The sequence below is a fragment of the Macaca nemestrina genome, chromosome 9, assembly GCF_043159975.1.
Source record: "Macaca nemestrina isolate mMacNem1 chromosome 9, mMacNem.hap1, whole genome shotgun sequence".
Classification (NCBI taxonomy): domain Eukaryota; kingdom Metazoa; phylum Chordata; class Mammalia; order Primates; family Cercopithecidae; genus Macaca; species Macaca nemestrina.
In genome coordinates, this window is record NC_092133.1 from 65325570 (window position 1) to 65397386 (window position 71817).

The 71817-nt window shown below is 44.7% G+C and overlaps 1 protein-coding gene and 1 pseudogene across 1 annotated transcript; both read left to right on the plus strand.

Annotated features, from left to right (window-relative positions):
• Positions 1–3489: 3489 nt before the first annotated feature.
• On the plus strand, positions 3490–35897 carry KIFB (kinesin family binding protein). The gene is made up of 7 exons (XM_011715040.3): positions 3490–3984; positions 17735–17833; positions 22938–23017; positions 23622–23805; positions 26730–26814; positions 29115–29230; positions 34426–35897. Exons 1-7 carry the CDS (start codon positions 3559–3561, stop codon positions 35299–35301), a joined length of 1866 nt encoding a protein of 621 aa, XP_011713342.2. The 5' UTR covers positions 3490–3558; the 3' UTR covers positions 35302–35897.
• LOC139356255 (mediator of RNA polymerase II transcription subunit 28 pseudogene) lies at positions 3991–13506 on the plus strand (annotated as a pseudogene).
• Positions 35898–71817: the final 35920 nt, after the last annotated feature.

Consider the following 71817-nt stretch of genomic DNA (forward strand, 5'->3'; position numbering starts at 1 on the left):
CCTGCCTCAGCCTCCTGAGTAGCTGGGACTACAGGCGCCCGCCACCGCACCCGGCTAATTTTTTGTATTTTTAGTAGAGACGGGGTTTCACCGTGGTCTCGATCTCCTGACCTTGTGATCCGCCCGCCTCGGCCTCCCAAAGTGCTGGGATTACAGGCTTGAGCCACCGCGCCCGGCCTACATGGACATTTTTGATGACTACATGTCTTGTATAGATATGCCACTACACATTTAACCAGTACTTGATGGCCATGCTGGTTATTTCTAATTTTTCACCATTATAAACAACCCTAAAGTTAATATCTTCATATACGTGTTTGCATACTTGTCTGTCACCTTAGGATACATTTACTAAAGGTAGAACTGCAGCTTTGAACTCCTGGGCTCAAGTTATCCTCCCTCTCAGCCTCCCAAGTAGCTGAGACTACAGGTGGGTACCACCAAACCTGGATAATATTTAAATTTTTTATAGAGGTGGAGTCTCATTCCGTTGACCAGGCTGGTCGTGAACCCTTGGCCTCATGCAATCGTCCTTCCTTGGCCTCCCAAAGTGCTGGGATTATAGTGTGAGCCACCATGCCTGGCCTCTTCTAATTACCTGTCATGAGATGGATCTCTAGTCATTGCATTATGGTTTATGTATTTAATATGTTTAGTGTTTTCCCTATACCAGGGCATGGATTTTTGTCTTTTTTTGAGATAGGGTCTCTATCTGTTACCCAGGATGGAGTGCAGTGGCATGATCATAGCTCATTGCAGCCTTGAACTCCTGGGCTCCAATAATCCTCTTACTTCAGTCTCCCACAGAGCTAAGACTATAGGCATGTGCCGTCACACCTGGCCAATATTTCTTTAAAAATGTTTTTTGTAGAGCTGGGGATCTCACCATATTGTCCAGGCTGGTGAATTTTTGTCCATTTTTTACTGCTGAATTTCCAGCACCTACAACAGTGCCTGGCAAATAACAGACACTCAATAATGAACAAGTGAACAAATTTTTTTTTTTTCTTTTTGAGGCAGGGTCTCTGTTCCCCAGGCTGGTCTTGAAAGCCTGGGCTCAATCAATCCCATGACCTCGGCCTCCCAAAGTGCTAGGATTACAGGTGGGAGCCACCGCGCCCAGCCCAACTCATTTTAAATGTACTGGGAAATGCATTGATAGGAGGCCAAACCGGCAACAGGACTGCCTGTTAGAAGTAATCAGATGATGGCCTAAACTAATGGAGATAAAAAGATGTACACAGAGCTCTTTAGTAGGTGGACTAAGCAGTACTATTTGGTTTTAGGTTTAATGACAGAAAAGGCCTGGTGCAGTGGCTCACACCTGTAATCACAGCACTTTGGGAGGCCAAGGCAGGCAGATTATTTCAGGTCAGGAGTTCGAGACCAGTATGGCCAACATGGCCCCACCATCTCTACTGAAAATACAAAAATTAACCAGGTGTGGTGATGCACACCTGTAATCCCAACTACTCAGGAGGTTGAGGTTGCAGTGAGCCGAGACCATGCCAATGCACTCCAGCCTGGGCAACAAAGCAAGACCCCATCTCTACAAAAAAAAAAAAAAAAGTATAGGAAATCAGCCTGGTGGATGGTGGTGCCATTCACTGACATGTAGAATTGCAAATGTGGCAAATTTGGTATGGGAAGGAAGGGGCATGTGAAGAGGAAGATCATACATTTAGACTTGAACATACTGATACACAGCAGCTATTGAAACATTCAGGTGTGATTGTTCTAGCTGGATGTTGGATATTCCAGTCTGGAACTCTGGAGAGCCATCTGGCCTGGAGACAAAGTGGGAGTGAGGAGCACATGTAATGATAGACTTGGAAATGGATGAGATCTCCCAGGGATAAGGTTTAGGAAGGAATTTTTAGGAGCATTAACACTTAAAGGATAGATGTTTAATTTTATTTATTCTTCAGAATAATTCTGTAGAGGTAAGTAGTAGTATCATTCAGATTTTACTATGGGAAACCTGAAGCTTAAAAAAGTTTAACTTGTCAATTAAGAAAGGTCAATCTGAGGTTCAAATCATATGTATATGAACTTCCAAAATCAATGCTCCTTTGTACGTCTCAAAGCACTTTACACAACTGGTGCGTAATAGTTAAAATCTTATCTCACCCCTCCCCATTTGACTTGATAACTTAGGAAGGTAAAAGGCATGAGGTGGCTTTCACAGCTGTGGGACTTAGCTCTTGTTACCTTGGGCAGTTGTACAGATTCCTACAACCTGTATTTCAGGGTTGAAGTGAAAGTATTTGACTATCACTGAGTATTTTGTGTATTTATGGCTCTCGATCAAGATATTATATGTTGATAATAATCAGCTCTCGGCTACATTTCAATCTTTTTTTTTCTTTTAGTTTACTTTAAATTCTGGGATATATGTGCAGAACGTGCAGGTTTGTTACATAGGTATACATGTGCCATGGTGGTTTGCTGCACCTATCAACCTGTCATCTAGGTTTTACGCCCGCATGCATTAGGTATTTGTTGTTTTTTGTTTTTTTTTGTTTTTTTTTTTTTTTTTTTTTTTGAGACGGAGTCTCGCTCTGTTGCCCAGGCTGGAGTGCAGTGGCCGGATCTCAGCTCACTGCAAGCTCCGCCTCCCGGGTTCCCGCCATTCTCCTGCCTCAGCCTTCCAAGTAGCTGGGACAACAGGCGCCCGCCACCTCGCCCGGCTAGTTTTTTGTATTTTTTAGTAGAGACGGGTTTCACCGTGTTAGCCAGGACGGTCTCGATCTCCTGACCTCGTGATCCGCCCGTCTCGGCCTCCCAAAGTGCTGGGATTACAGGCTTGAGCCACCGCGCCCGGCCAGGTATTTGTTCTAATACTCGTGTTTTCTTTTTTTCTGAGGCAGTCTCGCTCACTGTAACTTCCACCTCTTGGACTCAAGCGATCCTTCCAACCTCACGCTCCGTGGTAGCTGGAACTACAGCCGCGCGCCACCACACCCGGCTAATTTTTTAAAAAAATTATTGTAGAGATGGGTCTTGCTATGTTGCCCACTCCAGTAGGCATCCCAAAATGTTACTGGCATTGCAAAATGTTGGGATTACAGATGTGAGCCGCCACGCCTGTCCTTTTTTAAAAAAGAAAGTTTTATCCAGTGACAGGCTGGGGTATATACACTTAATGTCTAAAGGTTTTTGCCTTTCAGTTCATATCAACGCGAGTAGAGTTAGCTAGCTATGTTTGTAAAAAATATTTCGGCATGCTTCGTTAAAGGAAGCTCATATTAAACATTTATATAAATCCATCCTCACAGGGTCAATCTAGAGATAAACTCTCCGCTGCAGGGGGCGGGGAAGGAGGCGGGAACACCCTCATTGACAACTTCATTTCCATGAGAATGGTTGTTGTGGTGATTGCTACGTCTTCCCATTGGCCACTGCCGAGCGTATTGCGGTTCTCCGGACGGGTTTTATTGGTTCTCGTTCCATAGCGGCCGCAACGTGCCGAGAGCCGTAAGTAAAGTGTCGCAAAGCAGAAGGAAGGCGGGAGTCCCGACTGCAAACATTGAGGAAAGCCAGGCAGTAGAGGCCGCTATGGCGAACGTTCCGTGGGCAGAGGTCTGCGAGAAATTCCAGGCGGCGCTGACCCTGTCGCGGGTGGAACTGCAAAAAAATCCGGAGAAGGAACCGTACAAGTCCAAATACAGCGCCCGGGCCCTGCTGGAAGAGGTCAAGGCGCTGCTCGGCCCCGCGCCTGAGGACGAGGATGAGCGGCCTGAGGCCGAGGACGGCCCGGGTGCTGGTGACCACGCCCTGGGGCTGCCGGCTGAGGTGGTGGATCCCGAGGGGCCCGTGGCCCAGCGGGCGGTGAGGCTGGCGGTCATTGAGTTCCACCTCGGGGTGAACCACATCGACACGGAGGAGCTGTCGGCGGGGGAGGAGCACCTGGTGAAATGCCTGCGGCTGCTGCGCCGGTACCGACTCTCGCACGACTGCATCTCCCTCTACATCCAGGCGCAGGTGAGAGCGAGCCCGGCAGGCCGGCCCCTGTCGACGAATGGCGAGGGATGGGGAGGAGCCCCTGCCAAGGCCAAGGGCAGAAGTTCTAAGGCGCAATTCGTCCCCACGTTTTTGAAGCTCTGGACTGAGTCCCAGAGAGCGTCTGTGGTCTTCAAAAAAGCCAGTCTTAAGGACGTATTGCCTTGTAACTAGATCTCCCACAGTCGTCCCCAGACTCCCTGTCCACCCTCGTCGCCCACTCCAACATCGCTTGCTGCTGCTTCACTTAGTCGTGGCGATGCATTGGTGTCCGAGACCCTCCTACATCGTCATGCGCTTTCCTCTCCACCAGTCCAACTCCTGTTCATTCTGTTAAGAAAATCCAAAGTAATTTAAATCTTAACGTCTCAAGGAAATGATAATGACCGGAGTACATTCTTTTTTGGTTTTGTTTTTGTCTTTTTCTTGGAGATAGGGTTCTTACTGTGTCGCCCAGGTTGGAGTTAAGTGGCACCATCATAGCGCACTGCAGCTTCCACCTCTTGGGCTCAAGCAGTCCTCCTGCCTCAGCCTTCATAGTAGCTGGGACCACAGGCACACGCCACCATTCTTGGTAATTTTTAAAATTTTCTGTAGAGATGGGGGTCTCACTATATTGCCCAGGCTGGTCTTGAACTCCTGGACTCAAGTGATCCTTCTGGCTCGGCTTCCCAAAGTGCTGGGATTACTGGCCTGAGCCGCTGTGCCTGGCTCGTAATACATTCTTAATTCAAAATAATGTGTCCAAAATCTTCAGCTTCCTTTCTTACCAAATTCATTTGTTTGCATCTTAGGGAATTCTTTCCCATTCTTGAAAACCTATCTCAAGAATCACTTCCTTTAGTATTAATAACTTTCTTGGGACCATTTTGAGCCAAACTGATCTCTCCTTCCTACCTTTGAATTCTTATAATACTTTTTGTATATACCATTTATATGGTACTTGATTTATTAAATAAATCTGGGCAGGGCACAGTGGTTCCCATCTGTAATGCCAGCATTTTGGGAGGCCGAAGTGGGAGGATGGCATGAGGTCAGGAGTTCAAGACCAGCCTGGGCAACAAAGTGAGACTCTGTCTCTAAAAAAAAAAAAAAAGCAAAAGAAAACCGCACAAAACTAGCCAGGCGTGGTGGTACACACCTGTAGCCCTAGCTACTGGGGAGGCTAGGCTGAGCTGGGAGGATCACTTGAGCCCCTGGAGGAGCCGTGATCATGCCACTGCAACTCCAGCCTGGGTGACAGAGCAAGACCTTTTCTCAGCAACAACAACAAAATCCACATCAATATTCTAAAGTAATATTGGTCAACACCTGTGAAAAGAAAGGGTGAAAAAAAGAAAAATACTTTAAAAAGTTAATATTGGGACAGGTGAATATGGATGTTCATCAAAGCAGTGTTGATTTTTTTTTGGAGACAGAGTCTCGCTGTCTCCCAGGCTGGAGTGCAGTGGTGCAATCTCGGCTCACTGCAGTCTCCGCCTCTCGGGTTCAAGTGATTCTCCTGCCTCGACCTCCTGAGTAGCTGAGACTACAGGTGCGTGCCACCATGCCCGGCTAATTTTTTGTATTTTTAGTAGAGATGGGGTTTCACTGTGTTAGGCAGGATGGTCTTGATCTCCTGACCTCGTGATCCACCCTCCTTGGCCTCCCAAAGTGCTGGGATTACAGGCACGAGTCGCCACACCCGGCCAGTGTTGATTATTAAAGAAGAAAAACTGCCGGGCTGAGGCAGGAGGGTTGCTTGAGCCCAGGAGGTCAAGGCTGCAGTGAGCCAAGATCGTGCCACTGCACTCCAGCCTGTGCAACAGAGTGAGACCCTGTCTCAAAAAACAAAGAAAAGGAAAACAATATAAATGTCAGTAGGAATATGATTAAATTCCATTACATCCAAACAGAAGAACAGTACGTAATTATTAAAAATAATAATTATATTTTAAAAAATTGGCAATATGAAGAGGGAGGGAGAAGACTGTAAGCCATGTTTAGAATTATGTAGAAAAGGCCAGGTATGGTGGCTCACACTTGTAATCCTAGCACTTTGGGAGGCTGGGATGAAATGATCACTCGAGCTTAGGAGTTCAAGACAAGCCTGGGCAGGCACATAGTGACACCTATTTTTAGTCGCTACTAAAAATAAGAAAAAAAAATTATTCCAGGCATGGCTGCTTCGCTAGGCAGTATGTTCTTTGGGCAGCCATCAGAGCCCCAACCACCACCAGGGCTCTGGGACCAGGCTTCCCTTACTTACCAGCAGCTCCAGGAGCTCTGAGACCTTCTAACAATACTTTGGTGGACGATGTGAAGTCATCTTTCCAGACTTGCTTAGCCTCTCCGTTAAGTCAGGACTACGTCAATGGCACCAATCAGGAAGAAATTGGAACTGGTGTTGATCGGTGTATACACAAGTTTCTGGATATTGCAAGACAGACAGAATGTTTTTTTCCTACAAAAAAGATTGCAATTATCTGTCCAGAAACCAGAGCAAGTTATCAATGAGGATGTCTCCAAACTAAGAAATGAGTAACATTGGAGACATGCACTGGTCCAGAAGCACTTGACAAAGCTAAGGCGTTGGCAGCAAGTGCTGGAGGTCATCACGTGCAGCACAAAAAGCTAACCAATATCTGTCAAGGCTCCTTGGTCTACCTTCAGCAGGCATTCAATATCCCTGCACTTCTGAAGTGCACCTGAGCAAAAGGGTAAAGGCTGTGGGCCTGAGAGTGGTCTGGTGTGGGAGACAGCCGCATGCAGATGGTTTGCCACACATCCCTTCTCGTAGACTTGGCATTTTGGAAGAACTGTTTGACAGAGAATGAGTTGATTTTAGTTTTATGCTCCCACCTAAAATTTTTTCAGTATTTTTATAAGGTGTTAATTTCTTGAGTACTTTATTTATAACATGCCTGTAGCTTGGGTAAACCAAATAAACTTTTTTTGTCTTAGGCCAAGTTTAGACTGTTTGTATGATGATACAGTTTCTTTTTTATGTGGGGTTTTTTTTTTTTTGCTTGTTTTTTATTTTTATTTTTGAGACAGAATCTTTCTTTGTTGCCCAGGCTACATAGCAGTGGCACCTTCACAGCTCACTGCAACTTCCACTTTCCTGGCTTAAGCGATCCTTCCACCTCAGCCTCCCAAATAGCTGGGACCACAGATGCATGCCACCATGCCCAGCTAATTTTTGTATTTTTAGAGAGACGGTGTTTCACCATGTTGCTCGGGCTGGTCTCGAACTCCTGAGCTCAGGTAATCTATCCACCCCAGACTCCCAAAGTGTTGGGATTACCGGTATGAGCCACCGTGCCTGGCCTTTTTAAATTTTTTGCATGACTTTTCATCTTTTTATGTGTGTTTCCCATTTGTTTGATATGAGGGAAAAAATTCTAATAGCTTGAGATCAAAGGGATGGGGATTTTGGTTGTAGGCCTTTTATAATACCCCTCAGTGGTGGTGTAGAAAAATAGGTAAGTTTTTTCTGTTTCAAGACTTCAGACTACCTCAAGAAGAACAATCTAATGCAATGGTATTTGTAATGCTTCCAGAGGTCTCAGAAGAGGAATTTTTTTTGTAAATGAGTTGGAAGAGGATTAAAATATCCTGGGTTAGTGTAGTAATATTACAGTAGGATCCTTAGGTTGATGCTGACTTTTATTTGGGGTAAGCTTATATTTTGTGTGGTGTTTATTTACTTTTTTTGAAGAGGAGGATGTAGTAGGAGCAGTGTTACAAATCAGTTTAAGTAATGGGGTAGACCCTGTTCTCAGTAGGGGTATAGGTGAGTTATGAGGACTAAAGCTTGCTCTGATGGTCTCTTTTTGTTTTGCTTTCTTTGGTTTTATCTTTTTTGTTTTACATTTGGGGAGGGGAGGGATTTTCCATTAAGGAAGAATTTGCTAGTGGATTTGATTCCAAGGGCCTGGGGTATCACAGTGGGGTTGGGGAGGGACTGCAGGGTGATCCTTGGCTACTGACCCTCCACAAAGAGTATGTGGTGCCCCTGCCCTTTGAAGATAATTTGCTCTCTTGTTAGTTTTGCAGGCCACCTCAGATTCTCTGTTGAATTGCTGTTAAGAAATACAGACCAGCGTTGTTTCTGGGCTCTTGCTGGGTGAGGTTTTCCTGAGTTTTATGTCTCTTCTTAGTTCACATCGTGTTACCCAGAACAAATACTTCACTGTCTTCTGAACAGGCAGTACTCCTGTGGCTCTGTGTCTTGGCTCGTTTAGTTTTCTTCAGCCTTGAAGACTCCTTCCCACACTTGCTGACATCCACTCATGTTCCTGGTATGATCTGGATTGCTGCCTGGTCCCTGCAATATCCCAGTGCTCTTTCTGCTGCATTCTCAGAGCACAGGACTTTTCTCTTTTCTACTGACCTTGCTTGGTTCTCCCTTGTGGGTTAGTAATTTCTCTCTGTCTCTTTGCCCCTCACTAATTGTTCACCCATGAGAGTTAGGTATTACTCCTTTTAAATATACAGGGACCATATATAGTCTTTATCTTTTATACATGATACTTATTACTCAATTTTATGTGTGCAGGGTATCTGGCACATGGACCTGTGATTAGTAGCCTGAGGTCGACAAATGCATAGGTTAAACAAAACTTTTTTTTTTAATTTAATTTAATTTTATCTTTATAGAGATGGGGTCTCACTGTATTGACCAGGCTGGTCTCAAACTCCTGGCCTCAAGTGATCCTCACATCTTGGCTTCCCAAAATGCCAGGATTATGGGCATGAGCCACTGAGCCCAGCCTAAACAAAGCTTTTAAAAGCTCCTGCAACCTCAAGGTTGTTAACCTGGTCATCTCTTGGTAATTAGAAAGTCTGATTGGCTGCTTTAGATTTCTTAATTAAAAACCTAAATAAACTGATTAAGTTTTAGGCATTCTTTCAAAGGTTTCTCAGTGAAAAGATTGGGAACTATTCTATTTGGTGCTTTGTGAAAATATTTTGAATTAATGTATGTACCAGTTATTGCCATTTCTTAAGTCCAAAATGTTTTTCTGGTCAAATAAATAGCAGCTTTTCAAAAACAAATTAGCAGGGTGTGGTGGCGTGTAGTTCCAGCTACTTAGGAGGCTGAGGTGGGAGGACTACTTAAGCCTGGGAGATCAAGGCTGCAGTAAACTATGATGGTGTCACTGCACTCCAGCCTGTGTGACAGAGTGAGACCCTGTCTCAGAAAAAAAAAAAAAGAATTTGTAGAATGATCCTATTTTTGTATAAGACTATGTATACACATACACACACATATTTATATTATATATACACATATGATAAAAAGTTTATATATGTGTGAATATATACAAATACATATATACGTGTGTGTATATGAAAGAGTTTTGCAAGTATCAGTTCATGAGAATTCATGATATTCTAACTGCTTTGTCTTAATCTGGTGTCTTCTCCTTGGGGAACTATAGAACTTGGCTTTACATTATTTATCAAAAGAGATTGATATTACATTAGATTATCAAAAGAGAATTCTGCCTTCTCTGGGTTCCAGGTGCCTTAGGAATAATTTTTATCTGGTATTCCTTCTGATCCTTGTTATTACCGATATATACTGGCACTACCAGCTTGATTTTAGTAAAATTTCTTGGGAAATTAGTAGATTACTCTCCCCACTCCAGGTTATGTATGTATAAGGCATGCTTTTTGTTGTCATTGTTCACAGCTTCGTTGAGTTGCAATTGGCATATAATAAACTGCACTTTTGTTTTTTTTTTTTTTTTGAGTCGGAGTCTCCCTCTGTCACCCAGGCTGGAGTGCAGTGGCAAGATCTTTGCTCACTGCAAGCTCCGCCTCCCAGGTTCACACCATTCTCCTGCCTTAGCCTCCCGAGTAGCTGGGACTACAGGTGCGTGCCACCACGCCCGGCTAATTTTTTGTATTTTTAGTAGAGACGGGGTTTCATCTTGTTAGTCAGGATGGTCTAGATCTCCTGACCTCGTGATCTGCCTGCCTCAGCCTCCCAGAGTGCTGGGATTACAGGCATGAGCCACCGTGCCTGGCTTTTAATTGCACATATTTGTAACGGTACAGTCGGATGAGTTTTGATACATGTGGTTTTTTTGTTTTTGTTTTGTTTTGTTTTTTGTTTTTTGTTTTTTTTTTTTTTTTGAAACGGAGTCTCGCTCTGTCGCTCAGGCTGGAGTGCAGTGGCACATCTCGGCTCACTGCAAGCTCTGCCTCCTGGGTTCACGCCATTCTCCTGCCTCAGCCTCCTAAGTAGCTGGGACTACAGGCGCCCGCCACCACTAATTTTTTTTTTTTTTTTTTTTTTTTTTTTGTATTTTTAGTAGAGACAGGGTTTCACCATGTTAGCCAGGATGGTCTCGATCTCCTGACCTTCGCCGGCCTTGGCCTCCCAAAGTGCTGGGATTACAGGCGTGAGCTACCGCGCCCCGCCTTTTTTGTTTGTTTGTTTGTTTGTTTTTGAGACAGAGTCTCACTTGTTGCCCAGGCTGGAGTGCAGTGGCGCGATCTCGGCTCACTGCAAGCTCCGCCTCCTGGTTTTGCGCCATTCTCCTGCCTCAGCCTCCAGATTAGCTGGCACTACAGGAGCGGGCTAATTTTTTGTATTTTTAGTAGAGACCGGGTTTCACCATGTTAGCCAGGATGGTCTAGATATCCTGGCCTCGTGATCCGCCCGCTTCGGCCTCCCAAAGTGCTGGGATTACAGGCATGAGCCACCGCACCCAGCCTGACGTATGTATTTATACCTGTGAAACAATCACTGCAATCAAGATACGAACATACCTGTTACCACCAAAAGTTTTCTTGTGCTCCTTTGTAGTCCCTCCCTCTCTCCTATATTCTTTTCCTCCCTTCTGCTTGCCCCACCCCTGGATTTTGTAGATTTTTATTTTATTTTAGAGACAGAGTCTTACTGGGTTGCGTAGGCTGGCCTTAAACTCCTGGGACCATGTGAACCTTTCACCTCAGCCTCCTGAGTAGCTGGGACTATGTAGAAATTTATTTTATTTTATTTTTGGAAACAGGGTCTGACTCTGTCACCCAGGCTGGAGTGTAGCGGCAGGATCTTGGCTCACTGCAACCTCTGCTTCCTGGGCTCAAGCCATCCTCCCAAGTAGCTGGGACTACACAGTCATGCCACCATGCCCAGCTAATTTTTGTATTTTTTGTAGAGGCAGGGTTTTGCCATGTTGCCCAGGTGTCAAGTGATCTGCCTGCCTTGGCCTCCCAAAGTGCTGGGATTACAGGTATGCACCACTGTACCCAGCCTATGTAGAATTTTATGTTACTGAAATCATATTGTATATACTCTTGTTTTGGTATACCTTTTTTCCACTCCACATCATTATTTCATTCTGTATCTACTGATCATGTCTTTTCATATTCAGTCTGTTAATAGGGTGGATTACATTGATTTTTGTAAATGTTAAACCTTGCATTCCTGGGATAAACTCCATTTGGTCATAATGTATTATCCTTTTTATATATTGTTGAACTGAATTCACTAAAATTTTGTTTAAAATCTTTGCATCTATGTTCATGAAGGATTTCAGTCTGTAGTTTTCTTGTTATATCTTTGGTTTAATATGGGAAGTGTTCTGTCCTTTTCTCTTTTCTGGAAGTGTTTGTGTAGTGTTGGTGTTAAACTTCATTACATGTTTGACACAATTTACCAGTAATACTTTTTTAGCTGTTTTTATTTTGTATTTTACTTTTCTCCTTACCTAGTTTGATATGATGGCAAGGATATGATATGTGAAAGATGCCAGACCTTCCATTGTAGCTTTTCTACCCTTAGTAGAATTTATATTGCATTTAAAGAATAATTCACATAAAGACTGGGCACAGTGGCTCATGGCTGTAATCCCAGCACTTTGGGAGGCCGAGGCGGGTGGATCACTTAAGGTCAGGAGTTTGAGATCCAACATGATGAAACCCCGTCTCTACTGAAAATACAAAAATTAGCCAGGTGTGGTGGTGGGTGCGTTATCACAGCTACTCTTGAGGCTGAGGCACAAGAATCCTTGAACCCGGGAGGCGGAGGTTGCAGTGGGCCGAGATTGTGTCACTGCACTCTAGACTGGGCAACAGAGCAAGACTCTTATCTCAAAAAAAAAACAGGTAATAATAATTCAAATAAAATGTCAATAGTGATTATCTCTGTGGAGTCAAACTTAAAAAAAAAAAATCCAAAACACCAAACCTAATTTAATTTTAAAAATAAAGGCAGGCCGGGTGTGGTGACTCACGCCTGGAATCCCAGCACTTTGGGAGGCCGAGGCAGGTGGATCACCTGAGGTCAGGAGTTCGAGACAAGCCTGGCCAAAATGGCAAAACCCCATCTCTACTAAAAATACAAAAATTAGCCGGGTGTGATGTTGGGCGCTTGTAATCCCAGCTACTCTGGAGGCTGAGGCAGGAGAATAACTTGAACCCTGCCTCAGGAGGTGGAGGTTGCAGTGAGCCGAGATCGTGCCACTGCACTCCAGCCTGGGCGACAAGAATGAAACACTGTCTCAAAAAAATAAATAGGCTGGGCGCAGTGGCTCACACCTGTGATCCCAGCACTTTGGGAGGCCAAGGAGGGTGGATTGCCTGAGATTAGCAGTTAGAGACCAGCCTGGCCAACATGGTGAAACCTCCTCTCTACTAAAAATACAAAAATTAGCCAGTCATGGTGGCAGGCGCCTGTAATCCCAGCTACTCAAGAAGCTAAGAGAGGAGAATTGCTTGAAGCCGGGAGGCGGAGGTTGCAGTGAACTGAGATCGCGCCACGGCACTCCAGCCTGGGTGATAGTGAGACTCCATCTCGAAAAAAGATAAATAAATAAATAAATAAATAAATAAATAAATAAATAAAGGCATTCTAGATTCCTTACATGGTCCTTACCTTCAGGACCTTAATAGGTTATGATCCAGAAGAAGAATTTTAGTCATTTTTGGACATACTCTAGGGTCTCTGTTTGGTTTCGGATTTGTCACATACCAAGAATTGTTGCTTTCTGTGGCATAGTCTACCCTGGATCTAGCAGGCCAAACACAACCCTGTCCCAAAAATAGAGTGTGACTAACCAGTTTCTGGTACTAGGTGAGTCTCCAGACTACCTAGGTTAGGTGCAGTGTGCTGCAGTGGGGCATGGTGGTATCATGGTCAAAGGAGTTTCCCAAGCACTTTCTATAATCAAAGGAGAAATAAGTTGAACTAAAGAGTAAGGAAAGCCTGGGCGCAGTGGCTCATGCCTTTAACCCCAGCACTTTGGGAGGCCGAGGCGGGAGGATCACGAGGTCAGGAGATCGAAACCATCCTGGCTAATACAGTGAAACCCCGTCTCAACTGAAAAAAAAAATACAGAAAAATTAGCTGGGTGTGGTGGCAGGTGCCTGTAGTCCCAGCTACTCAAGAGGCTGAGGCAGGAGAATGGCATGAACCTTGGAGGCGGAGCTTGCAGTGAGACCAGATGGTGCCACTGCACTCCAGCCTGAGCGACAGAGCGAGACTCCGTCTCAGGAAAAAAAAAAAAAGGAAAAGGTGACTTGTAAGTCTAAGATCAGGAAATTACATTCAGTAAGTTATTAGGAAGGCAGAGCCCTTTGTATTAGTCCATTCTCATATTGCTATAAAGAACTACATGAGACTAGATACTTTATAAAGAAAAGAGGTTTAATTGGCTCACAGTTCCACAGGCTGTACAGGAGGTATAGCTGGGGAGGCCTCAGGAAACTTACAGTCATGGCAAAAGGTGAAGGGGAAGCTCAAACATCCTACATGGCTGGAGCAGGAAGGGGAGAGAGCAAAGGGAAGTGATACACACTTTCAAACAACCAGATCTCATGAGAACAGCAAGGGGAAATCCACCCCCATGATCCAGTCACCTCCCACCAGGCTTCTCCTCCAACACTGAAGATCACAATTCAACATGAGATTTGGATGGGGACACAGAGCCAAACCTTATCACCCTTCAAGTCTCTGTTACTTATGAGGTTTAATAAGGTCATCTATTATGTCAAGCCTCTATTACTTATGTAGTTTAATGAGGTCCTGGAAAGGACCTCATAAGTAACAGAGGAGAGAACTATCCAATCTCACAACATTATCAGTATGACCTATAGTCCTGGATACTGAGGACTGATCAAGTCACGTAAAAAAAAATTATACAATAGATATATTTTGTGAAGCCAGAAGACCAAAGTGCTATGTTCCAGTGGAATGACCAAGTCACTTTTATTTCGTTTTTCTTCAAATAGAGACAAAGTCTCACTGTGTTGCTCAGGCTGGTCTCGAACTCCTGGGCTAAAGTTTCAGCCTCCCAAAGTGTTGGGATTATAGGCATAAGCCACTGTGCCCAGCCAAAATATTTTTATTTATTTATTTATTTATTTATTTATTTTTGGAGACAGTCTCTCTCTCTGTTGCCCAGGCTGGATTGCAGTGGCGCAATCTCGGCTCACTGCAACCTCGACCTCCTGGGTTCAAGCGATTCTTCTGCCTCAGCCTCCTGAGTAACTGGGACTACAGACGTGTACCACCACACCTAGCTAATTTTTGTACTTTTAGTAGAGATGGGGTTTCACCATGTTGGTCAGGCTTGTCTTGAACTCCTAACCTTGTGATCTGCCTGCCTCGGCCTCCCAAAGTGCTGGGATTATAGGCGAGAGCCACTGCACCCGGCCCAAAAGATTTTTAAAACAAAATGTGGGCCGGGCGCGGTGGCTCACGCCTGTAATCCCAGCACTTTGGGAGGCCGAGGCGGGCGGATCACAAGGTCAGGAGATCGAGACCACGGTGAAACCCCGTCTCTACTAAAAATACAAAAAATTAGCCGGGCGCGGTTGTGGGCGCCTGTAGTCCCAGCTACTCGGGAGGCTGAGGCAGGAGAATGGCATGAACCCGGGAGGCGGAGCTTGCAGTGAGCCGAGATCGCGCCACTGCACTCCAGCCTGGGCGACAGAGCGAGACTCCGTCTCAAAAAAAAAAAAAAAAAAAAAATGTGTGATATAGTAATATATATACTTCTTTATTAACATATTATATAATGTATCTAATATCTTTGATGATTTTAAAGTAATGATGAGCATAAATGATATTTTGAGATATCTGCAAACTAGCATAATAGGGTTTTTTTTTTTTTTCATTTCTATTGTTCGCAAAGTCCCAGGTCCTATAATACTGCTACATTTTGTTTCCTGTGTTCATAATGAAAAGAAATGCTATATTTTAATAGGAGATTAGTGAAAAGAAATTTGTATTTTATTTTCCCTATCCAAATTCGTGGACTCTGAATTCTCTTTATGGATGCTTGGGGGTCCTTAGACTTGAGGTTAAGAATTTCTTTTTTTTTTTTTTTTTTTTTTTTTTGAGACGGAGTCTCGCTTTGTCGCCCAGGCTGGAGTGCAGTGGCCGGATCTCAGCTCACTGCAAGCTCCGCCTCCCGGGTTTACGCCATTCTCCTGCCTCAGCCTCCCGAGTAGCTGGGACTACAGGCGCCCACCACCTCGCCCGGCTATTTTTTTGTATTTTTTTAGTAGAGACGGGGTTTCACCATATTAGCCAGGATGGTCTCGATCTCCTGACCTCGTGATCCGCCCGTCTCGGCCTCCCAAAGTGCTGGGATTACAGGCTTGAGCCACCGCGCCTGGCCGAGGTTAAGAATTTCTGCATTAAAAACTCTGTTTCCTTAACCTGTTCCTTCCCTAGGGGAATGGCAAAAGATGGTAGAAGGCCAGCCTCAGAAGTATCCTTGTGCCTGAAGGACTGACTATTCCAAGGGAAGTGAGGTAGACTAACTCCACTACATATATACTTTTTTTTTTTTTTTTGAGATAGGGTCTCACTCTGTAGCCCAGGCTAGAGTGCAGTGGCATGATCTTGGCTCACTGTAACCTCCACCTCCTGGGTTCAAGCCATTCTTCTGCCTCAGCCTCCCAGGTAGTTGGGATTACAGGCATCTGCCACCACACTTGGCTAATTTTTTTTTTTTTTATTTTTCAGTAGGGATGGGGTTTCACCATGTTGGCCAGGCTGATCTCAAACTCCTGACCTGAAGTGATCTGCCTACCTTGGCCTCCCAAAGTGCTAGGATTACAGGTGTGAGCCACTGTGCTGGGCCCATATATATAATTTTTTGGTTTTGATTTTGTTTTTGAGACAGAGTCTTGCTCCATTGCCCAGGCAGGAGTGCAATGGTGCGATCTTGGCTCACTGCAGCCTCTACCTCCCAGGTTGAAACAGTTCTCGTGCCTCAGCCTCCCAAGCAGCTGAGATTACAGGCGCATGCCACCACTCCCGGCTAATTTTTGTGTTTTTAGTAGAGATGGGGTTTCGCCATTTTGGCGAGGCTGGTCTTGAACTTCTCGCCTCAAGTGACCTGCCTACCTCGGCCTCCCAAAGTGCTAGAATTACAGGTGTGAGCCACCACACCCAGCCTATTTCTTTTTTTAAAAAAAGTCGGCCGGGCGCGGTGGCTCAAGCCTGTAATCCCAGCACTTTGGGAGGCCGAGACGGGCGGATCACGAGGCCAGGAGATCAAGACCATCCTGGCTAACACGGTGAAACCCCGTCTCTATTAAAAAATACAAAAAATTAGCCGGGCGTGGTGGCGGGCGCCTGTAGTCCCAGCTACTCGGGAGGCTGAGGCAGGAGAATGGCGTGAACCCAGGAGGCGGAGCTTGCAGTGAGCTGAGATCCGGCCACTGCACTCCAGCCTGGGCGACAGAGCGAGACTCCGTCTCAAAAAAAAAAAAAAAAAAAAAAAAAGGTCTCTGGAAGAGCATAGTATTTTCAAAGCACTATATGTTTCTGATCCATCTTTGTCTATTATCTCAGAAATCTCACCATGGCTTAGCTGATTGCCCCTTACTCAAAGGCCCACATCATATTGTTGACCTGCTGGGGCTCGCAGTAATACTTGAAGGCTGGGATGCCAGGAGGATCCATTTCCAACTTACTCACATGGTTGTCGGCAGGATTCAGTTCCTCACAGGCTTTTTGATGGAGGGCCTCAGACTGTTGACCTCTCTCATTTCCTTTCCATATGGGCCTCTCCATAGGGTGGCTCACAACATGGCAGTTGGCTTCTTTAAGAAGGAGCAGTCAATTGGCTGGGCGCAGTGGCTCATGCCTGTAATCCCAGCACTTTGGGAGGCCAAGGCGTGTGGATCACAAGGTCAGGAGATCGAGACCATCCTGGCTAACACGGTGAGACCCCATCTTCTACTAAAAATACAAAAAATTAGCCGGGTGTGGTGGCGGGCACCTGTAGTCCCAGCTACTGGGGAGGCTGAGGCAGGAGAATGGCAGTAACCTGGGAGGCGGAGCGTGCAGTGAGCCGAGACTGCGCCACTGCACTCCATCCTGGGCAACAGAGGAAGACTCTGTCTCAAAAAAAAAAAAAAAAAAAAAAAAAAAAGCAGGCAATAGATAGCACCCAAAATGGAAACCAAGGGTTTTGTTAACTAATCTTGGAAATGACTTTCCATCACTTCTGTGATAGTCTAGTTGTTAGAAGCACATCACTAAAACCAGCCTGTACTCAAGGGGAAGAGATTACAGAGCATGAATACCCAGAAGCAGAGATCATTGGGGGTTGATTTTAGCAGCTACCTGCTGCACTACATAAGGTCAATATCATTGTGAATAATTAATTGGTAATCCAACTCCACTATTTGGTAAGTATTGACTTTAAAACTATGAAATTTACTTTAATTGGAGGTCTTATATCATTGTTTGCTTCTCTTTTTCTTTATTTTCCAGAATAACCTGGGTATCTTGTGGTCTGAAAGAGAAGAAATTGAAACTGCACAGGCTTACCTAGAGTCATCAGAAGCCCTATATACTCAGTATATGAAGGAGGTATGTTACATGTCAGATAATTTTTAAGTTTTGATTGAAACTAGTCAAGAATTGATAGTAAGAATCCCTCATTCGTAATATTGGTGTGACTCTTCACTGTGCCCAGGAACTTCTCTATAGAGCTATCTGGGAAGTCACCTAATAGCTGAAATTATTGCATATTAAAGACTTCAGGGTTTTAAAAAAATAATTCTTGGATAGGACATAATGGCAACCTAGTCTAAATACCATTATAAAGGAAATATTATTCTAATGTTATCCTAAAATACTATTTGCATGTTTTTGTATTTATAATTTAAATATTTTATTTTGGTTTTCCATGAAAATAGCATTACTTGAAGGAAACAAGAACTACTTTAACAAAACATCTGAAATCTTTGAAGCAATGGTTCTCAAATGTTAGCACCCATCAAAATCTGGAGAGCTCGTGAAAGCAGAGCAGACTGGGCATCCAGGCTCTGATTTAATAGTTCTGGGGTGGGGTCTAGGAATTTGCTTTTTTTTTTTTTTTTTTTTTGACATGGAGTCTTGCTCTGTCACCCAGGCTGGAGTGCAGTGGTAGGATCTTGGCTCACTGCAAGCTCTGCCTCCCGGGTTCACGCCATTCTCCTGCCTCAGCCTCCTGAGTAGCTGGGACTACAGGCGCCCGCCACCACGCCCCGCTAATTTTTTGTATTTTTAGTAGAGACGGGTTTTCACCCTGTTAGCCAGGATGGTCGCGATTTCCTGACCTTGTGATCCGCCCACCTCGGCCTCCCAAAGTGCTGGGATTACAGGCGTGAGCCACCGCCCCAGTCGGAATTTGCATTTTTAACAAGGTCCTGCCTGGGTGATATTTATACTGCTGGTCTAAGTACTATACTGTACTTTGAGAACCACTGCTTCAGGGCAATGGTTTTTCAATGATTTTTTTTTTTAAGCCCGTGAAACCCTTCTGAAAATGCAGCATATAAAAATTGATTGAGTTACTCTGGTTAAGCAGGTTAGAAGGACCCAGAGCCCAATCTACTACAGATTCTTCCTCCTCCCCACTGCAGTAGTACAAAAGAGATGCTGTAGAACTTCTAGGGCTCTGGGGAGCCAACACTGAAGACTCTCACTTTAGGGTCACAGCCTGCAAAGGTGACAAGCCACTGTGTTACCATCTGTTTCCTTAATAAACTTGTTTTAATATGAAAGGGAAATTGTCAGGCACAATATTTTCTTATGGATTACTATTTGTCACAGCTATCTGCTTTAAAAATCCATTAATAGGCCGGGCGCGGTGGCTCAAGCCTGTAATCCCAGCACTTTGGGAGGCCGAGACGGGCGGATCATGAGGTCAGGAGATCGAGACCATCCTGGCTGACACAGTGAAACCCCGTCTCTACTAAAAAATACAAAAAAACTAGCCGGGCGAGGTGGCGGGCGCCTGTAGTCCCAGCTACTCGGGAGGCTGAGGCAGGAGAATGGCGTGAACCCGGGAGGCGGAGCTTGCAGTGAGCCAAGATCACGCCACTGCACTCCAGCCTGGGCGGCAGAGCGAGACTCTGTCTCAAAAAAAAAAAAAAAAAAATCCATTAATACGGCTGGGCATGGTGGCTTATGCCTGTAATCCCAGCATTTTGGGAGGCCGAGGCAAGTGGATGACTTGAGGTCAGGAGTTCAAGACCAGCTTGGGCAACATGGTGAAACCCCATCTCTACTAAAAATACAAAATAGCGGGCGTGGTGGCACATTCCTATAGTCCCAGCTACTCCGGAGACTGAGGCAGGAGAATCGCTTGAACCTGAGAGGCAGAGGCTGCGGTGAGCCGAGATCACACCACTGTACTCCGGCCTGGTCGACAGTGAGACCCTGTGTCAAAAAAAAAAAAAAAAAATCCATTAATAAAGTGCTTTTATAACATTAAAAAACTTGAAATAACATTAGATATCACGTAAAAGAGACTAAACATACAAAATTATGTTTGCTAAATTCAGGCATCAGAATACTTAACTACAAAAGAATATAAGAAGCTCGGTATGCCTGTAATCCCAGCACTTTGGGAGGCTGAGTCTGGAGGATCACTTGAGCCCAGAAGTTTGAGACCAGCCTGGGCAGCACAGCAAGGCCTTGTCACTATAAAAAATTTGCCAGATGTGGTAGCATACACCTGTAGTTTTAACTACTTGGGAGATTGAGGCAGGAGGGTCACCTGAGCCCAGGAGTTTGAGGTTGCAGTGAGCTATCATCGAACCACTGTACTCCAGCCGGGGTGACAGAGTAAGATTCTGACTTTATTTATTTATTTTTTTCTTTTTGATACGGAGTCTCGCTCGGTTGCCCAGGCTGGAGTGCAGTGGTGTGATCTCGGCTCACTACAACCTCCACCTCCTGAGTTCAAGTAATTCTCCTGCCTCAGCCTCCCAAGTAGTTGGGATTATAGGTGCCCGCCACCATTCCCGGCTAATTTTTTATTTTTTTGGAGACCAGGTTTCACTGTGTTGCCAGGCTGGTCTTGAACTCCTGGACTCAAGTGATCCGCCCACCTCAGTCTCCCAAAGTGCTGGGATTATAGGCATAAGCCACCATGCCCAGCCTCGCACCTTGGCATTTTAACTTTCTTCCTGAAGTACTAACAAGAGCAGAGTGCCACAAGGCCAAATAGAGATGTTAGTCTCCTCTTTCTTGCTTTTAGGCTCACAGTCTTGTACGTGAAATTGTTAATTTAAAATGTAAAGGCTGAGGCCGGGCACGTGGCTCACACCTTTAATCCCAGCACTTTGGGAGGCCGAGGTGGGTGGATTGCTTGACCTAGAAGTTCAAGATTAGCCTGGGCCACACAGTGATACTCTTGTCTCTATAAAAACTAAACAAAAATTAGCTGGGTGTGGTGATGTGTGCTTGTGGTCCCAGCTACTTGGGGGGCTGAGGTGGGAGGATGGCTTGAGTCCAGGAGGTCAAAGCTGCAGTGAGCCAGGATCCTCTGCCACTGCACTCCAGCCCAGGCAACCAAATGAGACCCTGTCTCAAAAATAAATAAAATGTAAAAGCTGAGTGTGGTGACTTGCACTTATAATCCCAGCACTTTGGGAGGCTGAGGTAGGAAGATTGCTTGATGCCAAGAGTTCAAGACCAACATGAGCAACAAAGCAAGAACCCGTCTTTTCAAAGAAAAAAAAAAAGTTACTAAGCATCAATAGTATTTCATTAAAAATAGTATTTATATGGAAACATAACACATATAGTGAAATTCCTTGTGCTTAGTTGTACCTCTATTTCAGTTAAAAGAAGATACTGATTTGACTGTTAATATTACTTATGAAGTGTGAAAGCCATAACAGTGAAGTATGTACATAAAATAATATATTGATTAATTCCCCTCATCTAGACAGGGGTATGCTTGGTAAGCAGCCCTCGGCATTGTTGAGGAGTTCTCTGAAGAATTACTTATCTATTGTATTTGCCTTGGGCCTTGCTTCCTGTCTTAGTTGTTTTTACTTTCTGTAAATCCTGGGAGCCCAAGTTGTGATGCTTTTAGTGTTCACATCCAGAATGTAAAATCATATTTTTATGGGAAGCATTGTTCCTTTTTGAGTTTAATGAATTCAGTTAAAAGCAAGAGTATGCTTCTAGATGGGACTATCCTCATAGAAGTAGAATGAGGCAGAGGTTAGGTAGTTCTGCTCTTTTGGAAGACGTAAGAGGGGGTTGTAAGTGATTTATAAATATTAACTCACTTAATCCTCATGAGATAGATACTGTTATTACTCTTATTTTATAGACGAAAAAATAGAAACACGAGATCAAGTGACTTGCCCAAGGCAATAAATAATAGAATCTGGTTTTAATGTCCCTGTATTGAAAGGGGGTAATATACTTTTCTTATTTTCTTGAGAAAAAAATATCAGAATAAATATTAAAATCTCTCATTTGATTTTTATTAGTGGCCAGTTTAGAATACTACTACTATAGAAATATATACATTTTTCTTATTTGTTTTGCTTATGCAAGTTTTTAACAGAGCTCTTTTACCAGACAAAATTGCAATTTGACATACTTAAAGAGGGGTCAGGCACGGTGGCTCACACCTGTAATCCCAGCACTTTGGGAGGCCAAGGCAGGCAGATCAAGAGATCAAGACCATCCTGGCCAACATGGAGAAACCCCGTCTCTACTAAAAATACAAAAATTAGCGGGGGGTGGTGGCACATGTCTGAAATCCCAGCTACTCAGGAGGTTAAGGCAGGAAAATCACTTGAACCTGGGAGGCGGAGGTTGTAGTGAGCCGGGATGGCACCACTGTCCTCCAGCCTGGTGAAAGAGCGAGACTCCATCTCCAAAAAAAAAAAAAAAAACTTAAAGAGGTTGGGCACAGTGGCTTATGCCTGTAGTTTCAGTACTTTGGGAGGCTGAGGCAGGAGGATCACTGGAGGCTAGGAGTTCAAGACCAGTCTGGGCAACAGAGCAAGACCCCCATCTCTAAATAAATAAATAAGAACTTAAAAAAAGAAAAAACAAAATACTTAAAGAATTATATATATCTAAAAGCAAATTGGTGAATTTTTTGCATATTTGCAGTTTAACTGCAACAACAGTAAAATTTTGTCAAATGTGAACTTACAGGGTATCTTTTATTTGTTTGACTCAGATTTTATGGTTAAGAAAATTACTTGTTGAGCCGGGTGCAGTGGCTCACGCCTATAATCCTAGCACTTTGGGAGGCCAAGGCAGGTGGATTGCTTGAGCCCAGGAGTTCAAGACCAGTCTGGGCAACATAGTGAAACCCTGTGTCTACAAAAAAATACAAAAATTAGCCAGGCCTGGTGTTGCACACCTGTAGTTCCAGCTACTCGGGAGGCTGAGGTAGGAGGATTGCTTGAGGTGGGAGGATCGGGAGACGGAGGTTACAGTGAGCCAAGATTGTGCCACTCCAATCCAGCCTGGTGACAGAAACTGTGTCTGAATAGATAAATACAAATTTAAAAAACGGAAAATTACTTCTTGAGTAACATAAAAATGAACTAGGAAAAAATGAAATGTATTTGGCTTGCAAAAGTTGATTTCTCCAGGTCTTCCAGAAGAGGGCACTTGGTGTTTACAGTTTAAAACTTTAAAGAGCTTTTGTTTTTCTTAATTGTAGGTTGGGTGTCCTCCTCTTGATCCTACTGAGCGTTTTCTTCCTGAAGAAGAGAAACTTACTGAACAAGAGAGATCAAAAAGGTGAGTAGGTGTAGAAATCAGCCCTTGCAAATATTTCCGCATAGCATAGATAAGTGATTGTTCAAAAAGGCACTTATAAAGGTTACAGAATGGGGATTCTGACATGAGTAAAACCTCCATTTACCGCTTACGTGTTATGTGACCTTGTTCAAACCTGAGACTCAGTTTCCTTATCTGTCAAATAGATACAATAAACAAATCCAACTCAAAGGGTTGGTGGGAGGATCAAAATAAATATGTGTGAAATTTACTTATAAAACATAAACCATGGGCGGGACACAGTGGCTCACGCCTATAATCCCAGCACTTTGGGAGGCTGAGGCGGGTGGATCACAAGGTCAGGAGTTCGAGACTGGCCTGACTATTACGGTGAAACCCCGTCTCAACCAAAAATACAAAAATTAGCCCGGCACGGTGGCAGGCATCTGTAGTTCCAGCTACTCGAGAGGCTGAGGCAGGAGAATTGCTTGAACCCAGGAGGTGGAGGTTGCAGTGAGCCGAGAGCACGACACTGCATTCCAGCCTGGGCAACAGAGTGAGACTCTGTCTCAGGAAAAAAAAAAGTAAACCATTACATAAATATTGGTTTATTTTTTCTTTACAGATTTGAAAAGGTTTATACTCATAACCTATATTACCTAGCTCAAGTCTACCAGCATCTGGAAATGTTTGAGAAGGCTGCTCACTATTGCCATAGTACACTAAAACGCCAGCTTGAGCATAATGCCTACCATCCTATAGAGTGGGCTATCAATGCTGCTACCTTGTCACAGTTTTACATCAATAAGGTAAGCATCTTGAAGTAGTTATCTAACAGAGTACCAATAGTGAGTATAAAAATAGAACCAGTAGTACCTTGAAAATACCATCTTTTAAAAACAGGTAGCTTGTATTTTATGATTTGCAACTGGACCCGAAAATGCAGCTCAGTTTGCCCGTGTACTAAAATTTTGTAGCTTTTTGTTGTATGAATTATTTTAAGTTTTAAAATACCAAGTTTTATCATTGTTTTACATGTTACCTAAGACCAATTCTTTTTTTTAACATAGGCACGCTATCTCAACTCATTTTAGTGAGGTATTACCTTAAATTGCAGATTTTATCTTGTAGATATATCTTTATCTTTATGTAATGGTAATCTCATAACTCTGAGAATTTGACTGAGGAAGTTGACTGTTAAATGTGGGCTTTGATAAAAGCATGTGATGCATTTCAGTTATTTTTCAGAATTAACTCTGTAATAATTTTTTAATGTTGGAAATATGTCTGCTGAGTTCCAAAGTTCTAGGTCTTTATGACATACTTCTTTTGGATTGTTAAACAGGGACAGTGTTTTTGAGCTTCTTAATTGTTTATCAGAATTTCTCATAAAAATTTTAAAAAGCATTGCTCACATCATGTTGATGTACCCTTAATTGACCCATTTATTCCTTTAATCCCTAAGAGTTTTTAATGCTAAAATAATTTTACACTACCTTTTCTAACCAGATTTTCCTATTAATCCTTAATAAGACATCTCGGCAATATAAATTACTTTTATTTATATTTCTAATTCGCAAGCCTCTCTGAAATTTTGGTAATTCTCTGCTTATCAGAGTTCCTTCTTTCATCTCTCTGGTAACCTGCTGCCTTATTCTTGGGCCTTTATCCTTTTTGAGCATTTCGTTAGCGTTGATTCTGTAAATGCGCCCTATGATTAAAGTATTGTCCCACAGAATTTCATTCAGAAAAGCTATTAGCAGGAGAGAAAGGGCTGTGGTGACTGCAGCATCGCTTCTAGGACTTTGGTCTAAGATCAAGTGTGTAAGTAACGCTACTGCATATATCAGAGCATTCAGTTAACTAATTCTCATGAATCCATTTCATTGTCCTCATCCAAAGTGTTATCCAGTGCCTCTGCTTGTGACATCTTTTTTACAGCTGTTGGAGGCCCCTTGTTCATTCTGTTTAGCAACTTTAAAATTATGTATTCACTATGACTTTAATTAATACTTAAAACTCCATGGATATTGGCAGTACTAAGATATCTAGATATTAAAGTGTGATTTAAAATTTAAAGTTGTTAAGCATTACTTATGTGGAGCATGCAGTAATTTTCATGAGACTTCCCACACCCTGCACTTTTATTTTTTGCCAAAATCTTTTTAAAGTTTTTGTTAAAACCAACTAAGTCGTATTGCAAAAAGAGGGATTTGAACCATGTTTTTAAAAATGCAATTGTCATTTATATCATTGTCATCTTCATCTGATTCCAATGATGAGGTTTTGCTACGTGGTGAATCCCTACCTGGCAGCTGCTAAAGTCCCACATTTACCAGCCACCTAGAGGGCATAAGATACTCACTGTTCTAGCAGCGATTGCTCACAGGGAGCCAATCTGGACAAAGCTGAAATGATGATAATGGTTAAGGGATTGGATTATAGAGAGATAATTAAAGTTTCATTATATAAACTCTAACTTTCTTTTGGCTTTTAAGATTTAACACATTTTTATCTATAGATGTTGCTGGGCCAATACTTGACATGCCCAGCTATTCTCAAGATGGCTTCTGAATTTGCCATAATGGAAAGATACATGTAATGCTGCGATTTTAAAGTTATAGCCAACCATTTAAAGCCTTTCAGGTATTACTATAATTAAGTAGACATTCTATTTAATGAGGGTGGCTTCCAACTAAAAGTTGGACTTTAACTTTGAACTTCTGCTGGGTGGTCCTTTGACTTACATGACAAATACAAAATGTTTCTATTAATAAGGAGATCTTCTCTAATTGTTTGAGAAGTTTGCCATGCCCAGAATTGAATTATGAAGTCTTTAAGAGTGTTGGTAAAGCAGTTCCATAAAGTTCATCTGTAGAAATCTGTTGACTTCAAAATTTGGTGGGAAGCCTTATTGTATGTAAATTTCAAAGATTTTAGAACACAGAAGTCTCTCCTTACCCAAATTTATCCTAATTGCCTGTGTATAGTAGGATGTAAAAGGGCTCTATAAACCTAATAAAAATTAAATCTTCAGACTGGGCAAGGTGGCTTACATTTATAACCCCAGCACTCTGGGAGGCCAAGGTGGGAGCATTGCTTGAGGCCAGGAGTTGGAGACTTGTCTAGGCAACATAGAGGAACCCCCAGAATTAGGCTTGGTGGCATGTGCCTATAGTCCAGCTACTCAGGAAGCTAAAGGTGGGAGGATCCCTTACGCCCAGGAGGTTGAGGCTGCAGCGAACTATGATTGTGCCACTGCACTCCAGCCTTGGGCTAGAGTGAGACCCCTATCTCATAAGGAAAAAAAAAATTCAGTCCTGACACAATGTAAATAGTCTAAGAATTTATTGTGCGTGGGAGTTTGGCTATTTAGACTGAACCTAAAGGGCTTTTTGAGACAGTTTAAGTCTAGGATGACAGCCATTCCTGTATATCTATTGATTAAATAAGGAGAGCTAACTTTCAATTGGCAGTTGTCTTTCAGCCCAAGTGGATTATTATTAAGAGTTTGGGGGCATTAATATTTTAACCATTGAGGTTACATTTTAACCAGATAATATGATAATATATCTTTTATACCTTCTGAACGATCTGCAACTCTATAGGGCCTCCTTTGTAGTATTTTTATCTGATTTTATACCTTTTCCCATATTAAAAGAAATTATGCAAGTATCAGTTGCAAATAAAGCTGTATGATAGTCACATTCACTGTTGTTTATTTCCCCAATAGCTATGCTTTATGGAGGCCAGGCACTGTTTATCAGCTGCTAATGTCATTTTTGGTCAAACTGGAAAGATCTCAGCCACAGAAGACAGTAAGTTTACCTTTGCATGTTTTACATAGCTTTTAAAAAAGTATTTTATTTTGAAATTATTTTAAACTTTTGAAAAGTTGCAAGATCAGAAGAGCTATCATATGCCCTTCTCCTAAATGCACCAATTTTTAGTATTTTCTTCGCTTGGAATCAAATTTTATTTTTCTCTCTGAACCACTAGAGAGGTTACATACATTAGGCTCCTTTACCCTTTCATACTTCAATATATATTTCCTAAGAAGAATATCTTCTTACATAATCATAGATCATTTATCAAATTCAAGAAATGTAGCATTGGCTAGGCATGATGGCCCACGCCTGTAATGCTAGATTTTGGGAGGCCAAGATGGGAGGGGCCAGGAGTTCAAGACCAGCCTGATCAACATAGTGAGACCCTACCTCTATGTTTTTAAAGAAATTAAAAAAACAGGCCGGGCGCGGTGGCTCAAGCCTGTAATCCCAGCACTTTGGGAGGCCGAGACGGGCGGATCACGAGGTCAGGAGATCGAGACCATCCTGGCTAACACGGTGAAACCCCGTCTCTACTAAAATACAAAAAAAATTAGCCGGGCGAGGTGGCGGGCGCCTGTACTCCCAGCTACTCGGGAGGCTGAGGCAGGAGAATGGCGTGAACCCGGGAGGCGGGGCTTGCAGTGAGCTGAGATCCAGCCACTGCACTCCAGCCTGGGCAACAGAGCCAGACTCCGTCTCAAAAAAAAAAAAAAAAAAAAAGAAAGAAATTAAAAAAACAAAAGTAACATTGATACAATTCTTTTGTCTACACTGCATATTTCTGTTTCATCAGTTGTTGCCATAATATTCCTTCTAGCATTTGTTTGCCAGTACTGGATTATACAGTTCAAGATTGCATATTGCATTCAGTTGTCACATCTCTAGGCATTTTTCATCCAGAATTGTTCCTCAGCCTTTCTTTCCCTTTCATCACTTAACATTTTTGAAGAATATAGGCCAGTTATTTCAGAGAATTACTGCCAACTGGGGTTTGTGTGATGTTTCCTTACGCCACCATTCAGATGATATATTTTTGGCTGGAATACTACATGCATAAACGATGTAGCCAAATATCCATCTTTTTAAGTATAATGTTTCATTTTGTCTTAGAAAATCACAGTTAACATGTATCTTTGAGCCATTTAACAGGTTTTGTAGTAAGTTCATCATTTTCTTTAAAAATAGTTTATTTTGAAAAATAGTTTGATTCTATAACTCACAGTTGAACAGTTTCCAACCTTCTTACGATGTTTTAGATTTTGAAACATCATGTCTTCCTTACAAATGGACATTCTAATTGTGGATCTGAAAAGTGCAGAGACTCTTAAGAGTTAAAGGAATGCACATTATCAAAGTAAATAGTTGCTTTCTCCCCTAATATATTAGCTACATTGAATTAATTATAGATTAGTTGAAGTCTAAGAGGCACTTGTCTCAAAAAATGAACAAAAACTAAATTGCCAAGATATTATTTAATACTATACTTTATTTAAAATAATACCGTGAGATATTATTTTTTTACTCTTCAAAATAGCTGAAAAAATGACAGTGTCCAATGTTTTCAAAATGTTCTTATTGAGCATTCTCGTATATTGTTGGTTGGCGTATTTGTTGAAAATAATTTGGCTATATGTTGTGAATTACTTAAAATTGTGTAAACTCTTCTACTCAGTAAATTCCACTTCTAGGAACCTGCCCTAAGGAAGTAATCCAAAATCCAGGCAGATTTTTGCACAAATACATTCATGTTTCGAGTGTAAAAATATGTGTGTGTGTGTATAAACTTTCTAAACCTTTGTGTTGAGGGCTGACTTTCAATAGATTGCAGCAAGAAAGCTGCCCTGCTGTGTATGACACTCTGACCTAGAAGCAGGTCATCTGAATAGTTTAGCACCAGGTTCTCCACAACCATGTGTTGTGTGACATAGAGGTTTTTGTGATAGTACAGAAATGGAAACAACAAATTCCAGGTTAGAATTGGAAGAATGGCTAAATAATGGAATATCTATTTAATTGTATATAATGGTGTACTTAAAAATGAAGCTAAGAGTTGATAATGATATGAGTAAAGTGTTTGTGGTATGAGAAAGAAATATGCAAAAATAATAGTGAGTGCTTCTGGATAGTAGGATTTGGAGTGGATCTTTCTTCCCTTTTCCCCGAGCCCCCTGCTTCAGTAAAGATCTGTTACTTTTGTAGTCAGGAAAAAGTGATATAAAAAAATTAGAGTACCCAGTGAAAATTACAGTTGTGACCATTAATTTAAACAAATCACATTTATATTTTAGCTCCTGAAGCTGAAGGAGAGGTGCCAGAGCTTTATCATCAAAGAAAGGGGGAAATAGCAAGGTGCTGGATCAAATACTGTTTGACTCTCATGCAGAATGCCCAACTCTCCATGCAGGTAATGCAGTCAGAAGTTGCCTTTTTCTTTCTTAAATGAGGACATTGTAAGTAAAAAGTCATAGTGGGGACTGTGCTCATTGGGGTCACATTGTGTTTAATATGAAAGGCGTGTAGAATGTTTTCATAAATATTTCTTTCTTGGTTTTAAATCGTACTCATCAAATTGATTGAATCCAGGAGGCAGAGGCTGCAGTGAGCCAAGAGTGGACCACTGCATTCCAGCCTGGGCAACAGAGCAAGACTCCATCTCAAATAAATAAATAAATAAATAAATAAAATCTTACTTATCATTCAAGGCCTATCTTAAATACTACGTCTTCCTTGAAGACTTCTCTTTGGTTAGACTATAAGCTTCTTGAGAGCTGGGAACTATGTCATATTCTTTTTTTTTTTTTTTTTTTTTTTAAAGACAGGCTCTCGCTGTGTTGCCCAGGCTGGCGTGTGGTGATATGGTCATGGGTCACTGCAACCTTGATCTCCCCAGCTCACACAATCATCCCACCTCATCCTGGGAGTGCAGGCATGTGCCACCATGTCCAGTTAATTTTTAAGTTATTTTGTAGATACTGGCTCTCATTATGTTGCCAAGGCTGGTCTTGAACTCTTGGGTTCAAGTGATCCTCCCGCCTTTGCCTCCCAAAGTGCTGGGATTACAGGTGTGAGCCACTGTGCCTGGCCTAACTAATCTTTTATTTTTTTGAGACGGAGTTTTGCTGTGTTGCCCAGGCTGGAGTGCTGGAGTACAGTGGTGTGATCACAGCTGCAACCTCTGCGTCCCAGGTTCAAAGGATTCTCCTGCCTCAGCCTCCCGGGTAGCTGGGATTACAGGTGCCTGCCACCATGCCTGGCTAATTTTTGACTTTTTAGTAGAGACGGAGTCTCACCATGTTGGCCAAGCTGGTCTCGAACTCCTGACCTCAAGTGATCCACCCATCTCGGCCTCCCAGAGTGCTGGGATTACAGGTGTGAGCCACCACACCTGGCCAAGGCCTTACTAATCTTTATATACTTCTCAGTGTTATCTTACACACAGCATGGACTTGATAAAATCTAAAAGGGTAGACTTTTAAGAAATAGCTCATGTAATAGTTCAAAAATAGAAGCAGAAGTGATGGCAGTGAAGAGCATGGGCTCTGGAAACACACTAGGTAGGTATGAACTCCAGCTCTGCTGCTTCGTAGCTATGTCTTTGTGGCAATTTACTTAATATATTTTTGCCTGTATTTCCTCACAAATAAGTTGGAGATAATAGTACTTAATACTGTTGTTATGAGAGTTAAATCAGTATATATTAAGGCCTCAGAAAAGTGCCTGAGACATACTAAGTCCTTAATAAATGTTAACTACCATCATCATTATTAATTTATACCCAATCCTAGTTTCTAACCACTAGGGAGGATAATAAAATTAATCATTTAGATGCAATATACTAATTGTAGATACATAGAAGCTTTCCTGGGGGAGTCATTGTGCTTTTGTTTTTTTATATGTGTGTATTAAAGTATGATAATTTTTTTTTTTTTTACATGGGACTCTGCTTGATAAAAGTATAATAATCTTTAGTGGTTGTATTAGTCCATTCTCACACTGCTATAAAGAATTACTTGAGGCTAGGTGCAGCGCCTCATGCCTATAATCCCAGCACTTTGGGAGGCCAAGGTGGGTGGATCACTTGAGCTCATGAGTTTGAGACCAGCCTGGACAACATGTTGAAACCCTGTCTCTACCAAAAATACAAAAAATTAGCCAAGCATGGTGGTGTGCACCTGTAGTCCCAGCTACTGGGGAGGCTGAGGCAGGAGAATCACTTGAGCGCAGGAGGCAGAGGTTGCAGTGAGCCAACATTGCACCACTGTGCTCCAGCCTGGGTAACAGAGTGAGACCCTGTCTCAAAAAAAAAAACAGAAAAAGAACCACCTAAGACTGGGTAATTTATGAAGAAAAGAGGTTAATTGACTTACAGTTCCTCAGGCTTAACAGGAAGCATGACTGGGAGGCCTCAGGAAACTTAGAGTCATGGCAGAAGGTGAAAGGGAAGCAAGCGTGTCTTACCGTGGCAGAGCAGGAGAGAGAGAGAGCAAAGGGGGATATGCTACACACTTCAAAACCATCAGATCTCGTGAGAGAGCTCACTCACTACCACAAGAACAGCAAGCAGGAAATCTGCCCCCAATGATCCAGTCACTTCCCACCAGGTCCCTCCTCCAGTCTGACATGAGATTTGGCCGGGGACACAAATCCATACTGTATCAGTGGTAAATAATGTAGAACCTTGTGAAACTACTGAACGAAAGAAAACTAAACAAACCTCAACACATCAGAAGCATAGATCTTGAAGAGATAAAGATCATTTTAGAGGTTAGAGGGTAAAGAGGAGGCATATTAAGGAAAGACAGGAAGTAGGGAGAAGAACTATGGGCTTTATGTCTAGAGAATTTGGAGCCAGGAAGAGCTGTCAAGTTTCTTCTGGTCAGGTAAGGAAAGCTGGAAAAGGAGGGTTGCAGGGGATATTGGAGCAAAACAGTAGGCTAATTTAAGAAAGCATCCTAGAGAGAACATGTAGATAAACAAGCAGCCCAGGAAGGAAGGAAGTATACAAGATTTAGAGACTTATGATCTATGTTTGAAGTAATTGTGTCAAGCATAATGCACTATGATTTGACCCTTACCTTTCATTCAGTTGATGTTTCTAGTCTGGGAACTTAGAACTTCATCACTTGGTTAGTTTAAACTCACATATTTGCCATGCTACTAAATTACTCAGATTTTCCTTAAACCCAATTTTGTTTTTTGAGATGGGGTTTCTGTCACCCAGGCTGGTGTGCAGTGGCATGATCTCCACTCACTACATCCTCCACCTCCCCAGCTCAAGCGGTCCTCCCACATCAGCCTGCCACGTAACTGGGACCACAGGTGTGTGCCACTGTGCCCGGCTAATTCTTTGTATTTTTGTTAGGACGATGTTTTACCATGTTGCCCAGGCTGGTCTTGAACTCTTGAGCTCAAGCAATCCACCCATGTCAGCCTCCCAAAGTGCTAGGATTACAGGTGTGAGCCACTGCGCTTGGCCCTGACTTTCTTTTTTAACCGTAACTTCATCCTGTATCATCTGTGTATTTATCTGAAAGACCTTCTTCAGTTCAAGCTTTTTTTTTTTTTTTAGACGGAGTCTCGCTCTGTCACCCAGGCTGGAGTGCAGCGCAGTGGCGCGATGCGCAGTGGCGCGATCTCGGCTCACTGCAAACTCCGCCTCCCAGGTTCACACCATTCTTCTGCCTCAACCTCCCGATTAGCTGGGACTACAGGCTCCTGCCACCACACCCGGCTAAGCTTTTTTGTATTTTTAGTAGAGATGGGGTTTCACCGTGTTAGCCAGGATGGTCTCAATCTCCTGACCTTGTGATCCACCCACCTCGGCCTCTCGAAGTGCTGGGATTACAGGCGTGACCCACCGCGCCCAGCCCAGCTCAAGCTTTAAGACATACACATATTTATTCCATTAAGTATTTATGCCAAACCTGTGCTAGTCATTGGCCAAGGATACTATGATGGACAAAAATGAACCTAGCCTTTGACTTCATGTAAAAGTACAATTTTGCTAAGTTCCACAAAGGAGAGACACATGATATGAGAAGGCACAATAGGAGGAAATAACAAGCAAGCTCTGGGGATGAGTAAGTAGGAGTTACCTAGCCTGAAGAAAAGAAGGCACACCATGCCAAGGAGCTGAAGCAGCATGTTTAGAAGTTCTGTGGCGTAAGGGAGGATGATATCAGAAGGGATGGAGCAAAGGCTGTGAGGTTGGAGCTGAGGGAGAGGGAGTGTGATATAAGGTAAAGTTAGAGTTAGAAAGGGGCTGGAGCAATCAAGGCTTTGAAGCATTGTTGTCTTCATCTTCTGAGCATTTGGAAACCTTGAAGGGTTTGTGGAGAGATCACTAGTGAGACAATGTCAAGTGAAAAGAAGAAAAGGGGCCAGGCGCGGTGGCTCAAGCCTGTAATCCCAGCACTTTGGGAGGCCGAGACGGGCGGATCACTAGGTCAGGAGATCAAGACCATCCTGGCTAACACGGTGAAACCCCGTCTCTGCTAAAAAGTACAAAAAACTAGCCGGGCGAGGTGGCGGGCGCCTGTAGTCCCAGCTACTCGGGAGGCTGAGGCAGGAGAATGGCATAAACCCGGGAGGCGGAGCTTGCAGTGAGCTGAGATCCGGCCACTGCACTCCAGCCTGGGCGACAGAGTGAGACTACGTCTCAAAAAAAAAAAAAAAAGAAAGAAAAGAAAAGAAGAAAAGGACTTGGGATCTGTTATTTAATTTTATTGGCCAAGAAGAGCTTACTCTTATTTCTTAACTACCTTAGTTATTCTTAGTTATTCCCCACCCCCAAGAGGTAGAGGAGAAAACTTTAACTAGGAAGGTAGATTTAACTTTGTTCATTTTGATGTCTTTAAGAGACCTAGAGCATTTCTCTTTGATATATTTCGCTAAATAACTAATAGCATAAACATGGTAGCATTAATTTTAATGGCATCCTTGTGAAGTATTTTTGTGATGTAGATTACAGTCTGTTTGTTTGTTTGTTTGTTTCTTGAGATGGAGTCTTGCACTGTCACCCAGGCTGGAGTGCAGTGGCACGATCTCCACTCACTGCAACCTCCGCCTCCTGGGTTCAAGCAATTCTCCTGCCTCAGTCTCCCAAGTGACTGGGATTACAGGCCCCTGCCACCATGCCTAGTTAATTTTTGTATTTTTAGTAGAGACAGGGTTTCACTGTGTTGGCCAGGCTGGTCTTGAACTCCTGACCTTGTGATTCGCCCGCCTTGGCCTTCCAAAGTGCTGGGAGTAATGTATCACATGTATATAATGTTTCACAATTCTCAAAGTACTTCTACAGGTAGCATTTATCTTATTGGAAGGAGTAACTGTAAATGAATTTCAGTTCCTCAGAATAAATGATATGTAAGCAGCTTGTCTATTTAAATACTTTTTTTTTTTTTTCTCACATTTCTTGAGTTTTTAATATAATTGGAAGAAAGAAAGAAGTTCTCAAAGGTGTTTAAGACTATGATACCCTTCTAAACCAGGCTGGAAAGTAAGAGACTTTTCTTAAAAAACTCTGAAGTTTGCTTTAATGTTATTTAACAGCAGGAGGTGAGTGTCCTACTTAACCATAATTTATTTATTTTTCTTCAGGACAACATAGGAGAGCTTGATCTTGATAAACAGTCTGAACTTAGAGCTTTAAGGAAAAAAGAACTAGATGAGGAGGAAAGCATTCGGAAAAAAGCTGTGCAGTTTGGAACCGGTGAGCTGTGTGATGCCATCTCTGCAGTAGAAGAGAAAGTGAGGTACTTGAGACCTTTAGATTTTGAAGAAGCCAGAGAACTTTTCTTATTGGGTCAGCACTATGTCTTTGAGGCAAAAGAGTTCTTTCAGATTGATGGTTATGTCACTGACCATATTGAAGTTGTCCAAGACCACAGTGCTCTGTTTAAGGTGCTTGCATTCTTTGAAACTGACATGGAGAGACGGTGCAAGATGCATAAACGCAGAATAGCCATGCTAGAGCCCCTAACTGTAGACCTGAATCCACAGTATTACCTGTTGGTCAACAGACAGATCCAGTTTGAAATTGCACATGCTTACTATGATATGATGGATTTGAAGGTTGCCATTGCTGACAGGCTAAGGGATCCCGATTCACACATTGTAAAAAAAATAAATAATCTTAATAAGTCAGCGTTGAAGTACTACCAGCTCTTCTTAGACTCCCTGAGAGACCCAAATAAAGTATTCCCTGAGCATATAGGGGAAGATGTTCTTCGCCCTGCCATGTTAGCTAAGTTTCGAGTTGCCCGTCTCTATGGTAAAATCATTACTGCAGATCCCAAGAAAGAGTTGGAAAATTTGGCAACATCATTGGAACATTACAAATTTATTGTTGATTACTGTGAAAAGCATCCTGAGGCTGCCCAAGAAATAGAAGTTGAGCTAGAACTTAGTAAAGAGATGGTTAGTCTTCTCCCAACAAAAATGGAGAGATTCAGAACCAAGATGGCCCTGACTTAATCCCTGTTTTTAAAAAAAGGAAATGTGCAATATTGAAGTGATCTTTTTCCCTAGTCAAACAGGCCCAATTCCATTGTGATATTTACCTTTACGGCCAGGTGAGTGCAGTTTGAGCTTGAGATACAGTCAACTGAGTGTTTGCTAGGATCCTAAGGAACATAAAGTTAATTAAAAACTTACACCTAATTATGTAAATTGCCTTGTTAAAGACATGTGATTTGTATTTTAGATGCTTGTTTCCTATTTAAATATAGACATTTCTACCCTCAGTTTCTAAATGTAGATTATTTGTTGGCTAGTACTTGATAGATTCCTTATAAGAAAAAATGCTGGGTAATGTACATGGTAGACAAACCTGTTGCTATATTAAGATTGAAAAAGTAACTTCTCTAGTTACTCCTTCTAAAATATTTGATTTCCTAAATTCCCCCCACCCAAAATCTTTCCCTTTTGAAAATACTAAAAACTAAGTTATGTTATTATAAAGTGTAAAATGGTTTGTCTTAATTATAGGAGAAAAAGGCCTTGTTGGAAATAAAATAAACTGACTTATTTCACTAATAAAAACTTCCATTTCCTCTTTTGTTTTCTTGTGAGCATTGGTTTTGTTTTTTGATACCTCAAAGATACTAGCTTATTTGAAGCTAGAGAAGAGTATTTCTTCAATAACATTGCATAGTTAGAAAACATTAAAATATCATTCATGGCTGAGTGTGGTGGCTCATGCCTGTAATCCCAGCACTTTGGGAGGCCGAGGTGGGAGGATCACTTGAGGCCAGGAGTTCGAGACCAGCCTGGGCAACAAAGTGAGACCCCATCTCTACAAAACATACAAAAATTAGCTGGGGCATTGTGCCACCTGTCTGTAATCCCAGCTACTTGGGAGGCTAAGGTGGGAGGATTGCTTGAGCCCAGGAGGCCAAGGCTGTAGTGAACCATAATTGCCACTACACTCCAGCCTGGGTGACAGACCCTGTCTCAAAATAAAATAAAATATTACTCACTTAGTAAATATTTATTGAGCTACTACTGTGTCCCAGGAAACCTTACTGACTGATTTCTCGTCAGAAGATCCTGGCATGTTTATAAACTTCTAAGCACTGTTGAGAAAGGATATATTTGTCATAACTAAACCTTGTTAAAGTGTGTTAGTCATTTTAAGAAATGCAGGAATGAAATGGAGTTCCTATCCGGTGTATTGTCAAGATCAGTCGTAACATTCAATATAGAGAATAGCTCTGTGTGTTAGCTTGCCTGTTAAAATTGTTTCTGAAAGCTTAGGTCTGGGTCAACACTAAGATTCTGTAACATTTATGTAAACAGAATGAAAATCTGTTCATTCACACACATGAAAATCACACACACACATGAAAATCACCTTGCTTTCCCTTTGAGATCAATTTTCCAGGAAGAAAATTCTTTGAGTATAGTAGTCAGAAATGTGTAATTCACTCAATATTTAACTGATATTTATTCAAGTCTTTACTAAGGTCAGGCCCTTCTCTCACTTTTCTAATCATAGAGGATATGATGATTAACAGGATAAACAAGGACCTGTTCTCACAGAGTGAATAAACAACTAAGATAATTTCAGGCCATAAGGGCTGTTAAGAAAGGAAAACTGAAAGTAAACTTTTTTTTTTTTTTTTTTTTTTTTGAGATAGAGTCTCGCTCTGTTGCCCAGGCTGGAGTGCAGTGGCGTGATCTCGGCTCACTGTAATTTCTGCCTCCCGGATTCAAGCAATTCTCCTGCCTCAGCCTCCCGAGTAGCTGGTATTACAGGTGGCACAACACCACGCCTGGGTAATTTTTTGTATTTTTAGTAGAGGCAGGGTTTCACCATGCTGGCCAGGCTGGCCTCGAACTTCTGACATCAAGTGATCTGCCTGCCTCGGCTTCCCAAAGTGCTGGGATTACAGGTGTGAGCCACCACGCCCAGCCTGAAATGGTAAACTTAATGGAAAGGGTGCTGTCTTAGCTGTGGTGATCTGGAAAGGTCTTTGAGAAGGTGGGAGGTGACACTGAGCCGAGAACTAAATGGGGGAAGAAAGCAGCCAGGTCATCTTTAGGTAGGGTGTTCCAGGGCTGGAACAAGCTCAGGAAGGAGTTTGGCATGAGAATGACCAGAGTGGCTGGAGCAGAAAGGGTGAGCAGTGCGGGGAACAGTGGGGAGTCCAGTTGGAGAGGGCTTTGTAGATCAGGGTAAGGAGTTTGGATTTTATTCAAGGTGCAGTGGGAACCTTCATGAAATTTTAAAAAGGGAAGCAGCATGATCTGATTGGATTTTTTTTTTTTTTTTTTTTTTTTTTTTGAGACGGAGTCTCGCTCTCTCGCCCAGGCTGGAGTGCAGTGGCGCAATCTTGGCTCACTGCAAGCTCCGCCTCCCGGGTTCACGCCATTCTCCTGCCTCTGCCTCCCGAGTAGCTGGGACTACAGGCGCCCACCACCACACCTGGCTAATTTTTTTGTATTTTTAGTAGAGACGGAGTTTCACTGTGTTAGCCAGGATGGTCTCAATCTCTTGACCTTGTGATCCACCCGCCTCGGCCTCCCAAAGTGTTGGGATTACAGACATGAGCCATCGCACCCGGCCTCTGGTTGGAATTTTTAAGAAACTACTCTGGCTCTTAGGGCAAGGGAAGGGGGAAACGGCAGCCGAGAACCAGAGGAAGCAGAGAAACAAGTGAGTTTCTGTTAAGATTAATCCAAGTGAGAGATGAAAGTGGTTTGGACTAGGATGAGGGAGTAGAGATGGAGAAAAGTGGATAAATTCTGGATGTGTTTTGAACACGTTAGAGGGTAAAGTGTAGAGCATGAGGGGAAAAGAAGAGCCATGTTAAGCTGAGGAAGTATGGAGGCAAAGCATGTTTTTATGGGGGATATGTGGGTTTAGAATTAAGAGTTTTGGGGGAGGTTCCAAGATGGCCAAATAGGAACAGCTCCAGTCTACAGCTCCCAGCGTGAGCAACGCAGAAGATGGGTGATTTCTGCATTTCCAACTGAGGTACCGGGTTCATCTCACTGGGGCTTATTGGACAGTGAATGCAGCCCACCGAGTGTGAGCCGAAGCAGGGTGAGGCAGGGAAGTACAAGGGGTTGGGGAATTCCCTTTCCTAGCTAAGGGAAGCTGTGACAGATGGCACCTGGAAAATCGGGTCACTCTCACCCTACTACTGTCCTTTTCCAATGATCTTGGCAAATGGCACACCAGAAGATTATATCCTACACCTGGCTTGGAGGGTCCCACGCCCACAGAGCCTTGCTCATTGCTAGCACAGCAGTCTGAGATCGAACTGCAAGGCTGCAGCAAGGCTGGGGGAGGGGCGCCCACCATTGCTGAGGCTTGGATAAGTAAACAAAGCAGCTGAGAAGCTCAAACTGGGTGGAGCCCACCACAGCTCAAGGAGGCCTGCCTGCCTGTGTAGACTCCACCTCTAGGGGCAGGGCATAGCTGAACAAAAGGCAGTGAAACTTTTGCAGACTTAAACGTCCCCATCTGACAGCTTTGAAGAGAGCAGTGGTTCTCCCAGCACAGAGTTTGAGATCTGAGAGTGGACAGACTGTCTCCTCAAGTGGGTCCCTGACCCCCAAGTAACCTAACTGGGAGGCACCTCCCAGTAGGGGCAGACTGACACCTCACACGGCCGGGTGCCCCTCTGAGCCAAAGCTTCCAGAGGAACAATCAGGCAGCAACATTTGCTGTTCTGCAATATTTGCTGTTCTGCAGCCTCCTCTGGTAATACTCTGGTAAACAGGGTCTGGAGTGGACCTCCAGCAAACTCCAACAGACCTGCAGCTGAGGGTCCTGACTGTTAGAAGGAAAACTAACAAACAGAAAGGACATCCACACCAAAACCCCATCTGTACGTCACCATCATCAAAGACCAAAGGTAGACAAAACCACAAAGATGGGGAGAAACCAGAGCAGAAAAACCGAAAATTCTAAAAATTAGAGCGCCTCTTCTCCTCCAAAGGAACACAGCTCCTCACCAGCAATGGAACAAAGCTGGACGGAGAATGACTTTGACAAGTTGAGAGAAGAAGGCTTCAGATGATTGGTAATAATCAACTTTTCCGAGCTAAAGGAGAATGTTCAAGCCTATCGCAAAAAAAAGCTAAAAACCTTGATAAACGATTAGACAAATGGCTAACTAGAATAACCAGTGTAGAGAAGTCCTTAAATGACCTGATGGAGCTGAAAACCATGGCACGAGAACTGCGTGATGCATGCACAAACTTCAGTAGTCGATTTGATCAACTGGAAGAAAGGGTGTCAGTGATTGAAGATCAAATGAATGAAATGAAACGAGAAGAGAAGTTTAAAGAAAAAAGTAAAAAGAAACGAACAAAGCCTCCAAGAAATAGGGGACTATGTGAAAAGACCAAATCTATGTCTGATTGGTGTACCTGAAAGTGACGAGGAGAATGGAACCAAGTTGGGAAACACTTTTCAGGATATATTATGCGGGAGAACTTCCCCAGCCTAGCAAGGCAGGCCAACATTCAGATTCAGGAAATACAGAGAATGCCACAAAGATACTCCTCGACAAGAGCAACTCCAAGACACGTAATTGTCAGATTCACCAAAGTTGAAGGAAAAAATGTTAAGGGCAGCCAGAGAGAAAGGTCAGTTTACCCACAAAGGGAAGCCCATCAGACTAACAGCAGATGTCCCAGCAGAAACTCTACAAGTCAGAAGAGAGTGGGGGCCAATAGTCAACATTCTTAAGGAAAAGAATTTTCAACCCAGAATTTCATATCCAGCCAAACTAAGCTTCATAAGTGAAGGAGAAATAAAATCCTTTACAGACGAGCAAATGCTGAGAGATTTTGTCACCACCAGGCCTGCCTTACAAGAGTTCCTGAAGGAAGCACTAAACATGGAAAGGAATAACCGGTACCAGCCACTGCAAAAACAGGCCGAATTGTAAAGACCATCGATGCTAGGAAGAACTGCATCAAGTAATGAGCAAAATAACCAGCTAACATAATGACAGGATAAAATTCACATATAACAAGATTAACTTAAATGTAAATGGGCTAAATGCTCCAATTAAAAGACCCAGACTTGCAAATTGGATAAAGAGTCAAGACCCATCAATGTGAGTATTCAGGAGACCCATCTCACGTGCAGAGACACACATAGGCTCAAAATAAAGGGATGGAGGAAGATCTACCAAGCAAATGGAAAACAAAAAAAAGCAATGGTTGCAATCCTAGTCTCTGATAAAACAGACTTTAAACCAACAAAGATCAGAAGAGACAAGGCCATTACATAATGGTAAAGGGATCAATTCAACAAGAAGAACTATCCTAAATATATATGCACCCAGTACAGGAGCACCCAGATTCATAAAACAAGTCCTTGGAGACCTACAAAGAGACTTAGACTCCTACACAATAATAATGGGAGACTTTAACACCCCACTGTCAACATTAGACAGATCAACGAGACAGAAAGTTAACAAGGCTATCCAGCAATTGAACTCCACTCTGCACCAAGTGGACCTAATAGACATCTACAGAACTCTCCACCCCAAATCAACAGAATATACATTCTTCTCAGCACCACATCGCACTTATTCCAAAATTGACCACATAGTTGGAAGTAAAGCACTCCTCAGCAAATGGAAAAGAACAGAAATTATAACAAACTGTCTCTCAGACCACAATGCAATCAAACTAGAATTCAGGATTAAGAAATTTACTCAAAACTTCTCAACTACATGAAAACTGAACCAACCTACTCCTGAATGACTACTGGGTACATAACGAAATGAAGGCAGAAATAAAGATGTTCTTTGAAACCAATGAGAACAAAGATACAACATACTAGAATCTCTGGGACACATTTAAAGCAGTGTGTAGAGGGAAATTTATAGCACTAAATGCCCACAAGAGAAAGCAGGAAAGATCTTAAAATTGACACCCTAACATCACAATTAAAACAACTAGAGAAGCAAAAGCAAACACATTCAAAAGCTAGCAGAAGGCAAGAAATAACTAAGATCAGAGCAGAACTGAAGGAGATAGAGACACAAAAAACCCTCCAGAAAATCAATGCATCCAGGAGCTGGTTGTTTGAAAAAGTCAACAAAATTGATAGACTGCTAGCAAGACTAATAAAGAAGAAAAGAGAGAAGAATCAAATAGACACAATAAAAAATGATAAAGGGATATCACCACCAATCCCACAGAAACTACCATCAGAGAATACTATAAACACCTCTATGCAAATAAACTAGAAAATCTAGAAGAAATGGATCAATTCCTGGACACATACACCCTCCCAAGACTAAACCAGGAAGAAGTTGAATCCCGGAATAGACCAATAACAGGCTCTGAAATTGAGGCAACAATTAATAGCCTACCAACCAAAAAAAGTTCAGGACCAGACGGATTCACAGCTGAATTCTACCAGAGGTACAAAGAGGAGCTGGTACCATTTCTTCTGAAACTATTCCAATCAATAGAAAAAGAGAGAATCCTCCCTAACTCATTTTATGAAGCCAGCATCATCCTGATACCAAAGCCTGGCAGAGACACAACAAAAAAAGAATTGTAGACCAATATCCCTGATGAACATCGATGCAAAAATCCTCAATAAAATACTGGCAAACCGAATCCAGCAGCACATCAAAAAGCTTATCCACTATGATCAATTCGGCTTCATCCCTGGGATGCAAGGCTGGTTCAACATATGCAAATCAATAAACATAATCCATCATATAAACAGAACCAAAGACAAAAACCACATGATTATCTCAATAGATGCAGAAAACAAGATAAGATTGGCATGGCTTTGTTTTTGTGTGAGTGTGTTTGTGTTGTTTTTGTTTTTGGCTTGACTCAGGATTTAAAAACTGGACTGTGAAGGTGACAGCAGTTGGTTAGAGTGAGCACCCCCCAGAGTTCTACAGTGTGGCCAAGGACTTTGACTGTACCTTGTTCTTTTTTTTCTTTTCTTAATATTTATTTTATTTATTTATTTGTTTTGAGATGGAGTCTTACTCTGTTGCCCAGGCTGGAGGGCTTTGATGTGATCTCAGCTCGCTGCAACCTTCGCCTCCCAGGTTCACATGATTCTCCTGCCTCAGCCTCTCGAGTAGCTGGGACTACAGGCACGTGCCACCATGCCCGGCTATTTTTTTTTTTTTTTTTTAGTAGAGACGGGGTTTCACCATGTTGGTCAGGCTGGTCTCAAACTCTTGACCTCAAATGATCTGCTCTCCTCATCCCCCAAAGTGCTGGGATTACAGGCATGGGCTACCATGTCGGGCCACATTGTTCTTTTTTAAAATAGTCATTCTAAATATCGTGAGGTGCATTGTTACAAGAAGTCCCTTGCCCTCCCCAAATCCAGCCCACTTCTGTCTAGGGAGAATGGCCCAGTCCATTCCCAAGTCCACACAGGGGAGGTGATAGCATTGCTTTCGTGTAAATTATGTAATGCGGGACAGGCGCGGTGACTCACGCCTGTAATCCCAATACTTTGGAGGGCTGGGGGGCGGGGTGGATCACCTGAGGTCAGGAGTTCGAGACCAGACTGGCTAACATGGTAAAACCCTGTTTCTGCTGGAAATACAAAAAATTAGCCAGGCATGGTGGCATGCGCCTGTGGTCCCAGCTGCTCGAGAGGTTGAGGCAGGAGAATCACTTGAACCCAGGAGGCTAAGGTTGCAGTGAGCTGAGGTCGTGCCATTGCACTCCAGCTTGGGCAACAAGAGCGAAACTCCGTCTCAAAAAAAAAAAAAAAGAAAAGAAAAGAAATCATGTAATGCAAAATTTAAAAAATCTCTCCCTTATGCTTTTTTATTTTGTTTCATTTTGAATGATCAGCCATCATGGCCCCTCTTTTTTGTCCCCCAGGTTCAGATGTATGAAGGCTTTTGGTCTCCTTGGGAGCGGGTGGAGGTGTGGAGGCAGCCAGGGTTTACCTGTACACTGACTTGAGACCAGTTGAATAAAAGTGCGCTCCTTAAAAAAAAAAAAAGATAAAATTCAAGTATAACAGTCAGTGGCCTTAAAACCAGTCTTTATCCCAATAGCCATCAACATACTCTGCTATTTGTCATTTGCTCTCTGTAGTGACTTGTTATATTTTAAGACTGTGTTTCCGTTGGCTGCTTTGCAGTCCTGCCCTCTGTTCACATAGCCTATGCCACAAACACTGCTTTCCCTGAGCCTGGCTTCCCAGAGATAGTTGTCTTCCAAGACCTCAATGCCCCTTTGCACTTAAAATTATCAAGGACATCAAGATTTTTTGTTTATGTATGTTATATATTTCTATATTCACCCCATTTGAAATTTAAGTGGATACATTTAAATAATTTATGTTAAAATGAAAATAATAAACCCATTGCATTTAAAGATAACTTTTTGTTTTTGTTTTTTGAGATGTATTTATATATAATATATATTTTATATTTATATAAATTATAAAATATATAGTATATATATTATAAAATATATAGTATATATTTATATAAATATAAATTATATATAAAAATATATATACTATATATTTATATATACTTATATATTTATATATACTTATATATTTATATAAGTATAAATGAATATATATATACTAATATATTTTATATATTATATATACTAATATATATTTATATATTATATATATATACACTAATACATATTTATATATTATATTTTTCCCCCTTCTTTTATATAGAGATGGGGGTCTCACCATGTTGCCCAGACTGGTCTCAAACTCTTGGACTCAAGCAATCCTCCTACCTCAGCTTCTCCAAAATGCTGGGATTACAAGCATGAGCCTGTAACTAAACTTGAGGCATGAGTCTGTTTCTAAGCTTGCCATAGACACCTTCAGTGCATGTCTGCTTTTTGATTACCACAGTCACTAATCATGGGTTATAAAAATAAAGAATTCAAATATGTTAGGGCAATAATAAATTATGTATAGATGCATTCATGTTGCAGTACAAAAATGAGCCTTTCAGTCATTTTGCTCTCTAGATAGATGTAATCTTTTTTTAAAAAATTAATTGCTTTCCTCTTGAGCCTGGGAGGTCAAGGCTGCAGTGAGCCATGATTGCGTTACTGCACTCCAGCCTGGGTGACAGAGAGAGACCCTGTGTCATAAACATAAATAAATAAATATTTTTAAAAAGATTCTAAGGCTGAACATGGCGGCTCACGCCTGTAATCCCAGCACTTTGGGAGGCCGAGGCAGGAGGATTGCTTGAGACCAGGAGTTCGAGACCAACATGGGTAACATAGGGAGACTCCTGTCTCTACAAATAAAAATCAAGAAAAATTTATTGGAGGCCACAATGTCTATTACTATTTTAAAATTATTTTTTATTATTAGGCTTTGAAAAAAAGTCTAGGATGGGAAAACAAAATTCAAGAAAGCAACCAGGAACTATGTGTCAAGGAGAAATCCCAAAGAAAGTATAGCTTTCGTTAAGCCTCACCCATATAACTCATAATCCAACCAGGGTCTTTTTTTTTTTTTTTTTTTTGAGATAGAGTCTCGCCCTGTCACCCAGACTGGAATGCAGTGGCATGATCTTGGCTCACTGCAACCTCTGCCTCCCACGTTCAAACAATTCTCCTGTCTCAGCCTCTGGAGTAGCTGGGACTGCAGGTGCCTGCAATCACGCCTGGCTAATTTTTGTACTTTTAGTACAGACAGGGATTTCACTGTGTTGGCCAGGCTAGTCGAGAACTCCTGACCTCAGGTGATCCTCCAGCCTTGGCCTCCCAAAGTGCTGGGATTACAGGCAAAAGCCATCTCGCCTGGCCCCAACCAGACTCTTTAAGCCAGTAACCTCTTTCTCAGGAAGGTCATGACCCCATATTAATTTTTCATCTACAGGAAGTGACAAGACGGCTTTATGCATGTGCTGTGTAAAAATGGGGTTCAAAATGTAGTTAATAGAAACAGACCTGAGAATGTGCTAGATGATTATGAGCCGCCGAATCCGACATGACCTGCAGCAGCCACGTACCAACTCTATCAGTACAGAGCTGTGTCTCCACACTTCCTTCTGAGTTATCTCACCCACTTTTTCTCCCCTGGTTATCTTAATCATTTTGCCTTTCCTGTTACCACTCTAAGTCAGGTTTTGTTATCAGAAGAACTCATCACCCTTTAGCTATCTATACTTTCGTGTGGATGATTTTTATGCTTTAAATTTACCCAAAATCTATTGCTTGGACACTAAGAAAATGGAACAAACATGCAAGAAATGTTAACAATGAAAACAGAATAATTTCCAATCTGCTCCACTGATTGTGCAAAACTGTAGGATGACTTTATGTCAAAATCATTGCCCTTTTAGACTCAAGAGTTTTGAACTCTGCTTCCAAAGAGTTAATCCTTCATCCGTGTTTTCTGTGCGCGGAGCCCATAAAATCTAATTACATTCCACTTATATATAAGGAGAAATGACTCCCAAATTCGTCTGGAAAAGTAGCTTTTTTTGTTGTTGTTGTTTTGAGACAGAGTCTTGCTCTGCTGCCGAGGCTAGAGTGCAGTGGTGTGATCTTGGCTCACTGCAGCCTCTACCTCCCAGGTTCAAGCGACTCTCCTGCTTTGGCTGAGTAGCTGGGACTACAGGTGTGCACCACTGCATCTATCTAATTTTTAAATTTTTAGTAGAGATGGGGTTTCACCATGTTGGCCAGGCTGGTCTCAAACCCCTGACCTCAAGTGATCTAACTGCCTTGGCCTCCCAAAGTGCTGGGATTACAGGCATGAGCCACTGAGCCCGGCCAGGTTTTGTTCACTGAGGATGTGGCAGTGTCCCAAGTTGTAAAAAGTTAATTCCATAGGCTTGCTTCTTGCCTTCCTAGTTCAAAAATCATATATATCTTATCGTAGGAATACACTAAGGTGTGGATACTAAATATAGAAAGTATGTTTGGGATGATCTGACTTGAAATATGGTTGTTATAAATGGAAATCACTTTGTGTTACATTGGGGTGCATAGAGAACTAGGCCGAACTCTCAGAGCAGCTGATAAGGTGCTAGAGAAGCGGGGTGCAGTGGCTCACGCCTGTAGCCCCAGCACACTAGGAGGCCGAGGCAGGTGGATCACTTAAGGTCAGGAGTTCGAGACCAGCCTTGCCAACATGGTGAAACCCCATCTCTATTAAAAACACAAAAATTGGCCGGGCGCGGTGGCTCAAGCCTGTAATCCCAGCACTTTGGGAGGCCGAGACGGGCGGATCACGAGGTCAGGAGATCGAGACCATCCTGGCTAACACGGTGAAACCCCGTCTCTGCTAAAAAATACAAAAAAACTAGCTGGGCGCGGTGGCGGGCGCCTGTAGTCCCAACTACTCGGGAGGCTGAGGCAGGAGAATGGCGTGAACCCGGGAGGCGGAGCTTGCAGTGAGCTGAGATCCGGCCACTGCACTCCAGCCTGGGCGGCAGAGCCAGACTCTGTCTCAAAAAAAAAAAAAAAAAAAAAAACACAAAAAAAACACAAAAATTAGCCAGGCGTGGTTGTGGGCACCTGTAATCCCAGCTACTCGGGAGGCTGAGGCAGGAGAATTGCTTGACCCTGGGAGGCAGAGGTTTCAGTGAGCCGAGATTGTGCCACTGTACTTCAGCCTGGGTGACAGAGCAAGACTCCGTCTCAAAAAAAAAAAAAAAAAAAAAGAAAGTGCAAGAGGCCAAGATGCTACTAAGCTGACACAGACAGAAAACAAATAGGTCTCAGCTATGAGCTCCAAATTTAAGTATTGATTGCTAATTAATCTGCTTCTCACATGGGCAACTCTGTGTTCCCGGGTAAGCAGCAGGGATTTGTTTGTATCATTCAATTATTTAATGATACTTACAAATTTAACTTAATAGGGCAGGGTGCGGTGGCTCATGCCTGTAATCCCAGCACTTTGAGAGGCCAAGGTGAGTGGATCACAAGGTCAGGGGTTCCAGACCAGCCCGACTAACATGGTGAAACCACGTCTCTACTAAAAATACAAAAATTAGCTGGGCGTGGTGGCGGTCGCCTGTAGTCTCAGCTACTCAGGATGCTGAGGCAGGAGAATTGCTTGAACCCGGGAGGCAGAGGTTGCAGTGAGCCGAGATAGCACCACTGACTCCAGCCTGGGTGACAGAGCGAGACTCCATCTTAAAAAAAAAAAAAAAAGGCCGGGCGAGGTGGCTCAAGCCTGTAATCCCAGCACTTTGGGAGGCCGAGACAGGCGGATCACAAGGTCAGGAGATCGAGACCATCCTGGCTAACACGGTGAAACCCTGTCTCTACTAAAAAATACAAAAAACTAGCTGGGTGTGTTGGCGGGCGCCTGTAGTCCCAGCTACTCGGGAGGCTGAGGCAGGAGAATGGCATAAACCCAGGAGGCGGAGCTTGCAGTGAGCTGAGATCCGGCCACTGAACTCCAGCCTGGGTGACAGTGAGACTCCGTCTCAAAAAAAAAAAAAAAAAACCCCAAAAAACCAAATTTAACTTCATAATAATATATAATGATATGCTGAACAATGGGGATAAGTTTACTTAACATCATAATTTTAATATAGATTGTATCCACATTCAATGTAAGGCATTATTTCTTAGAGTCAAGTCCCAGGACTATGTGCATCAGAAACATTTAGTGATACCTATTAAAATGCAGATTCCTAGGCTCTGGCCCAGACCTAATCAGAAACTCTGGGGAGTGACGTCCAGGAATCTATGCTTTAGCAGAACCCCATGTGATATTTATGTACATTAAGGTGCTAGAACTGCATGCTTCTGGAGTTAAGGAAACTCAAGCTACAGAGTATTGGAAAAGCTTTTACAGGGAGAAGCATCTGAACCAGAAAGTTATTCCCAAGGGGAACCCAGCCGGGGACAGAGGGACACAATAAATGTCCCCAGCTGCCTTAGGAGCCTAGGAGCTGCAACCCTCTCCTTCCCTGGAGCTCCCTGACTGGGAGGAGAATTCTGTGTGCATCCCAACTGGGGGCTGAGCCTGGTAACCACAGCACTGGGTCTCTCAGGGACCTAAGGGGAGGTCTCTGAGATGAAAGGTAGGCTCTCTCTATGACCTTTAAGAATATTCTAGATTGCTTCAAGGAAGGTGAGAAAAGAAAAAGAGAGATTGTTTGACTAGGATTACAGGCTGGGCAGGAGTCATTCCTGGGGCATTTGAATGGAATTACCCAAATGGTTGTCCCAGGGCTGTGGTAATTAACTATTTCCTCAGCAATCTAGAGCTAGGACCATCTCTCAGGAACTCTGCAAGTCTGGAGTAGAGCAAATACTCCAGGATTCCCCCACTTTTGTTACCGGACCAAACTGAGAGTCGGGCTGCTATTTCTCATGGCCCAGTAATAAGACCCAGATGAACTGGGGAGGAAGAGAGTTTTTATTTCTGCAACCAGTGACAGGGAGAAGGTGGAGAAATTATCGCCAGACCAACTCAAAACTACAAAGTTTTCCAGAGCTTATATACCTTCTAAGCTATCTGTCTACGTGTAAGTGTGCATTCATCTGAAGACTTAAGTGATTAATTTCTTTTAATCTGTAACTAAGGTGAGTCCTGAAGACCTTCCTCTGGAGCCTCAGCAAATTTATTTAGTCTAAATGAGTCCAGGTGCTGGGGTGATTAACTTTATCTTGTCTCCTGCTAAATCACAGAGGTTTAGGGAGTTCCTTCAGACCCCCAGGAGACTTGTTTGTGGACATCTGGGGATTTCCTTCGGATCCAAAATAAAACTTGTTTAATCCTAAATGGGTCCTGTTAAGAATTCCTTCATTATTTTGTCATGCTTTAAGGCCCAGGAAAGGCCTAGGCAAAACTCTTTTTGGGCTTTTGTTACATCCCAGCCTTTGTCTAAGAAAACCGGCTTCTAATATTCACCTTAACCAGTCAGTCAGCACTGAAAAAGTTGTTATGGAGGCCTGCGTGAGTGAGGCCTGGCCTGCCACACTTTAACACCCCAAGAAGGGTTATGTTCCGGTGATGTCCGGTTAAAATAAAAGCTGAATGCCTGCTTATAGAGAAGCAATCTTTCCTCCTATAGCACACAGAGCATGCCTTCCCCGAAGAAATCCGCATCTGCCAGAAGGGGACATATTGTATCTAAAACCGACCCTTAGTGCTATCTTCCTTTGTTTTTTGTTGTTCGTTTGGTTTTCTTTTGAGACAGAGTTTCACTCAACCACCCAGGCTGGAGTGCAATGCCTGGATCTTGCCTCACTGCAACCTGTGCTTCCTGGGTTCAAGTGATTCTCATGCCTCAACCTCCTGAGTAGCTGGAATTGCAAATGCGTGCCATCATGCCTGGCTAAGTTTTGTATTTTTAGTAGAGACAGGGTTTTGCCATATTGGCCAGGCTAGTCTCAAACTCCTAACCTCAAGTAATCTGCCTGCCTTGGCCTCCCAAAGTTCTGGGATTACAGGCGTGAGCCACCAAGCCCAGCCAGTGCTATCTTCCTTTGAAGGGGATGAGAGTCACATGCCAGGTGGATGAGAGCTTGGAACTTGGTGAATGAGAAAAATGCAGTTCCCTCCTCATATCTCTGCAGCCAGGCAGCCCAATTTATTAATATATGCACATACAGTGCATACAACACATAGTGGACTTAGCCATTGACTGGAGGTCCAGGGACCTCCTTGCTGCTGTCCTAATGCTAACTTTCCAGTCCTCACAATTCCCGACCTCTTGGTAGGATGGCATTTAACTGACTGACTGCTTCCTCCTTTTTTTTTTTCTTTTGAGACAGAGTTTCGCTCTTGTTGCCCAGGCTGGAGTACAGTGGTGTGATCTCCACTCACTGCAACCTCCACCTCCTGGGTTCAAGCAATTCTTCTGCCTCAGTCTCCCAAGTAGCTAGAATTATAGGCACCTGCCACCATGCTTGGCTAATTTTTTTGCATTTTTAGTAGAGACAGGGTTTCACCATGTTGGCCAGGCTGGTTTTGAACTCCTGACTTCAAGTGATCCATTTGCTTTGGCCTCCCAAAATGCTAGGGTTACAGGCGCGAGCCACTGCACCTGGCTGACTGTTTCCTCCTTGAAGCTCCTTCCTCCTTTTCTGTCTACAACACTGCACTTTTCTATTCTTCTGTCTTACCAGCCTTTCCTTATGTTTCCTGTAACGGCCTTTTCAATCTATCACTTGCCTATAATGATCCTTAGGATTGTGATGTAGGCTTCTAATCTCTCCAGGCACTGTTCATTCTTTTTTTCTTCTTTTTCTTTTGAGACAGGGTATCACTCTGTCATCTAGGCTGGAGTGCAGTGGTGCGAACTTGGCTCACTGTAGCTTTGACCTCCCAGGCTTAAGCGATCTTCCCACCTCAGCTTCCAGAATAGCTGAGACTACAGGTGCATGCCACAATGCTTGGCTAATTTTGTTCACTTTTTTTCTTTTTTTTTTTTGAGACGGAGTCTCGCTCTATCGCCCAGGCTGGAGTGCAGTGGCACAATCTCGGCTCACAGCAAACTCTGCCTCCCAGGTTCATGCAATTCTCCTGCCTCAGCTTCCCGAGTAGCTGGGACTACAGGTGCCTGCCACCATGCCTGGCTAATTTTTTGTATTTTTAATAGAGACAGGGTTTCACCGTGTTAGCCAGGATGGTCTCAATCTCCTCACCTCGTGATCCACCCGCCTCAGCCTCCCAAAGTGCTGGGATTACAGGTGTGAGCCACTGCACCTGACCAAGATCCATCTCTTAAAAAAAATAATAATAAATTTAAGAAACACCCCAAATTTGGCTGGCTGTGGTGGCTCACACCTGTAATCCCAGCACTTTGGGAGGCCGAGGAGGGTGGATCACCTGAGGTCAGGAGTTCGAGACCAGCCTGGCCAACATGGTGAAACCTTATCTCTACTAAAAATACAAAAATTAGCCAGGCATGGTGGCATGCGCCTATAATCCCAGCTACTTAGGAGGCTGAGGCAGGAGAAACACTTGAACCCAGGACCGGGAGATTGCAGTGAGCAGAGATTGTGCCATCACGCTCCAGCCTGGGGGATAAGATCAAGACTCTGTCTCAAAAAAAAAAAAAAAAAAGGAAAAAAAAAAGAAAACACTCCAATTTTAAAATAATAGTTGCAAGGAGTTTAAAATGAAAGTGCCATTCCCAGTCCCTAGTACTATCATTCCCTACTCATTCCCTAGTACTATCATTCCCAACTCATTCCCCTCCACCCCTCCCATGAGAAAATCTGTTTAACGGTCTTTTGGTGGTTACCTCGACATGTTGTAATAACATTCACATCACTATTTCTTGATTTAGCAATTTAAAACATCTGTTGATTTCTTCAATGATAGCAAATGATTTAATTCACTTACAACACCCCACTTCCCCTCCTCACTTCTTTCAATATATCTCCCAATATAGTTTAACACCTTTTTGTTAAACCATATATGTAATATATATACATATATCTACTTGCATATGTATAATACATATAGTAAATTTGTAGATATAGGTATGTGTTGTTCTATTTCTTGACTACCCACTAAGATAAGGATACTAGTGCCCCTACCCTTCAAACTTCCCTTTCTTCATCAACCTCACCAATCCTCTCTATTCTCATGTATACATTGTCAGGGGTAAGCATACATTCTATTACATAGTCATAATTGTTAGTGTATCTCTTAGCCGGGCATTGTGGTGGGCACCTGTAATCCCAGCTACTCGGGACGCTGAGGCAGGAGAATCGTGTGAACCTGGGAGGTGGATGTTGCAGTGAGCCGAGATCATGCCGCTGCACTCCAGCCTGGGCGACTGAGTGAGACTCCTTCTCAAGAAAAAAAAAAAAAAATTATTACAATATCTCTGTCTTTAGGGAGATCCTGAAGGTTAGTAATCAATCAACAAATATTATCTACATTATGACTACATATATATATATATATGTTGCCCACTGCAGAATCAAGTAAAATATATGTCATCATTATTGTTGTTATTGTTGTTGTTTTGAGACAGAGTCTCTCTCTGTTGCCCAGGCTGGAGTGCAAGTGAGGTGGTCATGGCTCACTGTAGCCTCAACCTCCCAGGCTCAAGTGATCTTCCCACCTCAGTCTCAGTCTCCAAAATAGCTGAGACTATAGGCCTGCACCACCACACCCGGCTAATTTATTTTTATTTTCTAGAGATAAAGGTCTCCCTATGTTGCACAGGCTGGACTCCAACTCCTGGGCTCAGGCAATCCTCCCACCTTGGCCTCCCAAAGTGCTGGGATTACAGGCATGAGTCACTGTGCCCAGCCTGAAATATACTTTGATTATATATATTCCGTTCCTGCACAGATTTGTATTCTTCCTGGAGTTCCTAACTTTGCTCTTTTTCCCTTCAGTATTTGCCCTTAATATCTTCAGACTGTCAAACTCACCATCATTATAACCAACTCTACAGAGTTATCTTCTCTCCCAAAGACCTCCCTCCAGGAGCTCCCCTTCCTACTCCAGTCCAGACTGATTGTTCTCTGACTGCCGCTCAGCTACCACCTTGAGACGTGCAGGTGGAGTTGAGGTACTTCTTTAAGAAGATGAGCTGGGGCTGGGCGAGGTGGCTCATGCCTGTAATCCCAGAACTTCGGGAGGCCGAGGTGGGCATATCACTTGAGGTCAGGAGTTCCAGACCAGCCTGGCCAACATTTGTATCTATAAAAATACAAAAATTAGCGGGGCATGGTGGCAGGTACCTGTAGTCCCTGTTACTTGGGAGGCTGAGGCACAAGAATCGCTTGAACCTGGGAGGTGGAGTTTGCAGTGAGGTGAGATCACACCAGCCTGGGTGACAGAACGAGACTCTGTCTCAAAAAAAAAAAAAGAGCTGGGAGGTGAGGTGCATAGTTTGGAAAGGAGGCGAGCCCTCTTGGATCTGCGAGCCAGCAGGCTCACCCAAAATGAGTCTTGTGTGTCAACACTGAGGAATGAAGTTCACCTGGCAGAGCTGGGCTGAAGGAAGAGACAGGTGCAGTTACAATACGCAGAGGAAGCATGGCATGTTTTGTGGGGGAAGAGATGGAAAGAAGACTTGGGTTAGTTTTAGCACCAAAGGCTCAGAGAGAAAAAAGAGGAGATCAAACCTGGCTGAAGACACTGAAAGAAGTACTGATCAAGACGCAAGGCCTGGCTTGGTGCGGTGGCTGACACCTGTCATCCCAGCATTTTGAGAGACTGAGGCAGGAGGATCATTTGAGCATAGAAGTTCAAGACCAGCCTGGGCAACATAGGGAGACCCTCATCTCGGCAAAAAAAAAAAAAAAAAATAATAATAATAATAATAAATTAGCCAGATATGTTGGCACATGCCTGTGGACCCAGCTACTCAGGAGGTTGAAGTGGGAGGATTGCTTGAGCCTGGGAGATTGCACTATGAGGCTGGAGAGTAGATTGGGGCCAGACAGAGCAGCCCATGAAGGACCTGAATTCCAGGTGAGGCGTGTGGGCTTGTCCTGCAGGCAGGCATGTGGAGTCACTGGCTATGCTTTAACAGAGGTGTGTTATGAACCAACTGGTGAAATACTGGATGTTTTAGTTTTCCATTTGCTGTAACAAATTACCACAAACTTGGTGGTTAAAACTACATGAATTTATTATTTTACAGTTCTGTAGGTCTGTCTCCTCTTACCCTCCTCCTTATTCTCAATAGACTTATGGCAAATTTCAGCAAGTTGATGAGAAAAATAGAGGGAAAATAAAGATATAAACATAACATGGAGCCAGTAGAGACTAATACAGAAAGTACGTCCTTACTTTAGTGGGTCACAGGATTGGCTCTGAGCTTCCTAGCACCCAATGAGATAAAAGAAACTGAATTAGTTACATAATGTAACACTGTTGTCCATGAAATAAAACAAGCGAATATCTCAGGAGAAATACACCTGGGCAGCATTCTTTTTTTCCTTCTTACTTCCTTCTTGACCTCGTGATTCATTCTGCTGAAGGGAAGACCATTTGTGGGAAAGTGTTTCTGAATGTGATGGGAGTCCTGGCCCTTGGTAGAGGCCCACCCCTCCCTGTCTTCAGCTGATCTGTTAGTAATAGGGAAGATCTAGTTCCTGGTCCAGAGAACTAATCTTGCAATAGGGCTGTGTTTTTGAAACCAAAAGCGTCATACAGATAACAAAGGAGATGTGTCTCACTGTGGTTAGGCTATTTTGTAGCAACACTTGTTTCCTCTCTTTTGCAATTTCAGGTTCCGTCTGACTTGATCTAAACAAGAATGTGCAAGTCCAGTGCTCAGGCTGATATAACCACTGTCTGGGCCCTGAGTTGATTTGAATTTCCACTTCCAGTCTGTGGTGCAACGTATGTAACATAGCAATCAGTAAGGCTTTATCAAGCACTTTCTTTGTGCAAGGCCCCTGTCCCAGGCCCTCCCTGGGAACCCTGCTTCCAGCTGGCAGTAATGGGGGTCAAGAAGGAGGGGCAGGTAACCCTGGTTTTGAGAACTCAGGAGGGAGCTTGCAAACTCAGGAAGCTAGAGAGGCCTGGAAACTTCATGGTGGAGGTAGGACTTGAAGGATGAGTGGGATAGGAAGGAGAAGAGGCTGCACATGATGACAAGGACTCCAGCTGGCACGGTCCAGTGGTGTTCAGACACCAGAAGAGCCTGACTTGCTTGGAGTGGAGGGGAGGAGGGAGGGAGGGTGTGGACGTCAGGATGTCCTGGAGCCCAAGGCTGCTACAGCTGCTCCCTGCTCCCCACATCAGCTACCTGACGTGGGAGTCGGGGAAGTCCTTGCTCCTCCTGTTGCCCCCCCTCAGGGGATCCTTGGGAAGAATCCAATATGAGACTTTTTTTTTTTTTTTTTTTTTGTGAGACGGAGTCTCGCCCTGTTACCCAGGCTGGAGTGCAATGGCACGGTCTTGGCTCACTGCAACCTCCGCCTCCTGAGTTCAAGTGATTCTCCTGCCTCAGCCTCCTGAGTAGCTGGGATTACAGGCATGAGCCACCTCGCCCGCCTAATTTTTGTATTTTTAGTAGAGATGGGATTTCATCATGTTGGCCAGGCTGGTCTCGAACTCCTGACCTCAAGTGTTCCACCCACCTTGGCCTCCCAAAGTGCTGGGATTCCAAGTGTGAGCCAATGTGCCCAGCCCAACATGGGACTCTTTGAAACAATTTGCTACTTACGGATTTATGAACTTTTAAATATATATCATCTGGCCAGGTGTGGTGGTTCACATGTGTAATCCCAGCACTTTTGGAGCTAAGACGGGAGGATCACTTGAGCCCAGGAGTTCAGGCTCAGCCTGGGCAATAGCTGCTAAGTATGGTGAAATGACATCTCTGCAAAAAATACAAAAATTAGAGAGGTGTGGTAGTGCATGCCTGTAGACCCAGCTTCTCAAGAGGCTAAGATAGGAGGATCACTTAAGCCTGGGAGGCAGAGGTTGCAGTGAGCCGCAATTGTACCACTGCACTCCATCCTGGGTGACAGCGAGACTCTGCCTCAAAAAAAAAATCATCTCTAAGTGAGTGTGGCTCGTGGTCAACATTCACATTTCTGTCCAATGGAAATTACTAGATCCCAGCTGCTGGCTTTGTAGAAAACCTGCAGGTCAGCATTGCATTCCAGGTTTGCTGGTAGAACTAGACCATGACCTTCACTTGGGATCATGTCAAGATTCTAAAACTGGTTGCAGAAATATTTCTTTTTCCATCCATTGAAGAAAATAACTCTACTGTGGTTATCTTTATTTTGGCATCTTGGGAGAAACTTAAGGAAGAATGTTGACCCAAAATGTGCTGGTATCTGAAACATTTGGTTACTCTTCAAACCACTAGACCACATGTCCGCGATAGATGGTGCGGCCACTGAGGAGGAGGCTGGGGGCAAGGGGAACAGAGGGTGGGCCTGGAGGGCCGCCATCTGTGAGGACAAGAGCAGGACTCTTGCATCTGTGAATTGTTTAATCTCATCTCTCTATTCTGCATATAAGGGGATGGAGACTCAAGAATTTAAAATTTACCCAAGGTCACAGAGCTAGAAAGTGGCAGGAGTCTGGCTTCAAAATTCAGATGACTGCAAAGCCTAGTTCCCCCTCAGCCAGTTCACCTTCCTTAGAGAACAACCAAACCCACACCCAAAGGTGAACACAAGCTGAATCACCAGGACTCAGCAGCAGCAGAGGCTTCCTGGGTCCTTTCCCTAGAGATTCAGGTTAGTGACTCTAGGGCCCAGGCACCTGGAGTTTCCACCCTCTCCCCTCTCCCCAGGTGATTCGCAGGACCAGCCAGATCCTGGGACCACCTTGTAAAGAGCCTTCACTCTAGGTCCCTAGAGACCTAGATGGAGCTTCACTCTTGTTGCCCAAGCTGGAGTGCACTGGTGTGATCTTGGCTCACTGCACCCTCCGTGTCCCAGGTTCAAGTGTCTCCGTGTCCCATGCCTCAGCCTCTCAAACAATTGGGATTACAGGTGCCCAGCACTACACCTGGCTACTTTTGTATTTTTAGTAGAGACGAGGTTTCTCCATGTTCGTCGGACTGCTCTCAAACTCCTGACCTCAGGTGATCCACCTGCCTCAGCCTTCCAAAATGCTGGGATTACAGGCATGAGCCCTAGCACTCGGCCTGGGATAAAGGATTTCTCCTGGGAGCCTCTCTCTGAGTGGCAGGGTGGAGTCTCGGGCCAATGGTAGAGTCAGATGGGGAAGAGCAAACAAGAGGAAGTTGTGTCCTTTCTGTGGAAACTTCTTTGAGAACTGAGTAGATGGCAGCATGTGTCACTCTCGTAGGTGCAAGAAGCTGTGGAAACTGCTGCTTGCTGACTTCAGCTCCCCCACACCCTCCGCCCTCCAGCTGCTGATGTCAACAAAGAACCTTAAGGCCAGGCACGGTGGTTCATGCCTGTAATCCCAGCACTTTGGGAGGCTGAGGCGGGCAGATCACTTGAGGTCAGGAGTTTGAGACCAGCCTGGCCAACATGGCGAAACCCCGTCTCTACTAAAAATACAAAAATCAGCCAGACATGGTGGCACACGCCTATAATTCCAGCTGCTTGGAAGGCTGAGGCAGGAGAATTGCTTGAACCTGGGAGATGGGGGTTGCAGTGAGCCGACATCGTGCCACTGCACTCAGCCTGGCGACACAACAAGACCCTGTCTCAAAAAAGAAAAAAAAAAAAAAGAATTTTAGCTGCCCTCCAGGGCTGGGGACAGTGAAGGGACCTGATTGAGTCCTGAGCAGGGGGCTTCAAATACAAGCTGTGCCTCGAAGCAACTGTGATCCCTTGAGTAAGACACCCTGCCCCTCCCCGGTCCACAGGCTCCTGTACTGAAAAAAATGAAGGAGCTGGAAGCAGTCCTCAGCGCATAAATCTGTACCCGCCGCAGGAGTCCTGAACGTTTTGTGGGGGGGGGCAGACCCCTTTGAAAATCTAATAAAATGATCAATCCTCTCCTGGAGAGAAAATGCAGACATCCAAATTTTGGCTGACAATTTCAGGGAAATGAACGGATTTCCCCAAGCTCATTCAGGAAGCTCTGGGGGTCACTGGCGTATGTTAAGCACTGCTGGTCTGTCCAGAAGCCTCTATGACTGCACCTTTCCGTGCTGCAGCCTCTCGTCACATGAGGCCCTGAGCATGTGCAGTGTGGCAGGTGTGCACTGAGAGGTGCTACAGACATGAAGTGCACACTGGATTTTGAAGACTTAATAGGAAAGAAGAACATAAAATATCTCATGACTAATTTTTATACTAATTATATATTAAAATATAAGTTGGGGCTGGGTACAGTGGCTCATGCCTGTAATCTCAGCACTTTGGGAGGCTGAGGTGGGCGGATCGCGAGGTCAAGAGTTCAACACCAGCCTGACCAACATGGTGAAACCCTTTCTCTACTAAAAATACAAAAATTAGCTGGGCATGGTGGCACGCGCCTGTAATCCCAACTACTCAGAAGGCTGAGGCAGGAGAGCTTGAACCTGGGAGGCAGAGGTTGCAATGAGCCGAGATCACACCACTGCACTCCAGCCTGGGTGACAGAGAGAGACTTAGTCTCAAAAAAAAAAAAAAGAAAAAGAAAAAGATAAGTTGGATATTTGAGGTCAAATAAAATATTACTAAAATTAATTTCACCTGTTTACCTTTTAAAAGTGTGGCTAGAACATTTGAAATGCAGTATGTGACTGGCATTATGTAGGGACTGGACCCTCCTGCTCTGTGGTGACACCCTGGAGGCGTGGCCTCACTGCCGGACCTCTCAAGTCAGTGTAGGCCCTTCATGGAAAGCCCAGCACTTCCTCTTTCTGGAAGATGTAGTTATGAGAATGGGCAGGGAAATCTTCACCAGAACAAGCTGTAAATTGTGTTTTCCCGACAAGATCGCAACCTCTAGCCAGGCACAGTGGCACGTGCCTAAAGTCTCAGCTGCTGGGAAGGTTGAGGCAGGAGGATTATTTGAGCCCAGCAGTCTGAGTCTGCAGTGAGCCATGACTGTGCCACTACAATCATGCATCTCAATAGAGCAAGACCCTTCATTAAAAAAAAAAAAAAAAAAGCCTGGCTGCGGTGGCTCATGCCTGTAATCCCAGCATTTTGGAAGGCCGAAGTGGGCGGATCACAAGGTCAAGATATCGAGACCATCCTGGCCAACATGGTGAAACCCTGTCTCTACTAAAAATACAAAAATTAGCTGGGCCTGGTGGTGCGTGCCTGTAGTCCCAGCTACTTGGGAGGCTGAGGCCGGAGAATCACTTGAACTCGGGAGGTGGAGGTTGCAGTGAGCCGAGATCGCAACACTGCACTCCAGCGTGGTGACAGAGCAAGACTGTGTTTCAAAAAAAAAAAAAAAAGAAAAAAGGTTGAAAGCTCCTAGCCAGATATAGTGGTGCACACCTCTAATCCCAGCTACTTGGGAGGCTGAGGCCAGAGGATCGCTTGAGTCTAGGAGTTGGAGTCTAGCCTGGGGAACATAACAAGACCCCCATCTCTTAAAAAAAATTGGGGGTGGGGGCGCCAGGCGCAGTGGCTCATGCCTGTAATCCTAGCACTTTGGGAGGCTGAGGTGGGTGGATCATGAGGTCGAGAGATCGAGACCATATTGGCTAACACAGTGAAACCCCGTATCTACTAAAAATAAAATAAAAAATAAATTAGCTGGGTGTGGTGCCACGTGCCTGTAGTCCCAGCTACTCGGGAGGCTGAGGCAGGGGAATAACTTGAACCTGGGAAGCAGAGGTTGTAGTGAGCTGAGATCACATTACTGCACTCCCACCTGGGCTACAGAGTGAGACGCCGTCTCAAAAAAAAAGGCACTTTTCGGGCAAAGACATATGTAATGTGTAAGGCTTCTGGGTCCTCTCCAGGGATAGGCACCCAGCAGATGGAGTGAGCCATCTTTGGCCACTTATGGGCCTGGAGCTCCAGGTAACATTGCTGTATTATTTTCCTGGGGCTGAGCCAACAAAGTGCCACAAACTGGGTGGCTTACAGTGACATCCCTCACAGTTCTGGAGGCGAGAAGTCTGAAATCAAATTGCTGGCAGGGCCAAGCTGCTGCTGCAGGCTCTGGGGGAGACGCGTCCTTCCCTCCTCCTGGCTTCTTGTGTTGCCGGCAATCGTTGGTGCTCCTCGGCTTGCGGAAGCACTGCACTCATCTTGGGCCCTGCGGTCACATGGTGTCCTCCCTCTGTCTCACATCCTCTTCCTTCTGTGTTCAAATTTCCCTCTTGCTAACAGGTCATCAGCTATTGGATTAGGGCCCATCCTCATCCATTATTATCTCATTTTAACTTGATGACATCTGCAAATAGCCTATTTCCGAATAAGGTCACATTCTGAGGTTCCAGTACACATGAATTTTGGGAGGGACAGTGTTCAATCCAGTATGATTGATGAGTATATTTTGTGAGAAAGATATTTCCAAAGAGTCTGGGTAGAGCTTAGGTAATTTCTCCAGAATCTTCTAACCCCAAATAGGGACAGAACAGAGTGCTTATGTGTGCCAGGCAATGGTCTCGATGCCAGGGACACGATGATGGGCATGAACAGTCTTTGCCCCCATGGAGCTCACATCCTAGTGATGGAGGCGGACAATCAATACATGGACATCTGTCAGTACGTAATATGATGTTGGGTTGCGTCAGCAGAGTAGGGGCATGGAGAGGAACACGCCGGTAGAGGTGGTGGGTTATTTTCGATAGGAAAGAACGGCAGGGAAGACCACTGTCACCTGTGAGGTGACATTGAATCGCAGAAGTATCTGGGTTAGTGATTCAGTGACGAGAAAAAGCGCCAAGCCCCTGAGGCAGGAATATGATTGGTAAGTTCAAAGCACAAGGAAAGGGACAGACGATGTATCTCACCCACCACGGCCTGGGCTGGGAGCTGGGTATCGGGCCCCTAGGCCCAGAGCTGCTGGTCTGGAGTGGGGAAGTTGGTGGTGAGGAGCTTTCTCTGGCTTCTGGTCAAGGGTTTCACTTCCATCAGCTGCGCTTCCTCCATTGTTCAGCTGGGGTGGAGGCCGGTTACCCCTGGCTCTGGCTAGAGCAGTCCAATGCCATTGTCATTGTCTTTTCCAGACAATAAGAACAGAATTTGGTCTTTTCTTTGCTGCTGGCTTTAAACCTCAAGGTCCTAAAGCCTCTTCTCTCACTTCTTTGTTTACCTCAGGATGTGCCTGAGGCTTTTCACTCTGCCTCCGCTTTCACCACTGCCTGGTGGCTGGTGCGTGGGCTTCTTACCTGGCTCCCTCCTTCACCTCCTGCAAATCTTCCTTCTTGGATGAGCACCCCGACCACCTTACTGAAGGAGCATACACTCCTCTCCCAGTCGCCTCTGTACCTTGCTCCTATCCCCCATGGCATGCTGTAGAATTTCCTTAGGCATTATGTGTTGTTCGGGGTCTCTGTCACCCTCACTGCCATCTACTAGATTGTAAGTTCCATGAGGGCAAAGATGGGTACCTTTTGTTCATGGATATAGCCCAAGCACCTAGAGCAATGCCTGCCACAAAGTAGGTACTGAGAAAGTATCTGTGGACTGAAATGAATAAACAAGTGAATGGGTTGTGCGGTAGAATCCTCAGTGGCTGAACTGGAAGAGCTCGGCACAGGAATTCCCCTGAGCTGCCCCTACGAAAGAGCTGAGATGCAGAGAACAGAAAGGAATTCTTTAGCGAGTCGAGTGGGAGGTGAACTGGACACAGAGCTTGCCCTCAGGAAATGCGCATGAATTGGGGGTGGAGTGGGCAGTGCCACCTCCTTGCACAACTCCAGGCGGTGTCATTTTCATTGAACACAGTATCGGTGGTGTTCCTGGAGTGCTGCCTGGCCTGGGGTTGAGGGAGTTGACGAGAGACTGTGGCTGGACCACGGCATGGGGCTCAGAAGACAGAGTGCAGGTATGACAGCTCGAAGAGCCCAACCCAAGAAAGAACATCACCAGCCCCAGGCCAGGAGGGGTGTGGGTGGAGGAGGGGCGCCATGGTCAACACAGAGATCCAAAACACACACTCCCAGCACCATCTCTGGTGCTCTCTGTGCCCAGCACAAGGCCTGGCCAAGCCAGTAGGTGAAGTCACCCAAGGTGCCCGGTAGATGAAGTCTTTTGTTGTTGTTTTGTTTTGAGACAGGGTCTTGCTCTGCCCCCCAGGGTGGAGTGCAGCGATGCAAACAGGGCTCACTGAAGCCTCGATCTCCCAGGCTTGAGCGATCCTCCCACCTCAGCCTCCCGAGTCTCTGGAACAACAGCCATGGGCCACTACGCCCAGCTAATTTTTAAATATTTTTTTATAGAGACAGGATTTCACCATCTTGCCCACGCTGGTCTTGAACTCCTGGGCTCAAGCAATTCTCCCACCTCAGCCTCCCAAATCTCTGGGATTACAGGCATGAGCCACTGTGCTGGGCCTAGGAGGTGAAGTCTTGATAAGGGGCTATGATGCTCTGGCTTGGGAGCAGAGCTGAGGTTTGCTCTAGCACCCGGCCCTGTTGTCCAGTGGGGCTCGCTCCTCTTGACTCTGTTCCGCTTGCCACTGGCTCTTCACTTTGCTGCCTGGTAGAATCTAAAATCCCCTGGGGAATTTTAGAAAACATGGGATGTGGGTGGGGGCACATCCTCGGGGATTTCCATTCAGGTGGTGAGGAGCGAGACTGGGCATCCCTCACCATGTGATACTTGTGTTAGCCAGGCTTGAGAATCCCTGCTCTAGAAGCTGTCCCGGTGATGTGGAAGGACCCAGGTAAAAGATTCATAACCCTGTAGTGTTATCCACACAACTGGTGGATTTGGTCGCTTGGTGGGTATCAGTTCAATGACCTCCACCATGGAGGATGTAGCAAGGGGATTTTATGACTTGTAACAAGTCCCAAAGCTGCACCTCCCTGAGCTGGGGACTGGGTCAGGTTTTACAAGCATAGGGTAATGATCCGACTGGATCCTGCCATGGGTTGATGCCAAAGATCGAGCCGATTAGATCCTGGATCCCGCCATGCAGTGCCTGCTTCTTTTTTTTTCTTTTTGAGAGGGAGTCTCACTCTGTCACCCAGGTTGGAACGCAGTGGCATGATCTCAGCTCACTGCAACTTCCACCCACCAAGCTCAAGCGATTTTTTTTTCCTTTTTGAGACGGAGCCTCACTTTGTCACCCAGGCTGGAGTGCAGTGGAGTGATCTTAGCTCCCTGCAAGCTCCTCCTCCTGGGTTCGCGCCATTCTCCTGCCTCAGCCTCCCGAGTAGCTGGGGCTACAGGCGCCCGCCACCATGCCTGGCTAATTTTTTGTATTTTTAGTAGAGACGGGGTTTCACTGTGTTAGCCAGGATGGTCTTGATCCCCTGACCTCGTGATCTGCCCACCTCGGCCTCCCAAAGTGCTGGGATTACAGGCGTGAGCCACCACACCCAGCCTCAAGTGATTCTTGTGCTTCAGGTAGCTGGGATTACAGACATGCACCACCACGCCTGGCTACTTTTTGTATTTTCAGTAGAGACAGGGTTTCGTCATGTGAGACAAGCTGGTCTCGAACTCCTGTCCTCATGTGATCCGCCCACATCAGCCTCCCGAAGTCCTGGGATTACAGGCGTGAGCCACCGTGCCCGGCCCCATGTCTGATTCTTCATTCAGCCCCACTTGGGTTCCCCTGTGGCTGCTTGGTTCCTCTGGGTATACTCAGGTTATGTGACCCGAGGGTCCAAGGCAACTGGGAAACAACTCACATCTTTGTTACATAACAGCTGAACCAGACTGATCTGATGCAGTTACAGTGGCTCCACAGAGAGCATTCAGAGGAATTGATGAACTCGAATGGGAATAAATGACACCTTAATTTTCATGAACCTCCAGCTGAAATTGAGTGTTTTCTTCCGTTATGAATGTAAATGTCAAACCACAGCAGTATCAACAGTACCTGTGAGTTTGTCACCCATAGAAATCAGATCTTTTCATGTCATTTTACGGTTGTTGTGGGTATCTTGAAATATCATTTAAGCTCATCTGCACTTAAAAAGTAAGGTGAGGCCAGGCGCGGTGGCTCACGCCTGTAATCCCAGCACTTTGGGAGGCCGAGGCAGGCGGATCACAAGGTCAGGAGATCGAGACCACGGTGAAACCCCGTCTCTACTAAAAATACAAAAAATTAGCCGGGCGCGGTTGTGGGCGCCTGTAGTCCCAGCTACTCGGGAGGCTGAGGCAGGAGAATGGCGTGAACCCGGGAGGCAGAGCTTGCAGTGAGCCGAGATCGCGGCACTGCACTCCAGCCTGGGCTGGGCGACAGAGCGAGACTCCGTCTCAAAAAAAAAAAAAAAAAAAAAAAAGTAAGGTGATTATTAGATTTCTCCTAGATTTTGTTATTCAATGCATTAATGAAGATGAATATATATCACAATTTTTACAATATTTTGGCTACTGGCATTCAACATAATTGTTTCAATAGAAATCGTATGTGCCTTAGATTTTTTTGTTTGTTTGTTTTGCTTTGTTTTTTGAGATGGAGTCTCACTGTCGCCCAGGCTGGAGAGCAGTGCCGCTATCTCTGCTCACTGCAAGCTCCCAGGTTCACGCCATTCTCCTGCCTCAGCCTCCCGATAGCTGGGGACTACAGGTGCCCACCACCATGCCGGCTAATTGTTTGTATTTTTAGTAGAGACAGGGTTTCACCGTGTTAGCCAGGATGGTCTCAATCTCCTGATCTCATGATCCGCCTGCCTCAGCCTCCCAAAGTGCTGGGATTACAGGCGTGAGCCACCACGCCCGGCCGTCTTAGATGTATTTTAAGACAGCATTCTGAGAATGGGGTCTGTAGGCTTCCCAGATGGCCAAAGGGAACCCTGAGCAAAGCAAAGATCTTCAGAAGGTAAAGAACATTCAGTGGAGGCTCCTTGTGGTCCTCAGAGGAGGTAGATTGGTGTGTAGTGGACACAGTAACTCCCTCTCTCTTCCTGTGTGGCCTGCAGGCAAAGGTCATGCTGCTCATGGTGGGGCTGACTCACCTCCCTTTGGGGTGAGAGCACCCCTCACTCACTCGTTTCTCATTTTTTGGCAGAAGTGCCCCTTGGCCTCCCATGGCAGCCCTGGGGGAGGGCAATGGGGCTTTTTTCCACCCTTGTTAACCCAGTGGGGAGGGGGCAACCCAAACAGTGAGGGAATGAGAAGAGCTTGGACTGGAGGAGAGCAGTCGTTCCCTGAGCCTTGACAGGTAGATGCTGACTGCCAGCTCCTTGCTGCCCCTCACAATCCCTTCCTGCCCTGATTGTTAGTATTCCTGCCAGAGGAAGGACCTGGGAGACCCACTGATGCCTGCTGGTGCTCCTTTAAAGCCCTTCTGCAGCTCAGCAAACACTTGGCCCCTGCGGACACCCCTGTGATCCAAGCCTGACCCAGGCACAGTCTCCACCCTCAGGGAGCTCACAGTCTGGCCAACGGATCTGAGCCAAGAACTCAGAGTAGGAAGAGGTTTGCAGCTGGGGCCTGGTACAGGTGTGTAGAGCAAACCAGAAACAAATGGGTTAATTTCCGATGATACTTCTACTCTCACAGGAACCCTGGGTTGTCTGGTGCATGGCTGAGCTGAGTCTTAAAGGCTAGAGTCTTAGTTGCCCAGCCCACAGCAGTGCCCTTTGGATCCACCTGCCCCTGTGGGTGGGCACACATGCTGTGTGGGGCATGCACTACAGGGACCAGTTGGCGAGAGGTGGTGGTGTCACCACAGGGGAACTTGACCTCCTGGCCCAGCAGCCTAAAACAGAGGTTGATTAGAGCAAAAAGAATAATAGTTGGCCGGGCGCGGTGGCTCAAGCTTGTAATCTCAGCACTTTGGGAGGCCGAGACGGGCGGATCACGAGGTCAGGAGATCGAGACCATCCTGGCTAACACGGTGAAACCCCGTCTCTACTAAAAAATACAAAAAACTAGCCGGGTGAGGTGGTGGGCGCCCGTAGTCCCAGCTACTCGGGAGGCTGAGGCAGGAGAATGGCGTAAACCTGGGAGGCGGAGCTTGCAGTGAGCTGAGATCCGGCCACTGCACTCCAGCCTGGGTGACAGAGCGAGACTCCGTCTCAAAAAAAAAAAAAAGGAATAATAGTTGTGGGTGGCTGGAGCCCTGGGCGTCTGAGGAGATGTCTGAGCTACCAGTGAGGGATGCCTGCAGTAAAGGACAGACCCAGGAAGTGGGCTGCCGTGCTGCTCGGAGCCACAGAACAGGGCCCTTAGACTGGATCTTTTTCCCTTGGAGTCCGGGAACTCTTTTAGCCCTCTGGTGAAAGCTGCAGAGCCATCTCCCCAGGAAAATGCACATGTGTCATCCAAATTCTGTACCCCTTTGTAGAGGTTCTCTTCCCCATGTTTGGAGGAGGAAGAGGCAAAGTTAGAGAGGTGGACGAATTTCCCACGATTGATGGTTTAGCAGCAGGGGGCAGCAGAGCCAGGACCTCAGGTCCCTGGCAGGTTTAGTGTGCCACGCTTTCCCTTCCCCTCATTGTCTCCCTGGAGAGGAGGAAGTGGGATGGGGCCGGGGGGAGCCTGCATGCACTTCAACAGTTCCACACCATGCCGGGGAAAACTAACTGGTAGATAAATAAACACGGGACAGCGCAAGTACAAAAGGCGGCAGAGGCCTTGGGTCCATCCCAGATCTCATCCTCTCCCTGACTTATTGATTCCAGTGCAAAAGACCAGCAGCTCTTCTCCCTGAGGCCTAACCTGTGACCTCCTCCTCCTGGGGAAGGTAGAAAGACTTGTCTTCCGGCCTCTACTCTAAGACTTCCCTTTTCAAGCAATGGAAGCATTCAGAATTTCAACAAGAACCAACCAGTGACCCTACAGTGCCTGTCCTCGCTGAAATCTGAAAGAAAAGTGGTCAGAGTCATCTGTGCCCAGGCGTCCTGGAAATGATGTCTTCTCAGCGCGAGTCGAGCAGCCAGGACAGACTCTTCTCCCCAACTCCTCTTGGCTTTAGAGGAGAGACTGCTGGTGACAAAAGGAACCTACTGGAAATAAGTGGAGGATCACCCACAATCTCCCAGCTGCCTCCACCTACAGATAAGGAGGAAAGGGTGGGGAACGTGCTTCTAGTGAGCTGTATCCGAGCCCGGACTCAGGGCTGATCCCCATCCCCAAAGGGCTCAGAAGTGATTCAGGCTGGAGGCATCCTAGGTTGAGGTTCAAGAGAGATATGCCCAGGAGCCCTGAATTTTCTGAGTTGGTATTCATTTCATATGTGTGATGACCCTTTTGTTGTTGGGTCTTGGTTACTGATTTGAAAAAATTTGTCATTATTAAGGGTCTAGGGCACAGTCCTGGGGTGCCTGGTGTGGGCAGGAGTTAGTGGCTTCCTTGCGAGTATATAGCTTTGAGAGTTCTGTCCCCAGCCTTCCCTCTTGGGACTACACTGGTTTCTGTTGATATCACTTCACTATGGACTTCACTATCAGTCTTCTCTTTTCTGTTTTCCTTCTTACCCAACTTTAGCAACCACCAAAGGGATGCCAACTCCTCATACCTGCCTCCAACCAGTTTTTATTTCATGGCCAAATTTTACTAATTTGGAGCAAACACACAGACTGAGTATTGAAGAGTTTGTTCTTTTAAGTTTTCTTTTTTTTTTTTTTTTTTTTTGAGACGGAGTCTCGCTCTGTCGCCCAGGCTGGAGTGCAGTGGCCGGATCTCAGCTCACTGCAAGCTCCGCCCCCCGGGTTCACGCCATTCTCCTGCCTCAGCCTCCCGAGTAGCTGGGACTACAGGCGCCCGCCACCTCGCCCGGCTAGTTTTTTGTATTTTTTAGTAGAGACGGAGTTTCACCGGGTTAGCCAGGATGGTCTTGATCTCCTGACCTCATGATCCGCCCGTCTCGGCCTCCCAAAGTGCTGGGATTACAGGCTTGAGCCACCGCGCCTGGCCAAGTTTTCTTAAGTCATTAAGAAATACTCCCCAGCCAGGCATGGTGGCTAATACTTGTAATCCTAGCACTTTGGGAGGCTGAGGCAGGAGGATCGCTTGAGCCCAGGAATTTGAGACCAGCCCAGGCAACCTGTCAAAAACTCATCTCTACCAAAAAAAAAAAAAGAAAAAAAAAAATTAGCTGGGCGTGGTGGTGCATACCTGCAGTCTCAGCTATTTAGGGAGGCTGAGGTGGGAGGATCACTTGAGTCCTGGGACCGTGATTGTGCCCCTGCACTCACTCCAGCGTGGGGAACAGAATGAGACCCTGTCTCAAAAAAATAAAAAATAAAATAAAGAAACCCCACCTTGGCCGGGCGCAGTGGCTCACGCTTGTAATCCCAGCACTTTGGGAGGCTGAGGCAGGCGGATCACAAGTTCAAGAGTTTGAGACCAGCCTGGCCAACATAGTGAAACCCCACTCTACTAAAAAAAATAAATAAATAATAGCCGGGCATGGTGGTTCACACCTGTAAACATAGCACTTTGGGAGGCCAGGGTAGGTGGATCACCTGGGGTCAGGAGTTCAAGACCAGCCTGGTCAACATGGCGAAACCCCATCTCTACTAAAACATACAAAGATTAGCTGGGCATGGTGGCAGGCACCTGTAATCCCGGCTACTCAGAAGGCTGAGGCAGGAGAATCACTTGAACCTGGGAGGCAGAGGTTATAGTGAGCCAAGATTGTGCTACTGCACTCCAGCCTGGATGACAAAGCAAGACATCACAAAAAAAAAAAAAAAAAAAAAAAGCCCCATTTTGATCTTCTTTGCACAATTCATTTGCCTTATCTGAGGAGTATGCTAAATAAAGGTAAATTTCAGCTGCATCCCTGCCAAGAGGAGCAAGAATTTCCTGAGTCTTGGGTTATATTTGGGGACTCCTTTTGTACATAATTCTCCTGGTTTATAAGTGCCTCTGAAATAAAAAATAAAGATGAAGTGTGAGCTGCCACCACCTATTTTCTTTTTATTATTACTATTATCATTATTATTATGTTTGAGACAGGGTCTCACTCTGTCACCCATGTTGGAGTACAGTGGCATGACCATAGCTCACTGCAGCCTGGAATTCCTAGGCTCAAGTGATCCTCCCGCGTTGGCCTTCCAAAGTGTTGGCATTACAAGTGTGAGCCACTGGGCCCAGCCTCATGGCCTCCTTTTTTTTTTTTTTTTTTTTTTTTTTTTTTTTTTGTGAGACAGAGTCTCTTGTTGCCCAGGCTGGAGTGCAATGGTGCGATCTCGGCTCACTGCAACCTCCGCCTCCTGGTTTCAAGCGATTCTCCCGCCTCAACCTCCCAAGTAGCAGAGATTACAGGCACCTGCCACTACGTCCAGCTAACTTTTTTGTATTTTAGTAGAGACAGGGCTTCACCATGTTGGTCAAACTGGTCTCGAACTCCTGACCTCAGGTGATCGCCCACCTCAGTCTCCCAAAGTGCTGGGATTACAGGCGTGAGCGACTGTGCCCAGCCCCATGGCCTTTTTTTAATACCCAAGAAAGCTCAGGGATAATAATCCACCATGCCTCTTGAAATTGCCACAGAAAGAAAATGGAAAGCTACTTTTAAAAATAAAAAGGCTCGGGCCGGGCTCGGTGTCTCATGCCTGTAATCTTAGCATTTTTGGAGTCCGAGGCGGGCGGATCACAAGATCAGGAGATTGAGACCATTTTGGCTAACACGGTGAAACCCCGTCTCTACTAAAAATACAAAAAATTAGCCAGGTGTGGTGGCAGGTGCCTGTAGTCCCAGCTGCTCGGGAGGCTGAGGCAGGAGAATCACTTGAACCCGAGAGGTGGAGGTTGTGGTGAGCCGAGGTTGCACCATTGCACTCCAGCCTGGGCGACAAAGAACGAGACTCCATCTCAAAATAAATATATAAATAAATAAAAATAAAAAGTCTCAAGCCTGTAATTGCAACATTTTGGGAGGCTGAGGTGGGCAGACTGCTTGAGCCAGGAGTTTGAGACCAGTCTGGGCAACATCATGAGACCCTGTCTCTAGAAAAAATTAAATTAAAATATTAGCCACTTGTCTTGGTGGCATGTGTCTGCAGTCCCAGCTTCTTGGGAGGCTGAGGTGGGAGGATCTCTTGAGCTCAGGAGGTCCAGGGTGCAGTGAAGTGCGATCACACCACTGCACTCCAGCCTGGGCAACATAGCAAGATCCTGCCTCAAAAAAAAAAAGAGGAAAAAAGAAAAAGAAAAGGCTGTGTGGGTTGGCATGCACTTGAAATCCCAGCTAATTGGGAGGATGTAGAAAAGAGCCTGGGCAACATCATGAGACCCTGTCTCAAAAAAAAAAAAAAAAGACATATTTTAAAACTTCAATAATCTTTAAAAATATGACTTTTATTTTAAGATTCTTGGATAATACAGTGGAAAAGTTCAGTTATCCCCATCTTTTGTTTTGTTTTGTTTTTTTTGGAGAATGGGGTCTCAATATGTTGTTTTGAACTCCTGGGCTCAAGCTATCCTCCAGCCCTCTCTTTAATACAAATAAGCAACTCATCCTTAATGAAGTTCACTTGAAGACAAGACATCTTCCCTTCTCTCCTCTCCCCTCCCCTCCCTTCCCCTCTGCTCCCCTCCCTTCCCTTCCTTTTTTGAGATGGAGTCTCGCTCTGTTGCCCAGGCTAGAGTGCAGTGGCATGATCTCGGCTCACTGCAACCTCCGCCTCCCAGGTTCAAGCAATTCTTCTACCTCAGCCTCTTGAGTAGCTGGGATTACAGGCGCCCGCCACAACGCCTAATTTTTATATTTTTAGTAGAGACCGGGTTTCACCATGTTGACCAGGCTGGTTTCAAACTCCTGACCTCAGGTGATCCGCTCGCCTCGGCCTCCCAAAGTGCTGGGATTACAGGCATGAGCCACCACGCCCGGCCTACAAGGCATCTTTCAAAAGCAAACATGTTATTCCTAACATACCTTCTGAAGATTAAACATGGGAAGGACACTACTGATGTGTGGTTGGCTTTGCATGACTCACTGAGTAGGAGGAATTTTTAAAATATCTTCTGTCATAACTCTCAAGAATGTGTTAAAGCCAACCCAGGAAATTTCTTAGGAATAGAGATCAACTTGACCGTTACAGTATTTCTCGGACTTGCGGCTGATGACAAGGCACAGCAGCTTGGGAATTACACAATCTCCGCTCTTATGCATTTCTTAATCGTTCACTGGATACAGTTGCATGAATACTTTCTGTTCCTGTTCGCGTTCAGTAAAAATAGCAAAATAGAAGCGTCTATGGGGTTAGGAGAGGAAAAACACTCTAGCAGCAAATTCTGTTCCATTCGACCCAGTGTACACGATAGTGATCAGAGGACGTCTCTGGAGAGCGCGTTTTCCTTTTGACCTTGTGTACTTCCTGTACTTCTCTGCCTCTGCTGGGCATGCTGCCCAGACAGGGCTCTGGGTCCTCAGCAGCACCGAGGCAGCAGAAGCACCAGGTATCTGGTGCCTACTACACACCAGCAACTTCTGCAGGTCACTGCTGATCCCCACCAGGTCTGAGGGGCAACTGCTCCTGCATTTCACAGATGATTGAAGGCGGTTCCCCAAGGAAGCTGCCCTGGGCAGGTGGTTACATGTGGCAGAGCAGGTGTGATGGCCCCAGGACTGTCTGGCTCCAGAACCTGTCCTTTCTCAACCCTACCACCCCACTTTACGACTTTACCTCCACTTGTTTTTCTTGGCCAAAAACTTTTAGCACTACAGGATAAAGAAGGCCTAGCTTTAGGGCGCTCACAGTCTAGTGAAGGAGAAAAGATGAGTATTTAAAAAGCATTTTCTTCTCTGTGCAATGAGGAGCCTGGCATTCAGGGATTCTAACTGGAGCATCAAACCAGATTAGCTCAATGCAGGATGTTGGAACAGAGCACTGTGGTCATTCTGCTTACTGTCAGAGTTTGTATATGGGTAGCGGGGCATGGGGAGGACGAAGGAAACAGTGAAAGTTGGAGGGACCAGGATTCATACCCCAGAGTGACGGGTAAGGTGTAGACAGCATAACAGCAACCTCAATAGCTTGTATTGATTTTGGAACTGCCAGAGCCAGGTTTGAAGTGCTTTCTAGGTTTTGATGCTTTGAATCCACCCTGTAAACCTTAAAGTAGGTACTGTTACTCTGTCCATTTCCACGTGAATAATAGAGACAGAGGGAG

Excerpts from the sequence above, each read along its gene's own strand:
- KIFB (XM_011715040.3), top strand. The coding sequence starts at position 3,559 with ATGGCGAACGTTCCGTGGGCAGAGGTCTGCGAGAAATTCCAGGCGGCG. Across the intron at positions 3,985-17,734 it reads CCCTCTACATCCAGGCGCAG|AATAACCTGGGTATCTTGTG; the intron begins GTGAGAGCGAGC and ends TTTATTTTCCAG. Across the intron at positions 26,815-29,114 it reads GATCTCAGCCACAGAAGACA|CTCCTGAAGCTGAAGGAGAG; the intron begins GTAAGTTTACCT and ends TTTATATTTTAG.